Raw genomic sequence first — 71,035 nt, 5'->3', positions numbered from 1 at the left:
TGAAGTCCTTGCGCAGTTTCTTGAATCTTCTCCGATCGTTCGCTGATTCGTTCGTGGTTGAAGTGTTATTTGCTGTACTTCTGTGGTTCGCTGAAGTTGATGAGAAAGATGAGAAGCAATCGTTCCAGTCCCGTGGCTCCCGTCGCAGCTGAAGGCGACGCCGCCATGACCATGGCGCAGATGGCAGAAATGATGCGCTCATTACAGGCCACTGTAGAAGCCTCGCGCGTCGAGCAGGCGAGGATACATGAAGACCTGGTCGCCTCTTGCGCCAGGAACGAGGAGCTCAGCAAAGTAGCTGAAGAGCTACGTCGAGCTCTTCAGGAGCAGCAGGTTCGTTCTTCAGCTGAAGAGGTGGCACCGTCGACGCCGCCTCGTGTGTTCCCAATGCCTTTCGTTCAGGCGATTACCGACACGCCAATTCCCACGAGCGTGGTTCCGGTTAAAGCTGTGTTTACTGGCGTGGAAGATCCAGAGGCTCATCTGACCACGTTCCACACACAGATGATGCTGTCAGGGGGGTCGGATGCTGTCTATTGTAAGATGTTCGTGAGCACGCTCCAGGGAACGGCGATGGAGTGGTTTGTGAGCCTGCCTAATGGCCACATAACTAATTTTCAGCAATTCTCGAAAATCTTTGTCGAGCAGTATATTGTGAACAAGGCACCGCCCAGGGTGTCCTATGACCTGTTTGATATAAGGCAGTACCATGGGGAGTCCCTCAGAGACTACCTCAATCGCTTCGGAGCGCAGATGGTCAGGTCGCCGGCCAAGGATGAGGAAATGCTGGTTTATGCCTTCAAGAAGGGCGTGCAGCCAGGGCCATTCTGCGAAGCCTTGATCAGGGCTCATCCAGCGACGTTTGCTGAAGTCAGGCGGCTTGCGGTGGCTCACATCGCCGACGAGAGTGAGGTCGCCGAGAAGAGAGGCAGCGTGGCTCCCGCCAGGCCACGCGCCCAGACCAGGATCCAGCCACAGAGGGTGCTGGAAACGGCAGCGGCGGCCAGAAAGGATCAAAGGACTCGCTATCCTTATGATAGGAGAAATAAGGGAAGAAGCCAAGCTCGCCAACCGCCAGCACGCCAACAACCAGCACGCCGGGAATACAATCGCCCGCCTAAGCACAAATTCGTCATGGGACTAGCGGACCTGATTGCTATCCCTAACATATCTGCTAGGTTGAAGGCGCCCGAGAAGGTGGGCGACAAGGTGCTAGGGTCAAAGCCGGACGTCTGGTGCGAGTTCCACCAGTGCTTTGGCCACAACCTGGACTCGTATTTGTCTTTAGGATACCAGCTCGACGATCTGGTTAAGAGCGGGTTCCTAAACGACTATCTGCTGGATAGAAGGACCGGAGGAGCGTCGAGTTCCCAGCCGGCAGGTGGAGAAGCCCAGCAACACGAGATGCCTATCCATGGGGAGATCCACACCATTGCGGGGGGTTTCTCAGGTGGTGGATGCACCGCATCACAGAGAAAAAAGTACGCGCGATCGGTGATGTCAGTAGACATGTTTGAAGATCACTCGCCCGAAGTGGACATTACGTTCACCAAGCAGGATCTTCGGGACGTTGTGCCTCATGACAACGATCCCATTGTTATTTCGTTGATCACGGCGGGGAGGAAGGTCCACCGAGTTCTGGTGGACCAAGGAAGTTCGACAGACGTGATGTTCTGGCCGACTTTCACGCAGTTGGAATTGCCCCTTGACCAGCTAAGGCCCTATGGAGGGTGCTTGTATGGGTTCGCTGGCGACCAGGTGGAGGTCAGGGGGTACATCGAGCTGAGAACCACGTTTACCGATGAGGCTGGGTCGAGGACGGAGAAAATCAAGTACCTCATCGTAAACGCCCCTTCAGCATATAACATCCTGCTGGGAAGGCCCACTCTCAACAGGATAGGCGCAATTCCATCGACTCGGCACATGAAGGTGAAGTTGCCGTCCATGGAAGGGGTGGTAATCACGATAAAGTCTGATCAGAAGGAAGCGAAAAAGTGCTATGAAAATAGCCTGAAAAATAAAAGATCAGTGAGCTATGTCACAACCACCCCACCGCCCGGTGTGAAGCCCAGACCGCCGATAATGGAGGGGGCCGCTGGAAGGGATGTAGAGATGGTAGATGCTGAGCTGGGGGAGAGGAATGCTGCCCTGGAGGAGGAAGAGGCGCAGAATCGCCCGGAGGAAACCAGGGAACTCGGAATCGCCAAGGCGGTGATCGCCAGAGAGTCCAGGCCCAAACCCGTCGAGCAGTGGCTCGAGAAGGAGATCGGGGGGAAGGTTTTCAAGCTCGGAAGATCTCTGGAGGTCGATCTCCAGGACCAGATCGCCAAGGTGATTGAACGGCATCTGGACGCATTTGCCTGGTCTGCTTCGGACATGCCCGGGATCGATCCCGACTTCTTGTGCCATCATCTGGCGATGGACAACATGGTGAGACCGGTGCGGCAAAGAAGGAGGAAATTTAATGAAGAAAGGAGGCAGGCGATTAAGGATGAGACCCAGAAACTCCTCGCTGCAGGCCACATCAGGGAAGTCCAGTACCCTGAGTGGCTGGCAAATGTCGTGCTGGTAAAGAAGAGCAACGGGAAGTGGCGCATGTGCGTCGATTTCACCGACCTGAATAAGGCTTGCCCAAAGGATTCATATCCTTTACCAAGCATTGATGCCTTGGTTGATAGTGCTGCAGGGTGCAAGCTGCTGAGTTTCCTGGACGCCTTCTCGGGCTATAATCAGATCAAGATGCATCCCATGGATGAAGAAAAAACAGCCTTCATGACGGAGAGGTCGTGCTACTGCTATAAGGTGATGCCGTTCGGGCTGAAGAACGCGGGGGCCACGTACCAGAGGCTGATGGATCGAGTACTTGCACCGATGCTGGGAAGGAACGTGCAAGCTTACGTCGATGACATGGTCGTGACCTCGCAGGAGAAAAGCAGGCACGTTGCAGACTTGGAAGAATTGTTCACGACGATCGCCAAGTTCAAGTTGAAGCTCAACCCGGAGAAATGCATTTTCGGCGTGGAGGCTGGAAAATTTTTGGGTTTTCTCTTGACTGAAAGAGGGATAGAGGCCAACCCGGACAAGTGCGCCGCCATCTTGGCGATGAAAAGCCCGACTACAGTGAAAGAAGTCCAGCAGCTGACGGGTCGGATGGCGGCCCTATCCCGCTTCGTGTCAGCAAGCGGAGAAAAGGGACATCCCTATTTCCAGTGTCTGCGCGCAATAACAAGTTCGTTTGGACGAAAGAGTGCGAGGAAGCTTTCGTCAAGCTGAATGAATATTTGGCGAGCCCGCCGGTTTTGTGCAAACCACTGGCGGGAATCCCTCTCAGGTTGTATTTCGCTGTGACTGAGAGGGCGGTGAGTGCTGTGCTCGCCCAGGACCAGGATCAGGCTCAGAAACCTATTTATTTCGTGAGTAAAGTGTTGCAGGGCCCAGAAACGAGATATCAGGCCCTGGAGAAGGCTGCATTGGTTGTGGTGTTTTCGGCAAGAAGGTTGCGCCACTATTTCCACAATTTCACAATACTGGTGATGACTGACCTGCCCATCCAGAAGGTCTTGAAGAAACCTGATGTTGCAGGAAGAATGGTGAAGTGGGCAGTCGAGTTGTCAGAGTTTGACATTAAATATGAGCCTCGAGGCCCGATCAAAGGGCAAATCTTTGCAGATTTTGTAGTCGAGCTCTCTTCAGAGGCGACGCGTGTTGAAGGAGATGATTTCCGTTGGGTACTCTCGGTGGATGGATCGTCAAACCAGCAGGGTAGCGGTGCTGGAGTCATATTGGAAGGACCCAACGGCGTGCTGATCGAACAATCGTTGAGATTCGCCTTCAAAGCCAGCAACAATCAAGCAGAGTATGAGGCGCTGATCGCCGGGATTCTGCTGGCTAAAGAGATGGGAGCCAGAGTGCTGATGGCTAAGAGTGACTCGCTGCTAGTCACAGGGCAAGTAACAGGCGAGTTCCAGGCTAAAGATCCACAAATGGCGGCTTACTTGGCGTATGTGCAGGAATTGAAGAGTTCCTTTGCCTCTTTTGAAGTGGTGCATGTGCCCCGAGAACAGAATGCCCGAGCTGACTTGCTTGCTAAGCTCGCCAGTTCGGGCAAGGGGGGTAGGCAGAGGACAGTGATTCAAGAAACTTTGAAGACGCCGAGGGCATTTGTAGCAGATCACCTGGTCCTTCAGATAAGCAGGTCGACGGAGAAAGCAGCGAGAAGCCATAAGTCTTTGACGCAAGAAACCCTGAGATCGCCAAGAATTAGAGCATGTCGAGAAGAGAAGGCGGACGTGATGCAGGTCTGCGCCACCCACGAGCCAGACACTTGGATAACACAGTACAAGCGGTGCTTGGCAGATGGTCTCCTCCCGCTGGATCCAGCAGAAGCTAGGAAGGTAAAGAAAAATTCCAGCAAGTATACATTGATTGACGGCGATCTGTACAGGTTTGGGTTCACTCACCCACTCCTGGAATGTATACACGGCGAGAAGTGCACGAGAATTATGGCAGAGCTCCACGAAGGAATATGTGGAAGTCACGTCGGGGGTCGAGCTCTGGCCGCCAGGACTCTCCGCGCAGGCTATTATTGGCCATCCATGAGAGAAGATTGCAAGAAGTACGCCCAGTGCTGCAAACAATGCCAGCAGCACGCCGATTGGCACAAGGCGCCTCCCGAGGAGTTGAAGTCGATCTATAGCCCTTGGCCGTTTCATACTTGGGGAATTGACATCCTGGGACCTTTTCCACTGGCGATCAGGCAGATGAAGTACTTGGTGGTGGCGATTGAGTATTTCACCAAGTGGATTGAAGCAGAACCAGTAGCCCAGATCACCGCGCACAAGATCGAAGGCTTCGAATGGAAGAATATTGTGTGCCGGTTTGGAGTGCCTAAGCGCCTGGTATCAGATAACGGGACTCAGTTTGCGAGCCACCTGTTGAAGAAGCTTTGCGAAGGGGTCGGAATTCAGCAAGTGTTTGCATCCGTCGAGCACCCTCAGACTAATGGCCAGGTGGAATCAGCTAACCGGGTGTTGCTGAGAGGTTTGAAGAGGAGGCTCGAGAAAGCCAAGGGGAGCTGGGCTGAGGAGGTACCCCGAATAGTTTGGGCGTACCACACCACCGAGCAGTCAGGAACCCATGAGACCCCGTTTAGCTTGGTCTATGGGTGTGATGCCATGATTCCAGTCGAGATTCAGGAGAGCTCGCCGAGATTCCAGAACTTTGTAGAGGAAGACTCGAATGAAGAGAGAAGACTGAACCTGGATCTGCTGGACGAAGTTAGGGAGGAGGCAAGGCTGAAGGCTGAGGCGGTGAAGAGAAGGGTCGAGCGAAGGTACAACTCAAAGGTGATGCCAAGGCAGTTTAGAGAAGGCAATCTGGTGATGAGAAAGGCCCACCAGTACAAGATGGAGAATAAGCTATCACCCAAGTGGACTGGACCGTTCAGAATAACCGAGGCACTCGGGAACGGAGCCTATCGCTTGGAGACGTTGGAAGGGGGGGCGATCCCTCGTACCTGGAACGCCACACACCTGAAGTTGTACTATAGCTAAGAGCTTTGTAAGTAAAGACAAACACAAATATTACATTGCAATGTCTCTGTTAAAACAGTTTTAAGGGGGCACTCTTTTTTCCCTAAGGAGGGTTTTTAATGAGGCCACCCAATAAAAGAAGAGTTTTCGAAGTATAAGGTGTTTTCAGATTGCATATGTGTTATTTCCAAAAGTTTCGAAGAAAGACCTTGTCATTCGTACATGATTTAAGGCACGAAAAGATATGTCGCGTGTTTTCTAAAGTTTTAAAGTCCTCATCGTTTTTCGGCGATTAGAGGCACCAGTTAAGTTTTTAAAGTCCTCATCGTTTTTCGGCGATTAGAGGCACCAGTTAAGTTTTTAAAGTCCTCATCGTTTTTCGGCAATCGGAGGCACCAGATGGAAGACCTCAACGCCCTCGCGCGTTTTGAGGCAAGTTAAAGACCTCCTCGCCGTTGAGCGAGTGCAGGCGAGAAAGAGAAAAAGTCCTCCGTGCTTCTGGGAGCGAGAAGATGTAACTCCCGGGGCAACGCAGAGGCAAGTCAAAGACCTCCTCGCCGTCGTGCGGGTGCAGGCGAGAAAGGTCCTCAGTGCATCCAGGGGGGAGGAGATGTACACCCTGGGCAAGTTGAGGCACCGAACAAAGTCCTTATCGCCGTTGTGCGAGCTAAGGCCCATCAAAGACCTCCTCGCCGTCGTGCGGGTGCAGGCGAGAAAGGTCCTCAGTGCATCCAGGGGGGAGGAGATGTACACCCTGGGCAAGTTGAGGCACCGAACAAAGTCCTTATCGCCGTTGTGCGAGCTAAGGCCCATCAAAGACCTCCTCGCCGTCGAGCGAGTGCAGGCGTGAGAAAGAAAAAGGTCCTCAGTGCATCCAGGGGGGAGGAGATGTACACCCTGGGCAAGTTGAGACACCTGACAAAGTCCTTCTCGCCGATGAGCGAGTTCAGGCGAGTTAAAAGACCTTCCCGCCTCGAGTGTAGGCAAGATAAAATCCTTCTCGTCTTGAACGAGTTCAGGTATGGCGAAGAGGGTGGAAGAAGCTTGAAAGGTGGCTAAGGTAGGTTCGAAGAGAACGCCTAGTCAGCCGGTCTTTTGCTCTGAAGTTCAAGGGGGCAAAGGAAGATCCCAAAGGGTGTTTCTACCCCAGATAAAGAAACGATTGCCAAAGCATGAGACTGAGTAAGGTTGGTGTTGCCAAGAGGTCTTGGCGATCGGGAAAAGTTCAAACACGGCGAGAGGATCGAAAGACGTGTTTGATAAAGCAGGTCGAGTGGGACGTTGTTTGAACCAATGATTGAATCACAGTTCATTGCTTGGAACATTTCTTGCGATCAGGTTAGCGCCTCAGGGGTACGAGTTGTTTAAAGCGATTGTTGCTTAAGTTCGAATTGGCTCGAAGCGGTTACGCCAAAGGTCATGTTTGCAAAATCGTTAAGGTAAACGTAGCAGAGTTAAACATACGAAGAAAGTAAAGCGCTCAAAGAAGTCGGAAGAAATATCCAAATTTCGCTATTGAAATAAGTAGCTGTTCAAAATACATGTGCAAGGGTTTTTACAAGATAAATACAAGTGAATTCATAAAGAGGCAGATGGGGTAGAGTTGGTTGAGCCTTCGGCGGGAACGACCTTCCCATCCACTACTTCGTTGTCTAACGACACCATGCTAAGGTCAAGATCAGGGAAGAGGCATGCAAACTGTTCTCGAGCGGCATCAAACCCAACAACCAGAATCTGAGCAGAGCTTAGCTTAAGTTCTTCGATTTGCTTTTGAAGTTCTTCAATTTGCTTTTGAAACCCTTCAACCTGCTGCTTAAGCTCCTTGTTCTGCTGCTCCAGCTCTTCGACCTGTTTTTGGAGTTGTTTGTTGGTCTCTTGAGCTTGAAGAAGGTCGTCAGCCACCTTCTTAGATTCTGTTTGAGCCTGGGCCAGCTCGGCAACCATCTTCACCTTCTCTTTGTTTGCCTCGGAGAGATCAGCCATGGCGTCGTCTCTTGCTTTCTCTACTTGCCCAAGTAGCTTTTCGCGGTCGATCGACCTTTGCTCCAGCTTCTGTACCTTGTCGGCATTGGCTTGAATTTGAGCCTCCAGGTTGCTCGCCTTGGTACGCAGAGGCACGATTCTGCTTTCAAGTTCGACCTTTTCTTGGGCAAGTTCGTGGACTTTGCGGTGAAGGTCGACAGCTTCCTTGCGCGCAAGCCTAAGCTCGGTGTTTAGGGCATCCTCCACTCGAGAATGTTCCATTTCCGCGAGCGTTAAGCTAAATGACACCTTCTCCACCTCAACCTTCATTGTGCTGTTCTCGGTCTTGAGGTTGTAGATGTCATCCTGTAGCCGCCTGGTGGAGCTCTCCACAGCTTTCGTTATGATTGATGGGATATCCTCTGCAATGGTTTTGAGTTTAGCAGTTAGAGGTTCCCACATCCTCGTCACCTCGAGGGAAAGATTTGCAGCTTGGAGAGGCGCCAGGGGGGCTTGTTGAGGGTTCTCGTCGCCGCCTTCCTTAACAATATTTTCAGTGGTTGCTTCTTGGCGCGGCGACGCAACCGGGGACTCGGTGATTAGGATTGGAGAGGTGTGAGCGACCTCATCCCCGATTGGAATGACTCCTGCAGCTGAGGTGTTGGAAGGAGGGTCCCCTCCTGCTGATATATGTGGAGTAGAGGCGCTCGGAGGGTCCTCTAAGAAGTTTGGCTCTTGGGCCTCAGTTGCAGGTGGCGCAGTGGCCAATGGGACTGCTTGGACTGGTGGTGAAGGGGCTTGTGGTGCTGGTGGTGAAGGAGGAGGTGCGGGTGTTGATGGTGGTGTTGAAGCTGGAAGAGGGGGCGGGGCAGGTGGGGAAGATGGTGCCACCCTCTTCCTCTTTGTGACAAGGCCATCCTCTGTGACCTCGTCGTCCTCCTCCTCATCCTCTTGGACAACTTGGGGGGCTTTCCGCTTTGGCCTCTTAAGGACCAGTTTCTTTCGTTGAGTGGGCGCCTTAGGCGGTGATCGCCCCTGGATGATAGCCTTCTCAACCGCCGAGTTGGGAACCGTCTGGGAGCCGGTCGCCAACCCGTGGTTGCGGGCGAGCGCCTTTAGATCGGCGAGCATATTCTTACCCAACATGGTATCTGCGTGAAATGAAAGTGCATAAGTTAGTTTAAAGGAGAATGGAGTAAGTGTACAAGGCAAGGAAACAGCAAAAGCAGGCATATGCAGAAAAGATAAAACCAAAGTCTTGTGTGTGTCGCACAAGACGCCCAAAAACAATATCAGAAGCAATGTGAAGGCAAAGATGTAGTGTCCTGACCTATTTGAAATTCCAACTGGTCCTCAAAGAACTCGAAGGAAATCAGGGTGGGGGTCAAGAATGTTATGTGGGCATCTGCCACCCTCTTCCGGAAGAGACAAAGGTCTCTGTCCAAAGCTCCCATGCTGTCAGGACTTCTGGGCCTCCTGAAGCAGCTCTTAGACTCTTTTTTCCCCTTGTCCACCCAGTACAAGGGGAAACCGTCGAGAAGGGAAGGATCTTTGTCGTTCGCGCGGACCTGGATGAACTTCCCCTTCCAATCCTTATACGACTGCTGGAAGATGGTGAAGATGGATCTCCCAGCAATGGCGTTCAGACTGACCCAAAGGCGATCGCCTGGGTGTTTGGCCTCAAACAGAAATAAAAATACGTCCACTGACGCAGGCAACCCCAGGTGGGCGCATGTTACCTCGAAAGCTCGGACGAACGCCCAGCTGTTGGGGTGAAGCTGGGCGGCAGCTATGTTGAGCTCGGTTAAGAGTTCCCTCTCAAATCGAGTAAGAGGGAACCTGAGTTTAACTTTCTTGAAAAGAGTGGTGTAGACGAAGCAGAAGGGCCCGTCGGCGCTCACTTTATCATCAGCACACACTGGCAGAGTGGCTGGGCAAGGCAGCACCATCATTCTCTCATCGTGCTCCTTGTGGAATGATTGGAAGGCCTCGTCCCCATTGGTCAATCGCAGAACCGCTCCCGCGGTGTTCACCGACGACGTTTCCTTTAAGAGGGTTGAGTTAGCCCATGAGTATAACGTCTTGAAGTCTGGCAGTGGGGTGGGGGCTCCTCCAGCGTTTGGTGGAGTCGCCTGGGCCAGAGTGGTTTGAGAAGACGCGGGCCTCACAGCCTGCGAAGAGGGGGCACCACGAACTTGCGTAGAGTCGTGTGCTTGAGAAGGAGGGTTTCGCGCTGACGGAGGGGGGTTCGGGGTGATCTTCGTGCGGGTCATGGTAGCAAACTGCAAACGAAGAAGAAAGGAAAAACAATCAGGAGGGTTACAAAGGCTGACTCGATCAGGGAGGGAAGGTGAAAGACGAACGAATGTGAGTTCGTTGCGACGATCGGCAGAGCCCTAAGTTACGAGAAGGAGAAATGGAAAACAGCCCACAGCGTATGCACCAGACAGTTATAAGATGATGCAAATCGGTAAAAATGCGAGAAAACACAGCAGAAGAGGGAAAGTAGTTACCTTTCGATGATCGGGAGAATGTTGAAGGGAGGTGGTGATCTAGAGCGTCGAGGAGCGTCGAGAGCTTTCGCAGAGGGAAATAAGAGCGTACGCAAGTGTGAAGAAAGTGATGAAACAGTAGGAGCGTAAGGGGTTTAGGGGTTTTCGAACGGTTTTGGGAAGCGCTAACGGCAGATGAAGATGACCGTTGATGAAAGCCACGTGTCGAATGATGCGTGAAGAGTTTGGTGGAGCGTCAGAGCGCAGAAAGTACTACCGCATGGAATTCTGCGCCCATGCCACGTAGACCGGTGTTAACGAAGGCTTTTTCAGTCTTTTCGCTAGACAAGTCTTCGCTTAAGACTGGAAGGCTTGTGTACCGCCCTGATGGTCGAATGCGATGACGTGGCATCCTGTTACAGTGTAGGCGTGTTGACAAGGCGCCAGGTTGACAGTTAGGAAGGAAGTCGGGAGGCACGTGTAGTCGCCGATAGTTAAGTTGGCGTGTTCCGGTCTCTAGCGTACCAGAATAGGCGATCGCCAGTTTGGGGATGAAGTCGCCAGATGCAGACTCAGGCGACCAGGCAGTCGGAGATCGCCAGAACAAGCACATCGCCGAAAGATAAAGAAGAAGCAGATTATGAAGGCGGCCGGCGAGACCACAGGGAAGGTGTATGAAGGCCCTACCTCGCCAGTTTCAGTAGAGATCGCACTCCTGAGTTAGCTATGCACTGGGCAGCACCATGCATAGGTAACTTAGCCAAATGAGAGTAGAAGTAGCGCCAAGTCAGGGAGCCTCCAGATGATGACACGTGTACAGTCGGATGCAAGCCACGTGTCCAAGTCTGTAACTGCCAGGAGAGAGAAAATCACCAGGTATATAAGAGTTCTTAACAGATTTCCTAAGGTACGCACGTTCAGTTCATACACTTTACGCTTGCGAGTGACAGAGCTGTTTGTGAGAGAGATTTGCACGGTTCCAGTTCTTAGTATTTGGTGATACCGTCACTGACTTGAGCGTCGGAGTGCGATCGGCCGCAGCGGCGCCGTATCGTTTCTTTGCAGGTTCTTGAGATAGATCCAGAGGAGGAACGGAAGTGAGAAGCGGCGCGCACGTCGATCCTTTGACGAGGCATTCTCCAGCGCTCCGGTCAACAGGCAGGATCAGAAGGAATTTTAAATTCAAATCGGCAGTACATCCAATATAAAAGAAAAAACATATCGTGTTATGAGAATGACAGGTATGCATTCAATGAAAAAAACAAACTTTAACATTGGCTAGTGCGAATCATTGGGCACTACACAAGTAATAATAAAACAAAAAACCATTAATACAAATACCTCTTTTTATATACTTAGTTTCTCTTCTTTCTTCTTCTTCTTCCTTTTTTTCTTCTTCTTCTTTTGCATTCCTTTCTTTTTAGATATTTTGGCTTGTATTTTGGCCTTTAGTAGATTAGGGTTAGGGTTAGGTTTTTAAAACCTACCTAAGATATAATTGAGCTTAATTACAACCCACATTATACCCTAGGCCAGTCATTCAACCTTGTACCGTCCCGTACTCGGGCGTTGACGAAGTCAAGGTCAAAGTCAGCGTCGAGGTCAAAGTCAACATAAGGCGTCGCCCAGGTGGGGTGACGCCAAGGACAGGCGTCACCAAGAGGAAGCATCGCCGAGATAAGGCGTCGCCTAGAAGGGCGTCGCCAAGATAAGGCGTCGCCTAGCAGGGTGTCGCCAAGGTGGAATGACTCAAGAGCAAGGTGACCGCAGCGCCACTCCCCGACACCCATGGGTAGGAAAGACCATGGAGGGGGCGACGCCGTGGGAAGGCCTCTGACCCCTGATAACCAGGGAATAATGATAAAGAGAAGGAAAAGGTGGCTTCAAGGCCAGACCGGCGAGGTACAACTTCGCGGAGGAGTTGAAGGACCTGATAGCCGTGCCTAATATAGCCGAGAGGTTGAGGCGACCGACGAAGACTGACAAGGTGTTAGGGCCACGAAAAGATTCTTGGTGTGAGTTCCACGAAGCTTTTGGTCATCACATCGACAACTGCCTGTCGTTAGGGTATCAGTTAGAAGAACTTGTGAGAAGCGGTTTCCTGAAGGATTATGTTGCGGAACCCGCCGAGACACCCACCCTGCCGGCGCCCACAGAAGAACAGGCGCATGAGATGCCCGTGCTCGGCGAGGTCCATACCATCACCGGAGGATTCTCTGGGGGCGGACCCACCGCCTCCCAGAGGAAGAAGTACGCGAGGGGGGTTAACTCAGTTGAAGAGAGAATCTCGGGTGAGCCATGGGAGTCGGACCTCGTGTTCACAAGGGGGGATCTCCGAGACGTTGTGCCCCACGACAACGACCCCGTAGTCATCTCAGTCATCACAGCGGGTCGTAAGGTACACAGGGTCCTTGTCGACCAAGGGAGCTCTGCAGACGTCATGTTTTTGTCGACGTTCAACAAGCTGCGTTTGTCCCCTGATCTTCTGAGGCCCTACACAGGCTGCCTATATGGGTTCGCAGACAACCAAGTGGAGGTCCGAGGCTACTTGGAATTAAGGACGACATTCACAGATAGAGAAGCCTCGCGCACTGAAAGCATACGATACTTGGTCGTAAACGCCCATTCCGCCTACAACATCTTGTTGGGGAGACCGGCGCTGAATAGGCTCAACGCAGTATCCTCCACGCGTCATATGAAGATGAAGCTACCCGACCTCAGCGGCAAGGTAATAGTTATCAAGTCAGATCAGGAGGAAGCGCGGAAGTGCTATGAAAACAGCCTAAAATCGAGGAAAAGCGTGTTCATGGTGTTTGAGCGTCCGCCAAGTGTCGATGTGACAATGATAGAGGCGACGCCCTCCGGGTCAACGCCTGTGGAGGCCACGCCCGTGAGGGCGACGCCCGAAGAAGACACCCTCATGGGGGAGGATCCCGACCACACGGCGCCAGCGGTAGAGGCGACGCCCATTCAGGATAACAGCAGGGACCAACAAGTGACTAACGTGGTGGATAGGAACATTGGCGACAAGACGTTTAAACTAGGGCGTTTGCTGAGCCAAGAAGAGCAGGAGGCGGTGGCAGAGGTGATCTCACGCCATTTGGACGCCTTCGCGTGGTCTGCCTCGGACATGCCCGGCATCGACCCCGATTTCTTATGTCATCACCTCAGCATGGACGCCACGGTTCGCCCCGTGCGCCAAAGGAGGAGAAAATTCAACGAGGAGAGGCAGCTGGTGGTACGTGAAGAAACGCAGAAGCTGCTGAAGGCTGGCCACGTCAGGGAAATCCAATACCCCGAGTAGCTAGCCAACGTCGTCCTAGTAAAGAAGGCGAATGGGAAGTGGAGGATGTGCGTGGACTTCACTGACCTAAACAAGGCGTGCCCGAAGGATTCGTACCCGCTGCCCAGCATTGACGCGTTGGTAGATAGCGCCTCCGGCTGGAAGGTGCTAAGTTTCCTGGATGCGTTCTCGGGGTACAACCAGATTAAAATGCACCCGAGGGATGAAAGCAAAACCGCATTCATGACGGAAACTAGCAGTTACTGTTACAAGGTGATGCCCTTCGGCTGGAAGAATGCGGGCGCCACATACCAAAGGCTAATGGACAAGGTCCTGGCGCCCATGCTAGGGAGGAATGTGTACGCCTACGTGGATGACATGGTGGTGGCGTCGCAGGATAGGGCACAGCACATGGCGGACCTGGAGGAATTGTTCGTCACAATATCCAAGTACCGCCTCAAGCTAAACCCTGAGAAGTGTGTTTTCGGGGTAGAGGCCGGTAAGTTCTTGGGTTTCATGCTCACAGAAAGGGGGATAGAGGCGAACCCCGATAAGTGCGTGGCGATCATCGCCATGCGAAGCCCGACGTCAGTAAAGGAAGTGCAGCAGCTGACAGGGCGGATGGCGGCGCTCTCAAGGTTTGTTTCCGCTGGGGGAGAGAAGGGGCACCTGTATTTCCAGTGCCTCAAGAGAAATAGTCGCTTTGCATGGACTGACGAATGCGAAGCGGCTTTCATTAAGTTAAAGGAGTACCTGGCGACGCCACCGGTCCTCTACAAACCAGTAACAGGTGTGCCCCTCCGGCTATATTTCACAGTAACGGAGCGGGCTATCAGCTCTGTGTTAATCCAGGAGCAGGACCAGAGTCAAAAGCCCATCTATTTCGTGAGCAAGGCGTTACAAGGCACTGAGACAAGATACCAGGCGTTGGAGAAGGCAGCGTTAGCAGTGGTGTTCTCAGCCAGGAGGCTCCGTCATTACTTCCACAGCTTTACGATGATAGTGATGACCAACCTCCCTATACAGAAGGTGCTGCAGAAGCCTGACGTGGCGGGAAGGATGGTGCGCTGGGCAGTGGAACTTTCAGAATTCGACATCCAGTATGAGCCCAGAGGGTCCATCAAACGGCAGGTATACGCAGATTTCGTGGCAGAACTCTCGCCCGGAGGCAAACAGGAGGTGGAGGCAGGCTCACAGTGGTCGCTCTCAGTGGATGGCTCTTCCAACCAACAAGGAAGTGGTGCGGGAATAGTCTTGGAAGGACCAGACGGTGTACTGATCGAGCAGGCCCTGCGCTTCGCTTTCAAAGCCAGTAATAATCAGGCTGAGTATGAAGCCCTGATTGCAGGAATGCTCTTAGCCAAAGAAATGGGCGCGCGGAACCTATTAGTGAAGAGTGACTCCCAACTGGTTACGGGGCAAGTGTTGGGTGAGTTCCAGGCGAAAGACCCGCAGATGGCGGCATATTTAAGGTACGTCGAATCGATAAACGGAGCCTTTAGTGCTCTTGAGCTGGTGCATGTCCCAAGGGAGCAGAATGCCAGAACCGACCTGCTCGCCAAGCTGGCCAGCTCAGGCAAGGGGGGCAGGCAGAGGACTGTAATCCAAGAGACGCTTAAGGCTCCGAGGAAATTCATAGAGGATAACAGGGTGGATGTCCTCCATATAAGCACCACGAGAGGAAGGCCAAGGAGTCATCGCTCCTTGACTCAAGATACGTTGAAGGCGCCTCACATTACCGTATACACGGACATGCCCGAAGGAGGGAGACGAGCGCAGATACATGTTTTAGCCGAAGGAGACACCTGGATGACGCCATACAGGCGGTACCTAGCGGATGGGGTTCTCCCAGTGGAGCCTGAAGAAGGTAAGAAGGTTAAGAGAAATGCTGCAAGGTACACCATGGTAGACGGAGTGTTATTCAGGCACGGTTTCACTCACCCTATCTTAACATGCGTAAGCGGCGACGAGTGTACCAGAATAATGGCGGAGCTCCACGAAGGCATTTGTGGGAGCCATATAGGCGGAAGGTCCTTAGCTTCTAAGGTAGTGCGCGCGGGTTTTTATTGGCCAACAGTAAAGGAAGATTGCGTGCGACACGCCCAGCGTTGTAAGCAATGCCAAAAACATGCAGACTGGCACAAGGCGCCGCCAGAGGAGCTGCGATCCATATACAGCCCATGGCCTTTCCATACCTGGGGGATCGACATCCTAGGTCCGTTTCCGCTGGGGATAAGGCAGATGAAGTACCTGATCGTCGCCATAGAGTACTTCACCAAGTGGATAGAGGCGGAGCCCGTGGCCCAGATCACTGCGCACAAAGTCCAACACTTTGTGTGGAAGAATATTGTGTGCCGTTTCGGCGTACCTAGGCGGCTGATATCCGATAACGGAACCCAGTTCGCCAGTCAGCAGTTGAGAAACCTGTGTGCTGAGGTAGGCATCAAGCAGGTGTTCGCATCAGTTGAACACCCCCAAACTAATGGGCAGGTAGAGTCAGCAAACAGAGTCTTGCTGAGGGGGCTAAAGAGAAGGCTAGAAAAGGCCAAAGGAGCGTGGGCGGAGGAAGTGTCAAGGATTATGTGGGCATACCACACCACGCCCCAATCGTCCACCATGGAGACGCCTTTCAGCTTAGTGTATGGGTCGGACGCAATGATCCCAGTTGAGATTCACGAAAGCTCACCACGTTTCCAAAATTTTGTGGCGGAAGAATCCAACGAAGAAAGGAGGGTGAACCTGGACCTACTGGACGAAGCCAGGGAGGAGGCCAGAATAAAGGCCGAAGCCGTAAAGAGAAGGGTAGAGCGACAATATAGCTCTAAGGTAAAGCCACAACAGTTCCAGATTGGCGACCTAGTTATGAGGAAGGCTCATCCATACGAGCTGGAGAATAAGCTGTCTCCCAAGTGGACCGGACCCTTCAGAATTACCGAAGCTAAGGGCAACGGTTCTTACAACCTAGAGACATTGGATGGGGGTCCCATCCCACGCAGTTGGAATGCAGCCAGCTTAAAATTTTATTTTAGTTGACTTATGTAAGCAGCCATGTAACAATTTAGTTGAAGGGGACACTCTTTTTCCCTCTCGGGGGTTTTTTAACGAGGTCACCCAAATAAAAAAGGAAAAGAAGTTCGAGGAAAAACCTTTGTCTTGGTTTTGGTCTTTATCTTTTTCCCTTTCAAAGTAATGACAGGCATCGCCAAGCATACGCATCGCCAAGAAAGAAGGCGCCGCCAAGAGAAAGCGTCGCCGAGAAGCGCAGAGCGCCGCCAAGAAAGGTGGCAGAGGAAAAACGCGCAGTGTATGAAGCGTATGCAAAGGTAAACAGCGTTAAAGAAATCAAGCATGGCACAATGAAGTCAAATTTACATGTATGATCGAAAGGAACGGGAGCAAGGTGAATAGGGCAGACATCACAGGCCCAGTGCTCATACAGGAAAAGAAAAAATACAAACGAACCACTCTTCAGTGGCCTTCAGACCTTGGCAGGGAGGAGGACGACGCTTCAGTCTCAGCCCTCAACGCCTGGGTGAGCTGTGACCTCCGCTGGGGGTCTATCTTCGAACCTGCACCAAGGGAAACAAGAACAGTGAGGACACCATGAGTTAGACCACGTAGAGATCTAATGAAGGTAAGAAGCAGAAGTTTCTGAGATAGCCACTCGTACATATGTACTTCTCTAGGGTTCCGGCGTTGAACTCCAAACTGATCAGGGTGGCGGAGTCAAAACCCCCCGCCTCAGCCAGGATCCGGCACGCAATCTGGTCGTTCGGGCTTAGTTTCTTGAAGGGTTTGGACTTGAGGGCTCGTGCCTCCCTCACCCAGTACAGCGGGAACCCATCCAGGGCGGAAGGCACGATATCAGAACAGCAGATCTTGAAGAACCTACCCTTCCACCCCGTGAAGGAGCTTTGGAAGGGAGTCAGCAGAACCCTACCAGGAACGTTGCTGAGGGTCACCCAGAGGTTGTTCCTTTGATGCTTCACCTCGAAAAAGTGAAGAAAGATCTCAACCGAGGGCGCACACCCCAGGAACCCGAACAGTACGTCAAAGGCCTTAACAAAGGCCCAGCTGTTGGGGTACAATTGGGCTGGTGCAGCGTTTATCTCCGTCAGAAGTTCCCTCTCAAACCTGGAGAAGGGCAGACGTACGCCAACGATCTGGAACACCACCTGATAGAAGTAAAAGAAAGGAATCCCGTCGTTGGCGCGTTCGTCCCCACACACCGGCTCCCCCAGGGTGCAAGGGAGCACGGTGATGTCATCGTCATGCCTCCTCGCAAAGGCACGGTGATTATAAGAGCACGACTCTCCTTTGTGTTTCCTGATAGCCAGGGTGGAAAGAAGGCACGAGCACTCATCCAGAAGCTCGCTTGAAGCCCAGGGATACAGATCTTTATGGTTAACCCTGGGGAAAGGAATGTGAGAAGACATGACGGAACAGTGGCGGAAAGAGAGTTGAAGGGTCGAAAGAAGATGGTTCACTGGAAAGGCAGGGTAATACGTTGGTCAGAAAGGACACCAGAGTGGCTCTTTGAGAGGAGGAAGATGGCGTAAGAATGTCGCGAAGGCACAAAGATGATGAAGGCAGTTTCAAGATTTTGAAGAATTAAATATTACGGTTAGAGCGCCAAACGACGTGAATGGGTAAACCATGCAACTAAGCCATGTGGCAGAAAATGAGAGGATGGTCCTGGAACCACTGGTTAACACTCAGAAAACGTTGTATCGATAGAATGCTCAGGGGTACGACACGCCGTCGAGAATGGATCAGAGACTCAGGAGGTGTCAGAACCTAATCAAGTGGGGGAACGTCCCGTCAGCCATACGAAGAGTGCCACGTGGACGGCACGGGCGAGACCCAGGGTCCCTCGCCACCCCGGGCGTCGACCTGAGCCAAAGGCAGAACCGACATCGAAGTAAAGTCAACGGTTTAGCCGCCCCGAACGTCGCCAGTGGAAGGTGCAGAGGGCGTTGCCACCATGAGACATCGAGGGCGTCGCCCATACAAGAGGGCGTCGCCTTGAGGGGTGGCGTCGCCAAGAGAGAGGGCGTTACCAAGAGAAAGCATAGCCAAAGTAGAAGGTATTACCATTATCGTCAATATAAGTATCAACAACTTCACATCCCCGATACCCATAGGTAGGAAAGACTGTGGAGGGAGACGAAATCGAAGGAGTCAAAGCTAATCACTAGCGGCGTCGCCTCCCCGGTACCCGCAGGTAGGAAAGACTGTGGAGGGAGGCGAGATCGCCAAAGGCTGGGTGAATTGCTGGCAGGGCCGTTCCCCGATACCCATGGGGAGGAAAGACCGTGGAGGGAACGACCCCTGGTGGGCTTTGAGCTTTCCTAGCAACTGGCGTTTTTAGACACCCTGAGGACGATACGGCGCTACGGTAGCAGGCCTCTCCTCAGGCGTGGTCGCCAGGCACCGAGAATCAGGGGACAGGCCGCTTAGGAGTTGGAGACACCCCACAGATGATACGGCGCCGTTAGGCAAGCCTCTCCGTGGGTGTGGGCATTGGTGTGTGGCCTTATCCCGAACATTTGGGGCCTAGAGTATGCCTCAACTTTTGCGTTACAATAACGGCAAAGCCACTGACGCCTTCACGAAGCAGAGGCCTCATAGATACGAAGGCGGAACGAGCCACGAAGGAACGCGATGGGGGGCAAAGCAATCGGAGCACGTGGAAATGAGAAAGGAAGGTAAAATCATACAAACAGAATCTGATAACGCAAAGACACGAATTAGTCATGCAGAATCCAAAGTTCCGACAAAGTGCATAGGAGTTACAAGTTTATCACAGAATGGCAAAAGTAACTATAAAGCTCGAAAGGTAAAGGTGGCGGGTGGGAGACGGCGGCTCAGTCATCCAAGTCGAAGGGCACGACCTTCCCGTCGACGACATGGTGTGTGGGGTCGCAGTTTGAAATATTGATGCCAGGGTTCTCGCAGGACGCCTGAGTCAGAGCCTCTTGGAAGCCCTCTTCAAACGCGCCCGCCATCTCCCCAGTCAGTCCCTGGACCTCCCCTTCTAGTTCCACAACCCTGGCGTCCTTGGATGTCAATTGTTTGTCCAGGAATTCCTTCTCCACGCGGAGCTTGTTAGCCTCGGCTTGGAGAAGGCTCAAGGCTTCGACCTTCGCAGCCAAGGCGTTCTCTCTCTCGCTTAACCTCTACCTCCAAGCAACGTCCAGTTCTTCAAATTTTTTCCGCTGTGCTTCGGAGGCAAGAGTCGCCTCTTGCGGGCCAAGGCTTTGGATTTGGTAGGAAGTGAGCTGGGCAGCTGATCGATGTGCGCCTGTTCAAGTTCGCACGCGTACGCCTCGGCCCCCTCCCTGCCCTCGTGGGCCAGTTTTAGCAAGGATTGGTAAGCTTCCTCCTTGAGCACCCAGTTTTGTTTCTCTTCCTTCAACGCTCCCACTTCTTGTCTCAGTTTGGGGAGAGCCTCCCTCCCCTTAATAGCGCTTCGAGCCTCGGTGCGCCACTTGAGAGCCACCGCCAGGAATGCCCCCATATAGTAAGGCATGCCTCCCCCCTTGTGAGGATCAGTCGGCGACATCCCCTCAGTGAAACCCTGTGTCAACTCCCTATGGATGGGGCGAGGAATGCGGGGCTTTCGAGAAGTCGAAGCTGGAGCTGATGCAGGAGGGGCAGAGCCAGAAGCCTCAGCTGCGTCACGAAGCGGTAATGGCGAGGGCGGGGGAACTGAATCAATCCTTTCCTCTCGTTCCTCGTGGGCAAGTGGAGGTGGAGGTGATGTGGCACTTGGTGGATCGTCCCTGAGAGAGCTCCCACCACCGGGAGACGCAACTGTCAAGACAGGAACGCCTGTAGCCCTCCTCTTACTGGAAACCAAGGCGACGCCCGAATCTTCACTGTCAGAATCTACCACCAGCACCCTCTTCCCTTTGTTGGGGCGTGCTGGGGCAGGGGTCGACGCCATGGCCAATGTTACCGCGGCAATGGGAGAAGGAGAGGCGGACGGAGGAGGAATCGGCAGGGAAGCGACGGTTGGCACGGCAGGAGTAATCGCGTCTCCACCCTCTTTGGCGGACCTTGCCTTCTTCAGGAATTTGGCAAGGGCGAGTCGCCTTGACGAAGTCATCACTGAACCTGCAGCAGCGAGAATAACAGAGCACAGATCAATTCAGATATAGCAGAATGGGAGTATTTATAGCTAAACGCATACAGATAACCATAGGGTTTCAAGCGGAGCAAGCAAGTTCATATAACCACGACAGTTCGTGCAGTATAAACAAGCAGGAGCAGATACCGAAGTAGGTGGAGAGTCCGTGGGCATTGAACTCATTGGCGATGAGCTTGGCAGTATCAAAGACTACCCCAAGCCCCGCCAAGGCTTTGCACACGTCCCGATCAGCGGGAGCAAGTTGGTCCAAGGCCAAGGCCTTCATTGTTATGGGCTTGTCAGTCCAGTATAAAGGAAAACCGTCCAGGGCGGTGGGATCGTGCTTGGTTGCGCGTACTTTGAAAAACTTCCCTTTCCACCCTTTGAATGAATTCTAGAAGAGCGTGAGGATGATGCGCCCGGCGACGCCAGAGAAACTCATCCACAGGCTTTTCCCTTGTTTCTTTACCTCGAAAAAATGAAGAAAAACGTCCACGGAAGGAGGGACACCCAGATATCCACAAAGAATTTGAAACCCCCTTACGAAAGCCCAGGTGTTGGGGTGAAGCTGGGCGGGGGCGGTGTTGATCTCGGTGAGCAGCTCCCTCTCGAAGGAAGTGAGAGGTAGACGCAGCCCCACCCTTTTGAGTACCATTTGGTAAAGGAAGAAGAAGGGGTTTCCTCCAGTGTCCCTTGAGTCCCCGCAAACGGGTACCCCGGGTTTCACCCGGCATACCAAGACGTGGGAGTCGTGAGTTTTATGGAAAGCATTGAAGTTGTAAAGCGCGGGGTCCCCCCTGTGGGCCTCCACGTCTTCAACGGAGTTTAGGGTGGAGCATTCGTCGAGGAGGTCATCGGGGGCCCAGTCATACTCATCTTTGTAGTAAGACCTAGGGAGCGGAGGAGGCGCGTTGGTCTTAGTTTTCGCCATGGATGCAAGAGCTGAAGAGCAAAAGAGAAAAAGAAAGGGTTCAGAGAAAATGGGTTTGGAGGAGAAAAGGGGAAAAAATGGAGGAACCCTAGGTGAACCCTACCCACACGAGAGAAAGGAGGAACGGGAGGAACGAAGAAGCACAAGAACGACATCCAAAAAATGCAGTAACATAAACAGTCCCAGGCAGTTCATGCAGTAAAGGGAATCATGAAGGAGAGGAAAAACCGTACCTTTGGGATCAAAGGATGTGGAGAGCGGAAGCACGAGAGAGCAAGGGTCGTGAGAGAAGAAATTCGCAGAAGATGAACAGTGGGGAAAGGCAGAGAAAGTGGATGTAACAGTGGTTTCAAGCGCGGGGTTTGGGTAACTTAAACGTTACACCTACAACTCAAGGGGCGTTAATTGGGGACCATTTGATTGCGCCGCGTGTCAAGGGATTGGGCGCTCAAGGGAAGCGCAAGAGGCTATTAGGGATGACCGCGCGATGAACCACGTGGCATGCGATTAAGCGTGGCCCAAAAAGTGTTGTTTTCCCGTTTCAGAGGATGTCCAATCAGCCATTAAGGACACCCCAAGGGTTCAGAGAGTGTCACGTTAATGTTTTCAAGGTTGCCACGTCAGAAAGAATGACACATCACCAGGTGCCACATAGATGGCGTGGGCGAGGCCTTAGTCTTTTCGCTGAAGACAAGTCATCAGCTTAAAACTGGGGGGCTTGTGTACCGTCCCGTACTCGGGCGTTGACGAAGTCAAGGTCAAAGTCAGCGTCGAGGTCAAAGTCAACGTAAGGCGTCGCCCAGGTGGGGTGACGCCAAGGACAGGCGTCGCCAAGAGGAAGCGTCGCCAAGAGGAAGCTTCGCCGAGATAAGGCGTCGCCTAGAAGGGCGTCGCCAAGATAAGGCGTCGCCTAGCAGGGCGTCGCCAAGATAAGGCGTCGCCTAGCAGGGTGTCGCCAAGGTGGAATGACTCAAGAGCAAGGTGACCGCAGCGCCACTCCCCGACACCCATGGGTAGGAAAGACCATGGAGGGGGCGACGCCGTGGGAAGGCCTTTGACCCCTGATAACCAGGGAATAGTGATAAAGAGAAGGAAAAGGTGGCTTTAAGGCCATAGTGACAGCACCAATGTGGGGCAGCTCGACTCGTGAAGTACCCCTGCCACCCCAGAGACGCCTTTGGGACAGATACGACTCAAGGGGAGGGTCACGCCCAGGGTAGTCAGGTGCAGGGTACGAGAGGAAGGCAGATACGCTCTCAAAGTGAGTGACTAGATGATTGGGGCATGAGTTGGCACCCAAAAAGTCACCCCTTGCGCAGTAGCACTCCCAAGAAGGAGGACTCACACGTAGAAACGTCCCCAGATGGGGTCATGGCGTTGTGAGGCCCTCCACGTGTACGACAGCCAGGTCAGAATAGAAACACCCTTCAGTCAGGTACCAGGTAATTAAAGTCATTCAATACAGTTTCTGTTTCGAGCGTTTCAAGTACTATAAAGGCTCCCAAGCGTTTCAACGTCTTAAATGCGCTACGTTTTCTAATTAGACGCGTTAATTGAGCGCGTTACGTTTTGTGATTAAAAGCGCTTTAAGGCGCTTTAAATGCTTGGGCAGTTTAAATAGCACTGAGAATGTTGGAAACAGGGTTGGAACTTTTGGCAAATTTCCCATAAACTCTCTAGTTGCTTGCTCGAGCCTTGAGGTTACGCACAAGGGACTAGGGAAAGATTTTTGCTAGAAGGAGAAATAGACACTAAACACAGTTTCTTTTGACCACCTTCAGAGTGCCATACGCGGTGCTCCGATACGGAGGTGCATAGTTTTTGGTGTTTCTTGCTGGCTGACTTGAGCGTCGGAGTGCAAACGGCCGCTAGGGCGCCCTTTTGTCCTTCTTTGCAGGATTACACAGGTAACCAGTGGGAAGGAGTCCCTAGCTGATGGTTGAGGTCGCGCACGAAGACGTCCCAGGTCAACCGGACGGAACAAACCTTATTAGGTCATATGGTGCACACCTTGCTCTTGCTTGTCTTGTGACTTGACCTAATTCAAACCTTTTTGCATTTCCCACAAAATTTCTTGTAGTTGGTCAACCCTCTCACCTATAGATTGAGGTGCTTGACTCATGTTTTAGTAAATCAAATATGAGTGTTATACTGTCAAATGGCAAGCCTAAGCACTCTATTGTCTAGCATTTCTAGGATAGACACCTTTGGACCCTTCTCTCATTTCTTCAAGTGATTTGACCGAACCAATCACTCTCCCCACACCTCACAACAACTCCAAGAAATCCATGGTTCCAATAAAGCTCTCATTGATTCATCACTTCCATTAGCTTCCACCAATTTCAACCTATCTCCAAGAAAAATCCAACCGGATGAAGAAGATATGCTATCATGAGCAACATGCACACACCCATAGTTCTTCATATTCACACACATAAATTAGTATTTCAAGTGATGTTCCGTAAATTGATATACTATTAAACTAGTGGATGCGAAGATGGTTGAACAATGCCACTTGTGAATATTTTGGTCACCTCATGACATCATATACGCTTTCCTCTGCGATATGGTTATGCTGAAACATTGAAATTTTACTGAATCTTCTGTTGCTGCAGTTTTTTAATATTTATTTTGCTGGATGGTTTATACTCTCCTCTGGCCTTACCCTGTTATTGGCTAAAGACAAGGATGGAAAGGTACATGAGTTTTCCTCAATATCTTGCTAAAATTTATAGGATGTTTGGTATGAGTCTTGGGACTGCAGCCTTGTACTTCGGATTCGCCAGGGCATGAGTTGGCTTCTCATAATTTTTCTTGGTAAATGTACCGCCCTGGTAGTCGGAAGTGATGAAGTGGCGTCAAGCTACAGTGTAGGCGTGTTGACAAGGCGCCAGGCTTGCAGAAGGAAAGGAAGTCGGGGGGTTCGTGTAGTCGCCAGTTATTAAGTTGGCGTGCTCCGATCTCCAGCGTACCAGGCGATCGCCCAGTTGAAGGTGAAGTCGCCAGATGTAAACTCGGGCGACCAAGTGATTGGAGATCGCCAGAGCAAGCACATCGCCGAAGATGAAGGTGATGCAGATTATGAAGGCGGCCGGCGAGACCACAGGGAAGGTGTACGAGGGCACCCTAACTCGCCAATTCCAGTAGAGATCGCGCTCCCAAGTTAGCTATGCACTGGGCAGTACCATGCATAAATAACTTAGCCAAAAAGAGAGTCAGAAGCAGCGCCCAAGTCAAGGAGGCTCCAGATGATGGCACGTGTACGACTGGACGCGAGCCACGTGTCCAGGTCTGTAACTGCCAGGAGAGAGAAAGTGACCAGGTATATAAGAGTTCTCAACGAACTTTCTGAGGTACGCGCGTTCAGATTATACTCTTTACGCTTGCGAGTTCTAGAGCTTACTGTGAGAGAGAACATTGCACGGTTCCTTGAGATTTCTTGAGTGTTCTTACTCTTAGTATTTGGTGGTTCGGTCACTGACTTGGGCGTTGGAGTACGATCGGCCGCAGCGGCGCCGCTTTGTTCTTTTGCAGGTTCTCGAGGTGGATCTTGAAGAAGGACGGAGGTTTGAAGTGGTGCACACGTCGATCCTTTGACGAGGCAGGTTCCAACGTTCTGGTCAACAGGCAGGATCATCAGGCGCCCACCGTGGGGCCGTGTAAAACCTGTTCCCATCCACAGCGTGAGTTCTGGGAGGTTTTAGTAGTTTCTGTGTGGTTGTGTGCTGGCGCAACCATCGTTCGCTGTTCGTTTGAGATTTGTGCGGTGATTTCGCATTTTCCACCATTCGTTTGGATTTTTGTTCGATGAAGTGAGGTTTTCTGCTGTTTACGCGTGATTTGTTCGGTGGAGTTTGAGTTCCTTCGCTCGTTTGGTTATCCATGGGAGAAGCGGTGGTTTCCGGTGGAGTTGCAGGTTTCTTTGGAGGTTCGCGGTGTTCTTGAGTTTCTTGCGGAGTTTCGCGCAGTTTTTTCCGATTGATCGCTGAATCGATCGTAGCTGAAGTAAGTGTTGTTCGCTGCATTCTGTGATTCGCTAAGTTTCATGAGAAAAATGAGAAGCAATCGTTCAAGTCCGGTTGCGCCCGTCACCGCTGAAGGCGCCGCCGCCATGACCATGGCGCAGATGGCAGAGATGATGCGTTCGTTGCAGGCGACTGTGGAAGCCTCGCGCATAGAACAGGCGAGAATGCATGAGGACCTGGTCGCCTCTCGCGCCAGGAATGATGAGCTTAGCAAGGTGACTGAGGAGCTGCGTCAAGCCCTTCAGGAGCAGCAAGGGCGTTCTACTGCTAAAGAGGTTGCGCCGTCGTCGCCACCTCGTGTTTTTCCTATGCCTTTTGTTCAGGCGATTACTGACACGCCTATTCCTACGAGTGTGGTACCTGTCAAGGCTGTTTTCACCGGCGTGGAGGATCCTGAAGCTCATCTCACCACGTTCCATACGCAGATGATGCTGTCAGGGGGATCAGACGTCGTGTATTGCAAGATGTTCGTGAGCACGCTCCAGGGAACGGCGCTGGAATGGTTTGTGAGCCTGCCTAACGGTCACATAACCAGTTTTCAACAGTTCTCGAAGATTTTCGTCGAGCAGTACATTGTGAATAAGGCACCGCCCAGGGTGTCTTATGATTTGTTTGATATAAGGCAATATCAGGGAGAGTCCCTCAGGGACTACCTAAATCGCTTTGGGGCGCAGATGGTCAGATCGCCGGCCAAAGATGAAGAAATGCTGGTCTATGCATTCAAGAAGGGCGTGTTGCCGGGACCATTCTGCGAGGCGTTGATCAGGGCACACCCCGCCACGTTTGCTGAGGTTAGGTGACTTGCGGTGGCCCACATCGCCGACGAGAGCGAAGTCGCCGAGAAGAGAGGAAGCGTGGCTCCCGCTAGGCCACGCGCCCAGACCAGGATCCAGCCACAGAGGGTGTTGGAGACAGCGGCGGCCAGAAGGGATCAGAGGACACGCCATCCTTATGATCCAAGGAAGAACAAGGGCAGGGGCCAAGGACGCCAGCAACCAGCACGCCGGGAATACAATCGCCCGCCTAAGCACAAGTTTGTTATGGGATTGGCGGACCTGATCGCCATTCCCAATATATCTGCCAGGTTGAAAGCGCCAGAGAAGGTGAGCGACAAGGTGCTGGGACCAAAGCCAGACGCCTGGTGTGAGTTTCACCAGGGCTTTGGCCATACAGTGGACTCGTGCTTAGCATTAGGATACCAGCTCGACGATCTGGTAAAGAGCGGGTTCCTAAATGACTATTTGCTGGACAGAAGAACGGGGAGTGCGACGAGCTCCCAACCAGCAGGTGCTGAAGCTCAGCAGCACGAGATGCCTACGCAAGGAGAAATCCACACCATTGCAGGGGGTTTCTCAGGAGGTGGATGCACCGCATCGCAGAGGAAGAGGTACGCGAGGTCTGTGATGACGGTGGATATGTTTGAAGACCACTCGCCGGAAGTGGATATTACATTCACCAAGCAAGATCTCCGGGATGTTGTGCCTCATGACAACGATCCCATAGTAATTTCGTTGATAACAGCAGGAAGAAAGGTCCACAGGGTGCTGGTGGACCAAGGAAGCTCGGCAGACGTGATGTTTTGGCCGACTTTCACACAGTTGGAGCTGCCCCTTGACCAGCTGAGGCCCTATGGAGGGTGTTTGTATGGTTTTGCATGTGACCAGGTGGAGGTCAGGGGGTACATAGAATTGAGGACAACGTTTACAGATGTGGCGGGTTCAAGAACGGAGAAAATCAAATACCTCGTTGTAAAAGCTCCTTCAGCATACAACATCCTGTTGGGAAGGCCCACGCTCAACAGGATAGGTGCCATACCGTCGACCCGGCACATGAAGGTGAAGTTGCCGTCCATGGAGGGGGTAGTTATCACCATCAAATCCGATCGAAAGGAAGCAAAGAAGTGCTATGAGAATAGCCTGAAAAACAAGAGATCGGTGAGTTATGTAACGACCACCCCGCCTCCTGGTGTGAAGCCCAGATCGACGGTAACAGAAGAGATCGTCGGAAGGGACGTGGAGATGGTGGACGCTGAGCTGGGGGAGGGGAACGCTGGTCTGGAGGAGGAAGAGGCGAGGAATCGCCCTGAGGAAGCGAGAGAACTGGGAATCGCCAGGGCGGTGATCGCCAGAGAAACCAAACCAAAACCCGTCGAGCAGTGGCTCGAGAGAGAAATCGGGGGAAAGATCTTCAAGCTGGGAAGATCCCTGGAGGTTGAGCTCCAGGACCAGATCGCCAAGGTGATTGAGCGGCATCTGGACGCGTTTGCATGGTCCGCTTCGGACATGCCCGGGATCGATCCCGACTTCTTGTGCCATCATCTGGCGATGGATAACTTGGTGAGACCAGTGCGACAAAGAAGAAGAAAGTTCAACGAGGAGAGGAGACAGGCGATCAGGGACGAAACACGGAAACTCCTCGCTGCAGGCCACATCAGGGAAGTCCAGTACCCTGAATGGCTGGCAAATGTCGTGCTGGTGAAGAAGAGTAACGGGAAATGGCGCATGTGCGTCGATTTCACTGACCTGAACAAAGCTTGCCCAAAGGATTCGTATCCTTTACCAAGCATAGACGCCCTGGTAGATAGTGCTGCAGGGTGTAAGTTGCTGAGCTTCCTGGATGCCTTCTCAGGGTATAATCAGATTAAGATGCATCCCATGGATGAAGAGAAGACAACCTTCATGACGGAGAGATCGTGCTATTGCTATAAGGTGATGCCGTTTGGGCTGAAGAACGCGGGGGCCACGTACCAGAGGCTGATGGATCGAGTACTTGCACCGATGTTGGGAAGGAACGTGCAAGTGTACGTCGATGATAAGTGTTCACGTTGCAGAACTTGGAAGAATTGTTCACGACGATCGCCAAGTTCAGATTAAAGCTTAATCCAGAGAAATGCATTTTCGGCGTGGAGGCTGGAAAGTTTTTGGGTTTCCTCTTGACTGAAAGAGGCATAGAGGCCAACCCTGATAAGTGTGCCGCCATCTTGGCGATGAGGAGCCCAGCTACGGTGAAGGAAGTTCAACAGCTGACAGGTCGGATGGCAGCCCTGTCTCGCTTCGTGTCAGCCAGCGGAGAAAAGGGGCATCCCTATTTTCAGTGCTTGAGGCGTAATAACAAGTTTGTTTGGACGAAGGAGTGCGAGGAAGCCTTCGTCAGGCTGAAGGAATATCTGGCGAGCCCGCCGGTTTTGTGCAAACCGTTGGTGGGAACCCCTCTCAGGTTGTATTTTGTTGTAACTGAGAGGGCGGTGAGTGCGGTGCTCGCCCAGGATCAAGATCAGGCTCAGAAGCCTATTTATTTTGTTAGTAAGGTGTCGCAGGGCCCCGAAACGAGATATCAGGCCCTGGAAAAGGCTGTGTTAGCTGTGGTATTTTCGGCGAGGAGGTTGCGCCATTATTTTCATAACTTCACCATATTGGTGATGACTGACCTGCCCATCCAGAAGGTCTTGAAGAAGCCTGACGTTGCGGGAAGGATGGTGAAGTGGGCAGTAGAATTATCAGAGTTTGATATTAAATATGAGCCCCGAGGCCCGATCAAGGGGCAAATCTTTGCGGATTTCGTGGTCGAGCTCTCATCTGAGGCAACACGAGTTGAAGGGGACGATTTCCGTTGGGTACTCTCGGTGGATGGATCGTCGAACCAGCAGGGTAGCGGTGCTGGAGTCATTTTGGAAGGACCCAACGGCGTGCTGATCGAACAATCTTTGAGATTTGCCTTCAAAGCCAGTAACAATCAAGCAGCATATGAGACGCTGATCGTCGGGATTTTGCTGGCCAAAGAGATGGGAGCCAGGGTGCTAATGGCTAAGAGTGACTCGCTGCTAGTCACAGGGCAAGTAACAGGCGAGTTCCAGGCTAAAGATCCACAAATGGCAGTTTACTTGGAGTATGTGCAGGAATTGAAGAGTTCCTTTGCCTCCTTTGAAGTAGTGCACGTGCCCAGAGAACAGAATGCCCGAGCTGACTTGCTAGCTAAGCTCGCCAGTTCAGGCAAGGGGGGTAGACAGAGGACGGTGATTCAAGAAACTCTGAAGACGCCGAGAGCATTTGTGGCAGATCACCTGGTTCTTCAGATAAGCAAGTCGACGGAGAAAGCAGCAAGAAGTCATAAGTCTCTGACGCAAGAAACTTTGAGATCGCCGAGAATTAGAGCATGTCGAGGAGAGAAGGTGAACATGACGCAGGTTTGCGCTATCCATGAGCCAGACACCTGGATAACACAGTACAAGCGATGCCTGGCAAATGGCCTTCTCCCACTGGATCCGACAGAGGCTACGAAGGTAAAGAAAAATTCTAGCAAGTACACATTGATTGATGGCGATCTGTACAGATTTGGATTCACTCACCCACTCCTGGAATGCGTACATGGCGAGAAGTGCACGAGAATCATGGCAGAGCTCCACGAAGGTATATGCGGAAGCCACGTCGGGGGTCGAGCTCTGGCCGCAAGGACTCTCCGTGCAGGTTACTACTGGCCATCGATGAGAGAAGACTGCAAGAAGTATGCCCAATGTTGCAAACAATGCCAACAGCACGCCGATTGGCACAAGGCGCCCCCCGAGGAGTTGAAGTCGATCTACAGCCCTTGGTCGTTTCATACTTGGGGAATCGACATCCTGGGACCATTCCCGCTGGCGATCAGGCAGATGAAGTACTTGGTGGTGGCGATTGAGTATTTCACCAAGTGGATCGAAGCAGAGCCAGTGGCCCAGATCACCGCACACAAGATCGAAGGTTTCGTGTGGAAGAATATTGTGTGCCAGTTTGGTGTACCCAAGCGCCTGGTGTCGGACAATGGGACTCAGTTTGCAAGCCACCTGTTGAAGAAGCTTTGCGAGGGGGTGGGAATTCAACAAGTGTTTGCATCCGTCGAGCACCCTCAGACAAATGGCCAGGTGGAGTCAGCTAATCGGGTGTTGCTGAGAGGTTTGAAGAGAAGGCTAGAGAAAGCCAAAGGAAGCTGGGCTGAGGAGGTACCCCGTGTAGTCTGGGCGTACCACACCACCGAGCAGTCAGGAACCCATGAGACCCCGTTCAGCTTGGTCTATGGGTGTGATGCAATGATTCCAGTAGAGATCCAGGAGAGCTCGCCGAGATTCCAGAACTTTGTAGACGAAGACTCGAATGAAGAGAGAAGGCTGAACCTGGATCTACTGGATGAGGTCAGGGAAGAGGCGAGATTGAAGGCTGAAGCGGTGAAGAGAAGGATTGAACGAAGATACAACTCGAAGGTGATGCCAAGACAGTTTAGAGAAGGCGACCTGGTGATGAGGAAAGCCCACCAGTACGAGATGGAGAATAAACTGTCGCCCAAGTGAACGGGGTCGTTCAGAATAACTTAGGCGCTCGGGAACGGCGCCTATCGCTTAGAGACATTGGAAGGAGGGGCGATTCCTCGCACTTGGAACGCCACGCACCTGAAGTTGTATTACAGTTAAGAAGCCTTGTAAGTAAAGACAAACACGAAGTTATATTACAATGTCTCTGTTAAAACAGTTTGAAGGGGGCACTCTTTTTTCCCTAAGGAGGGTTTTTAATGAGGCCACCCAATAAAGAGAAGTTTTCGAAGTACAAGTTGTTTTAGATTGCGTGCCTGTTGTTTTCAGAAAGTTTTGAAGAAAGACCTTGTCACTTGTATGTGGCTTAAGGCAAGTTAAAGATATATTGCATGCTTTCTAAAGAGTTTTAAGTCCTCATCGTCTTTCGGCGATCGGAGGCACCAGTTAAAAGTTTTAAGTCCTCATTGTCTTGCGGCGATCGGAGGCACCAGTTAACAGTTTTAAGTCCTCATCGTCTTTCGGCGATCGGAGGCACCAGTTAAAAGTTTTAAGTCCTCATCGTCTTTCGGCGATTGGAGGCACAAGTTAAAGTTAAAGTCCTCATCGTCTTTCGGCGATCGGAGGCACCAGCCAAAAGACCTCAACGCCCTCGCGCGTCCTGAGGCGAGTTAAAGACCTCCTCGCCGTCGAGCGAGTGCAGGCGAGGAAGAGCGAAAAGTCCTCAGTGTTTCTGGGGGCGAGGAGATGTAACCCCTGGGGCAATGTAGAGGCACCAGTGAAAAGTCCTCAGTGTTTCTGGGGGCGAGAAGATGTAACCCCCGGGGCAATGTAGAGGCAAGTAAAAGACCTTCTCGCCTATGAGCGAGTTCAGGCAAGCAAAAGACCTTCTCGCCTATGAGCGAGTTCAGGCAAGTAAAAGACCTTCTCGCCGATGAGCGAGTTCAGGCAAGGTAAAATCCTTCTCGTCTGGAACGAGTTCAGGTATGGTGTTAAGGGTGGATGAAGTTTGGAGGGTGGCTAAGGTAGGTTCGAAGAGAACACCTAGCCACCCGGTCTTTTGTTCTGAAGTTCAGGAAGGTAGAGAAGGATCCGAAAGGCGCCTCTACCCCCAGATAAAAGAACAATGGCCAAGGCATGAAGCCAAGAAGAAGCTGATATCGTCAGGAGTCTTTGGTGACCAGGAAAAGTTCAAACAGTGGCGAGAAAGTTAAAGACACGTTTTGGTGAAGCAGGTCGGGTGAAGCAATGCTTTAAGCCAGTAGTTGAGTTAAAGTTCGTTGCTTGAAGAGTAATTTTTACGCTAAGGTTAATTGCCTTAAGATTACGAGTTGTTAAAGTGATTGTTGTTTGAAGTCGAAGTGGTTCTAAGCAGTTAAGTATATGCTCGCGCTTACAAAATCGCTAAGTTAATTTCTTGAAGCAAACTGTGCAAGGAAAGTTAAAGCAGTTGAAGAAGTCATAAGAGGAAATACACAGACTTTTGTCATTAAAAGTAAATATCAGTTCAGAACATATGTACGGGAAGACATAAAGTTTATTACAAGTTACACGCAAAGAAAAAGTATAAAGGCAGTGGATGGAGTAAATTGATCAGTCTTCGACGGGAACCACCTTCCCATCCACCACCTCGTTGTTTAGGGACACCATGCTGAGATCCAGATCGGGGAACAAGCAGGCGAACTGTTCCCGTGCAGCCTCGAATCCAACAGCCAGAATTTGGGCAGAACTCAGATTAAGCTCTTCAATTTGCTTCTTAAGCTCTTCAATCTGTTTCTTGAGTTCTTCAGTTTGTTCTTTCAGCCCCTTATTCTGCTGCTCCAGCTCTTCAACTTGCTTCTTGAGTTGTTCGTTGGTTTCTTGAGCCTGGAGAAGGTCTTCAGCAACCTTCTTGGATTCCGCTTGCACCTTGCCCAGTTCAGCAGCAAGCTCCCCTTTTTCCTTGTTGGCTTCGTCGAGCTCAGCCATGGCGTCATCCCTCGCCTTCTCCACCTTGCCAAGGAAGATCTCCCGGTCAGCTGACCTTTGCTCCAGTTTCTTCACCTTGGCGGCGTCAGTTTTTATGAGAGCCTCCAGGTCAGCCACCCTGACGCGATAAGGAACAATCTTGCTCTCTAGTTCGATCTTTTCTTGAGCCAGTTGCTGCACCTTATGGCGGAGTTCAGTGGCCTCCTTGCGCGCCACCCTGAGCTCGGTACTCATTGCGTCTTCTACTCGGGAGTGTTCAATCTCCGCGAGTGTCAGATTGAAGGACAACTTCTCCATCTCAACCCTCATGGTGCTATTCTCAGTTCTAAGGTTGAAGAGGTCATCCTGGAGCTTCCTGGTGGAGCTCTCCACAGCTCTGGTTATGATGGCGGGAATGTCTTCTGCTATCGTCTTCAGCTTGGCAGATAAAGGTTCCCACATCCTCGTGACCTCAAGAGGGAGGTTTGCTGCTTGTAGAGGCGCTGGGTGGGTCTGTTGTTGGTTTTCGTCGCCACCTTCTTTAGTTGGTTCTTCAGCAAGTGCTTCTTGGCGCGGTGGCGACGTCGGGGATTCGGTGATCAGAATTGGAGAGGTATGGGCAACCTCATCCCCGATTGGAGCAACATCTGTGGCTGAGGCATTTGAAGGAGGACCCCCTCCGGCTGATACATATGGCGTGGAGGCGCTCGGGGGGTCCTCCATGAAATTTGGCTCGGGGGCCTCAACCGCAGGTGGCGCAGTTGCCAGTGGAATGGCTCGGACTGGTGAGGCACGAGCTGGTGGAGATGGCAAAGTTGGAGGTGGAGCAGGCGTGGGTGGCGGCGTTAATGTGGGAAGAGGAGGTGGTGCAGGTGGTGAAGAAGGTGCCACCCTCTTCCTCTTCGTGACAAGGCCATCTTCAGTGGCCTCGTCGTCTTCCTCCTCCTCCTCGTGGACTACCTGGGGAGCTTTCCTCTTGGGCCTTTTGAGGACAAGTTTTTTGCGTTGGGCGGCGGGTTGGACATCGGAGGGAGCTGGGCCCTTGGGTGGCGATCGGCCCTGTGCGGCGGCGATCTCCACCACCGAGTTTGGCACTGTTTGAGAACCCGCTGCCAACCCGTGGGTTCAGGCGAGCGCCCTCAATTCAGCGAGTTTGCCCTGGCCCAACATATTATCTGCATAGAGCAAAAATGCATGGGTTAGTTCAGAGAGAAGATAAATGTGTAAGGCAATATGCAACAGCAAAGCAGATAAAGGGTGCAGAAAGATAAAACCAAAGTCTTGCGCATAACGCACAAGACGCCCAGAAACAGTTAACAGAAGCGGTATTAGAATAAGAGCTTAAATGTTCTAACCTATTCGAATTTCGAGCTGGTCCTCGAAGAACTCGAAACATATGAGTGTGGTGGTCAGGAAGGTGATGTTGGCGTCCGCCACACTCTTCCAAAAGAAACAGAGATCTCTGTCCAAGGCGCCCATGCTATCAGGACTTCTGGGCCTCCTGAAGCAGCTCTTGGACTCTTTGCTCCCCTTGTTTACCCAGTACAAGGGGAAGCCGTCGAGTAGGGAAACGTCCTTGTCGTTGGGGCGCACTTGGACGAACTTTCCCTTCCAGTCTTTATAGGATTGTTGGAAGATGGAGAGGATTGACCTCCCAGCAATCCCATTCAAGCTTACCCACAGGCGGTCTCCTGGGTGCTTGGCTTCAAAGAGAAATAAGAACACATCTACGGATGCTGGCAACCCCAGATGGTCGCACATCACTTGGAATGCTCGCACAAACGCCCAGCTGTTGGGATGGAGCTGGGCGGCGGCGATGTTGAGCTCGGTGAGGAGCTCCCTCTCAAAACGAGTAAAGGGAAACTTCAGCTTCACCTTCTTGAACAGAGTTGTGTAGACGAAGCAGAAGGGCCCGTCATTGCTCGCCTTGTCGTCAGCACAAACTGGCAGGCCAGGGGGGCAAGGTAGCACTACCATCTTCTCATCGTGCTCCTTGTGGAATGTTTGGTGAGGCTCATCCCCCTTAGTCAACCGCAAAACTGCCCCAGCAGTGTTCACAGAGGACGTTTCCCTCGAGAGGGTCGAGTTGGCCCAGGGATACAGGTTTTTGAAGTCTGGTGGGGGAATGGAGGCTCCTCCGGTGACAGGTGGAGTAGCCTGGGACGGGTTGGAGCGGGAAGGTGCAGGCCTCTCAGCCTGGGAAGACGAAGCACCGCGTGCTCGTGGTGGGTTGAGTGCTTGAGAAGAGGGGTTTCGCGATGAAGGAGGAGGATTCGGGGTGATCTTTGAGCGAGTCATTGTCGAAGCTGCAAAGGAAGAAGAAAAGGAAAAATGATCAGGGTTCGCAGAGGCTGACTCGATCATGGGAGAAGGGTGAAAAACGAACGAATGTAGGTTCGTTGCAACGATTGACGAAGCCCTAAGTTACGAGAAAGGAGAAATGGAAAAACAACCCACAACGTATGCACCAGACAGTTACAGGATGATGCGAATCGGTTAAAATGCAGGAAAAACTAGCGGAAGAGGGAAATGAGGTACCTTTTGATGATCAGGAAGACGATGAAGGATGCTGGTGATTCAGAATGTTGAAGAACGCTGAGAGCTTTTTTGCAGAAGAAAGTTAGAGCGTTTGAGAATACGAAGAAAAGTGATGGAACAGTGGAGCGAAAAATGGGTTTAAGGGTTTTTCGAAGCGGGTTTGGGAAGCGCAAACGGTAACTGATGGTAACCGTTGATGAAGCCACGTGTCGAGCGATGGGTGAGGGGTTTGGTGGAGCGTCAGAGAAGCAGAAAGTACAACCGCTTGGAATTCTGCGACAGCGCCACGTAGATCGGTGTTGACGTGACTCTTTCAGTCTTTTCGCTGGACAAGTCTTCGCTTAAGACTGGGGGGCTTGTGTACCGCCCTGGTAGTCGGAAGTGATGATGTGGCGTCAAGCTACAGTGTAGGCGTGTTGACAAGGCGCCAGGCTTGCAGAAGGAAAGGAAGTCGGGGGGTTCGTGTAGTCGCCAGTTATTAAGTTGGCGTGCTCCGATCTCCAGCGTACCAGGCGATCGCCCAGTTGAAGGTGAAGTCGCCAGATGTAAACTCGGGCGACCAAGTGATTGGAGATCGCCAGAGCAAGCACATCGCCGAAGATGAAGGTGATGCAGATTATGAAGGCGGCCGGCGAGACCACAGGGAAGGTGTACGAGGGCACCCTAACTCGCCAATTCCAGTAGAGATCGCGCTCCCAAGTTAGCTATGCACTGGGCAGTACCATGCATAAATAACTTAGCCAAAAAGAGAGTCAGAAGCAGCGCCCAAGTCAAGGAGGCTCCAGATGATGGCACGTGTACGACTGGATGCGAGCCACGTGTCCAGGTCTGTAACTGCCAGGAGAGAGAAAGTGACCAGGTATATAAGAGTTCTCAACGAACTTTCTGAGGTACGCGCGTTCAGATTATACTCTTTACGCTTGCGAGTTCTAGAGCTTACTGTGAGAGAGAACATTGCACGGTTCCTTGAGATTTCTTGAGTGTTCTTGCTCTTAGTATTTGGTGGTTCGGTCACTGACTTGGGCGTTGGAGTACGATCGGCCGCAGCGGCGCCGCTTTGTTCTTTTGCAGGTTCTCGAGGTGGATCTTGAAGAAGGACAGAGGTTTGAAGCGGTGCACACGTCGATCCTTTGACGAGGCAGGTTCCAACGTTCTGGTCAACAGGCAGGATCAGTAAAGCTCATTCTTGTTTGATTTTATATTTTACACATATAGTAAGCAAATCTGCAATCAAAATAGGTAACTTTTTGCTTGCAGCATCCAAATATCTATAACATTTAACTGATTTTGATTTTCGTCCTTTGGTCCCTTCTGTTAATCAAGCAGGCTCTTGCAGCAGTTCATTAGTTTCTACAGTACGGGATTATTATGAGAAGTGCAAAATAAGTTCAATAAATTCCATGACCAAACTCATGCCAAAAGCTTCATATGATAAGAACTTCTTAAAAAGTGTGTTAATTAATTGTTAATTAAAATACAGCCTAGGTTAAGCAATGGTTGCATCATCCCAGACCTCTATTTTCAAACCCGGGTAGTTATTCTCATTTCAAGATTTCACTCCATTTTTCAAATTATAAAAAAAATGAAAACAATGGGTTTGTACTTCTTTATTTCCTTGTCTTGTAAAGGGTTTAAAACTAACAGAAGAAATTTGTCAACGCTGCCATGCCCTAACATTGAAATGAAGCATCTATATTTCCCCCTGAACATTTTATGTAATAACAATAGTGAAAAGAAAAATGAAGCAGCATTCTGGTACACTAAATAATAGAGGTGTGACCTGAGAAACATCACTGTCAAAACTTATATTACAATTGCAATGTTACTCTGCTCAACACACTCCTCTCTAGAATGTTACTTTGCTCATCACACTCTTCTCTCCTGGGAGTGTCATTCATTGTGTCTTCAGTAAAATCGAAAATACAAGTCACAGCCTTTTCTTTAACCAATTAAGATTTGTGTTCCGCGTAGTCACCTGAAAATGCAATGCCAATTTCAGAAAGGCAACTAAATAGTGGCCAGAGAGAGAGAGAGTGATAATTATTAGACCAAAAGTGAACAAAGAATATTATATCAAAATGTTTGTCTCCTGATTTCTAAAATGCACTGAGATATTATGACTATGTTCCAGACTCTTCATAATTGATTTTACAGGAATATTTTTCCCTTGTTCATATAACTATCAAATCACAGTGCCAACACTGAAAAAGCATACTTAAGATCTACTATTCTGAAATTTAATTTCATTTACTAACTATAAAAACTAAGGCCTCTTTAAGTCTTGTCACTGGTTAATGCATTGAATCAAATCAAACTATTCCTCATCCTAATGATGTTTGTAGGTGTACATGGTGCACAGGAAACATTCAAGTGTTATTATGTTTTTCTATCTTCGGGTGAATGCTTCATTGGCAAATTGCAATTCAGTAAAAACAGTTGGTTAAATTGCACGTGTGCCAAAGAAGTAATGTTATCCTCCATCAAATCTTCTACTACTTTTTGAAGAAAGAATTAAATGAAATAATAAATGCATTTAATGTCTTGAAAAGATAAAAAAAAATTGACAGGCTTAACTGTGTTCAACTCAAAATTTGCTAATTACTTCACACCTACCAACATGCTATAGCTGTGAAGACTCAGTCTACATCTTTAATTTCAGCTTCAACATCAATTGCTCTACCGGAATCTTCATCTGCCAAGACAGAAACAACGGCACACGGCATCACCAACAAAGATTAAAGATAATAAAAAGAGGGCAGATAAGGGAGATATTTGCATTTAAGGGTAAAAGGAAACAAGCCTTGTGAAGATTACCATTTCTAGAACGGGTGAAATTCTTGAATGCTTGTCCAAATGTTGTAGATTGATTTGAAAACTTCACTGATTCCTTCACAAACTCATTTCCAACAACTGATATCAAAATAAACTTAAACGGTGAGAAATGTGCACATTGTGATTTCCATGAAGACAGTGAATGATGTAAAGCATTTTAAGTTACCAATTCCAGACCATCACATGAATTTTATCTCACAAAAGAATATCACTATCTCTCAAGCAATTAAATTCAATCCATCAGAACATTAAAGGATAAATGACTAAAACAACAAATCGTTTGATAGTTAGAAACATTAACATTGGAAAACCATTCATCTTATTTTAGGGTGGCATGTCTACTGCAACCTGTAGATTTTCTTAATTCCATATGGACCAAAACATAATCATCAGCTGCCATCCATGCATGGCACCCTTTCAACCTTAGTTTAAACAGAAACTAAAAACGGTACCAGTTTTGGCAAGTAACAGTAGGAAGTTCCAAAAATGTTTTCAGTGTAAAAAGTCCACAACATTCGTAGAATGGTCATTTACATTCTTTTCTAAGAATCTGTAATAAAACTAGCTGCGTTAATTTTATAATCAAAGCTTTATCCTAGTGTAATACTGACACTGACAATACACCGGTAACAATTTATGGACAGACAAGCAAAATAATCCATTCTTACCAGAAAAAGGTTGACCACAAAAAGGGCACAGCTGCAATTCATCATTCAGAGAAGATCTAAAACAAATTATTACACATTACACAATAGAGGTGGTTAGTTGAATTAATTTAAAATAAATCATCAACAACTAGCTTAACCAGATGAGATGAGTCAAACAAATCTTACTTGAAAACCTGAAAATCATTTCCACAATTTGGACACTGCACATATACAACAAACACAAACCCAGTCAGTAGTTACAAGTCACCTTAGCATTAACTACCTTTCAATATACTAAAACTTTTTAAACATAAAATTCTGTATATGTCCTCTACTAAGGAAAAATGGCTTCATGCTTAATCATGGAAGTATGTAAAAGCAATAAAATAAAGCGACTACGAGAAATATATCTCATAGTTAGTTCATAAAGTACAAGTTAAAAGTGCAAGAAGTTTTAGAGTTAAATTTTGAAGAATCCTCACGGTGCCTTGCATTATATCTCGTCCTGCCCACCAGAGGAAAGCACCAACACCTACTATTGGTATCAACACTGCAATGAGCTGCGAATGAAAAAGAAAAGCAGAAGAAAAATCAAATCAGTCAGTTCATTGATTTACAAGTGCTAATTTCTCAGAAATACATTTATTGGAAGATACTAAGCCTTAAGGGCTTCCAAGGGTTTAAAGCACATATCTTTAAAAAATATTTTACATTGAACAAAAAGAATTTACATCACACTGTGTTTTATGAAAAACTGACAATAATGGTGTTTTTTTTATGCAGGTGAAACTTAAGAAATGATGTAAAAGCAGCAAATAAGAACTTATCCCCACGTCCCGGGGCAGGTTAGCATGGTCTTGCATTGGAGCACAAAGTTTGTCTCAGTCAACCTAGAATACTAATCACTAAAATAATATGAGATTCAATAGTGAGAACCTGATTCTTTTTTCTGGTTAAACACTAAACATGTTTGATCTAATCATGTAACACTCCTTCCAGGGTAACCGCCAATTTTGACAACCAAAACACAAATAGTCTGAAAGCATATAATTTCATTTATTGAGCTGGGGCACCTAACAAAGTATTGAAAATTATCCTTCACCTATTTCTAATTTAATTTCCCATCCAAAAAAATTGCCACACTGATGTCCATTTTTTTAATGGATGTGTTAGACTAGAACAGGATTCATAACAAATACAATTAAAAGATGGGAAGAATGGTGTAACCAAGAAGCACCAGCAAAAAGGAAATTCTACGAGGAGTGCAAGATTCTATCGGGAAAACCTATTAGATAGACTCTGCCATAATAAATTACACAATTAATCAAGTACTCCCATATATGATTCCTCTAATATTCATTCTATCTTGTTGCTTTCTTCTTCTAAAGTGGTGTGCAGATGCATTTCATGTGCAAGAACATTTCCATATATTGGATGATAAAAGCAACAGGATGAGCTTTGGCATAACCTCAAGGTTTAAAAACACCAAGTAAAAGTATGGACTCAGCAAACTAAAAGTACTAAACCACTCAGCACAGTAACAACAGGATAACTCAAACAAAATGGAAAGAAAGAACCGATCATATACAGATATAATATGCACTTCCATATTTCAAGACAGTGAAATAACAAAAGAAACCAAGGGAGAGAATATTGAACAATACCCAAATGGAGACAATAGCATCCAAAATCCAACCAAGTTGTCCAGTCACAGAAAGGTAAGTCAGCCCAATAGCTAAAGCGATATTTCCCAAAAGCCTAGCAGTGGCACCATCATCTCTTCCACCACCTCCACCATCACCACCACCGTTGAAGCCAAACCCCTGATTATTCTTCACCACCACCACTCTCTTTTCCCTCTTGCAACCCTTATCTTCCAACGAAACCCCATTTTGATACACTGCGCCTCCTAAGAAGCACAAGCTCTCCCTGCCCTTTCTCAGTTTCAAGCTATTCCCATTAAAAGAACCAAACTTTGCTTCTATCCGAGAGAAAGGGGAAGTGGGTCTCTTGTATATGCCATCATGGAAGAACTTGGGCTTCAAGAGCGAACATTTGATAGAGAATTGCACAAGCGTGGTCATGGGAAACATAAGGGAAAGGACTTAGAAAAGTTGTAGACATAACATTGGAACCTTGTAGATGATAATATTATTGAGTTTCAAGACTCATGTCCAAGTTGAGTAGTATTAGTGAGCCTTGGATTTTCCTTCACAAGTTCTCTCTCTCAAACTCCAAAGAACCGCTGCCACGTTAGCTGCAAGGGTCTCCAACCACATTATCTTCTTTGGTTACTACAGACTCACAAACCCCTACGAAATCCAAACATGTTTTCTTGCTTCATTTTAGTAGCTTCTATTCCTTTCTTCATTTTTAGTATCTCAAAATTTTCTACCATCTTAGGTTAGGTTAAGTTCAGTGTTTTCTTAAACATTATATTTTACAATTAAAGTTCTAAAAATAAAGTAAGAATTACTTAGTAATTTTCATTTTTTATTCTAAAGTCTTTTTTAAGTTAAGAGTTGCTTAAGTGCATCACTCCACCAAAGAATACATTTTGTAACATACAAATAAGAATGTATTTGTCAAAATAAAACATTAAAAAAAATTGATTGAAATAAAACTATTTAATAAAAAAAATACATAAATTATTTAAATATATGCACTTAAAAAATATAAAAAAATTATTTTAAATATTTTTACAAATTGTTCAATATACAATATTAATTATAGAGGATAACATATTTAAAAATTACTATATTATTCTTCAACAATATTTTTAATTATAAAAGTGTAAGGTCATAGGTTTGGTTCGATGGTGGACAATTTATGGAATGTTTTTCGACTTGCATACCCGACGTAATATTATGACACAAGTTAAGGGATCTCAATCAATTAGTCTTAATCACTTAATTAAAACAGAATCATAACTGTAGGCGAAGAGGATAGAATTTGGTCCATATATATCAGACAACACTCTACAAAAAGGATCGTTTAATACACATCGGTAAATAGTATACTTATCCTTGACCATCTTGAATGTTCTAGGTCAGAGGTCGCCTAAAATCTTGTTTAGAACATTTTGGCGTCCACCGTGGGACATGTAAAGTTACTCCTGCACCATATAGCGAGGAAATAAATCGGGATGAGAGGAACATGACAAGTGGTAGCGGAAGAATAGGCAAATGGAACATCAAATGAAGGACCCCCACCAGATACAACCCAGATGTTGATGGAGATGATGGAGGCAATGAGGAGACAAAACGATGAACGTGCCGAAGAATTTAGAAGAGCACAAGAGGAAACAAGGCTAAGGATGGAGGAAGCATTAAGATGACAAGAACAACTCTAAAGGCGGAATGAGGAGCTTCAGAGGCAAGTGGATGGTCGGAATGCAGGCGTACGGGTGGTGGAGGAGGTAAAACCAGATTTTCAACCGTTCTCAGAAGAAATTATGAATGATCCAATTCCCATGAATTATGTTTTCCCTAAAATTGGCTCGTTCACAGGGAAGCAAGATCTGAATGTCCACATAAAAATGTTTAGGGCACAGATGTTGATTTATGGGGGATTGGATGCGATCCGATGTAAAATGTTAGTTGGGTCATTGGTAGGGACGACCTTGGACTGGTTTAGCAATCTGCCAAAAGGGTCGGTGTCGTTGGAGGTTTTCATAAGGTTATTTGTTGCCCATTTTGCGGTAAATAAAGCAAAGCCTCCAAAAACGGCAGATATGTTCGAGGTAAAGCAATCCAAGGGGGGAATCAATAAAGTGGTACTTGCGTTGTTTTAATGAGGTAGTAGTATAGATTCATTAACCCAATGAGGGGATGTGTGTGGAAGCTTTAATTAGAGGTTTGAGGTCGGGAGCATTTGTGATGACATTCTCATGGAGCTCTTCTTGGATTTGTGAACAATGGTGCGGAAGCTATGGATTGAGATGTGCAAGATCCTCCTAGGAGTTGTGGTGATCTTGAAGGTGCATGATGAGTATGGAAGAAGGGAGGTTCGACCAGCCCTATGGTAGGTGATGAAGATGAAGATTAGGTCCTAGAAACTAGGCAAAAGCAATGTATGGCACAATGTTGGCAGCATAACATTACTCTCATTAATCTTGAAAATACAAGTGATGGGCTTCTCCTTTTATAGGCTAAGGAGGCCGTAAATCCTAAGCTAAGAGAAGATGAAATGCTTCCTAAATGAAATGGAACTTACTCCACATGGAGCACATGGGCACATGGCCGGCCATGTGAGGCAACGTTCTAGAATATACACCAAATCTAGGGTAAATCACATGTAAGACAAGTTTATGTTTTCTAACACTACACTAACTACTAAGCCATCCCTAATGGGCCTCCATGTAGCATGTATAAGTTCTTCTCCCTCCAATCCGTTGCTTGACCCATTTGTGCGTGAAGGTGCTTGGTCATGGACCTAGTGATAGGTCCTAGACGGTCTAGGCTTCCTCCTAGACGCTCCTTTTGTAGCCGCCCCTCATCTTGTGCTAGACGCTCTCTTCTTGAGTCTAGACGCTCCCCACATGGGTCTAGACGGTCTAGACTTGGAACTTGGCTTTCATAGTGTGGTGAGCTTGGCCCTCCTCCATTATCCCCTCCCCCTTGGAAAGGATTTGTTCTCAAATCCAGCTCGTCCTCGTCGTCATTGGTACCTACAAATGGAGAAAGGTCAATTACATTAAATGTGTCATGTACTCCATATTCAAGAGGTAGGTCCAATTTGTATGCATTGTTATTGACTCGCTTGAGGACTTGAAAGGGTCCATCACCTTGGGGACTTAGTTTGGACTTCCTTTGAGTTGGAAATCTATCTTTGTGAAGGTGAAGCCAAACTAAGTCTCCTTCCTCAAAAATTATTTCTTTTTTCCCTTTATTGTTGTATTTTGTGTACTTCTCATTTTGTTGTTGTATTTGGAGTTTAATCTTCTCATGCATTTTCTTCACAAAGTCGGCTTTGAGTACTCCTTCCTTATGCACAAATTCTTGTGGATTAGGAAGAGGTAACAAATCCATAGGTGTGAGAGGATTAAATCCATATACTACTTCAAAAGGAGAAGCATTAGTAGTCTTGTGGACTACTCGATTGTAAGCAAACTCAATGTGGGGAAGATACTCATCCCAAGATTTATGGTTTCCCTTCATGATAGCCCTAAGCATAGTCCCAAGAGATCTATTGACTACTTTGGTTTGGCCATCCGTTTGAGGATGACAAGAAGTTGAAAATTGTAGTCTTGTTTCAAGTTTGCCCCAAAGAGTTTTCCAAAAGTGGCTTATGAACTTTGGATCTCTATCGGATACTATACTTCTAGGGAGACCATGAAGTCTCACCACTTCTCTAAAGAAGAGTCTAGAAATATTTTGAGCATCATCTACCTTGTGGCAAGGAATAAAATGGGACATTTTGCTAAAACGGTCCACTACCACAAAGATAGAGTCATGGCCTCTTACAGTCCTAGGGAGTCCTAAAATGAAGTCCATGCTAATGTCTTCCCAAGGAGCATTTGCAATCGGCAAAGGGGTGTAGAGTCCATGAGGCATTGTTCTAGACTTTGCTTTTAAACATGAGATGCATCTAGAACAATGTCTTTGGACATCTTTTCTCATGTGTGGCCAACAAAATTTTTCTTTCAAAAGATCTAGAGTCTTATCAACTCCAAAATGGCCCATGAGTCCCCCCTCATGTGATTCTTTGACAAGGAGTTTCCTATGTGTGCCTTGGGGAATGCAAAGTTTTCCTTCTTTAAAGAGATATCCCTCGGACACATAGTAACCTCTTTGCGCTCTATGTTGACATTGGGCATAGATGGATGAAAGTTCTTGATCTTCTTGGTAAAGATCTCTTATGTGATCAAATCCAAGAATTTGGGCACCCAATTTTGAAAAGAGTGTATGCCGCCTTGAAAGAGTATCGGCCACTATATTGGTGCTTCCTTTCTTGTATTTGATTACATAAGGAAATTGTTCAAGAAACTCCATCCATTTAGCATGTCTCTTGTTGAGCTTGTGTTGGCCCTTTAAATATTTTAAAGACTCTTGATCACTATGGATGACAAATTCTTTGGACACAAGGTAGTGTTCCCAAGTCTTTAGGGCTCGCACAAGAGCATAGAGCTCTTTGTCATAGGTGGGATAGTTGAGGGTGGCACCATGGAGTTTTTCACTAAAATATGCAATGGGGTGTCCACCTTGCAACAATACCGCACCTATGCCTACTCCCGATGCATCACATTCTATCTCAAAAGTTTTGGAAAAATTTGGAAGAGCTAGAATTGGTGCATTGGTGAGTTGAGCCTTTAGCCTTTGGAAGGCTTGCTCATGCTTATCATTCCAACAAAATGCAACATCTTTTTTTACAAGTTCATTCAAAGGAGAAGCTAGACTTGAAAAATTAGGCACAAACCTTCTATAGAAGCTAGCTAACCCATGAAAACTCTTTACATCACTTACATTTTGTGGAGTGGGCCACTCTCGGATGGCTTTGATTTTCTCGGGGTCAACATGCACCCCCTTTGGTTAACTATGAAACATAAGAAAACTACACTATCTACACAAAAGGTACACTTATCCCTATTAGCAAAAGGACTATTTTTCCTAAGCACTAGAAGAACTTCCCTAAGGTGACTTAGATGGTCTTCTAAGGTTTTGCTGTACACTAGGATATCATCAAAATAAACTACTACATATTTACCTATGCAATCTCTCAAGGTATGATTCATGAGCCTCATGAATGTACTAGGGGCGTTAGTGAGCCCAAAGGGCATCACCAACCACTCATATAATCCAAATTTGGTCTTAAAAGCGGTTTTCCATTCATCACCCTCTTTGATTCTAATTTGGTGGTATCCACTTTTAAGGTCAATTTTGGAGAATATGGTTGACCCATATAGTTCATCAAGCATATCATCAAGCCTTGGGATTGGATGCCTATACTTGATGGTGATGTTGTTGATTGCTTGACAATCACAACACATGCGCCATTTTCCATCCTTTTTGGGCACCAACAAGACAGGTACAGCACAAGGGCTTAGGCTCTTTTGAACCCAACTCTTCTCCAACAAGTCTTGAACTTGTGATTCTATCTCCTTGGTTTCCTCGGGGTTTGTTCTATAAGCGGACCTATTTGGTAGGCTTGCCCCCGGAATGAAGTCAATTTGATGTTCTATACCTCTAATGGGAGGGAGTCCAATGGGTTCCTCATTAGAGAATATATCATCAAATTCACTTAAAAGTTTTTCTATTTGAGGAGGTAGATTCATGAGTTCATTACTTGTGGCAGTGCATGTAAGTGTTCCTTTACAAAAGACTAGGCTTGGTTGTTCAACAAGAAGCAAATTTTCCAAAACGTTTTCAAAAGGCTTTTCTTGTTGAGCAACCTTGTGGGAAGGAACACTCTTCTCCCACGCCTTCCTATCCCCAAGGATTTTCTCTTTTTCTAGTGCTCTTTTTTTTATTTTCCTCATCTCTCTTATGTTTCATTTGTATTTGGTCTTTCACCACTTGAGAATGTGGTAAAGGACTAAGTACAAATTTCTTATGCTTGTGGGTGAAGGAAATCTCGTTAGTGAGACCATCATGCAAGGTTTTCTTGTCAAATTGCCATGGTCTCCCTAATAAGATGTGGCAAGCTTCCATAGGCACTACATCACATAAAACTTTGACTTTGTAGTTCCCTATGGAAAACTTGATTTCCACTTGCTTATCTACACTTAGTTCCCCATTTTCATTAAGCCATTGCAATTTGTAAGGTTTTGGTTGAGGAACTACTTGTAGATTAAGCTTTTCCACCATTCTAGCATTAGAACAATTACAACTAGATCCACTATACACAATGAGGGAACATATGTTTTCTAAAACATTGCATCTTGTATGGAATATGTTCTCTCTTTGTGTTTCTATGGATGTGCTAGGGTGATTGTTGAGGGTTCTCCTAATCATAAGCAATTCTCCCTCTAGTGGAGCTACCCTCTCATCCTCTACCCCTTCCTCTCTCTTGCTAGGCTCATCCTCGCCACTAGTGTATTCATCTACACCCTTTAAAAACAAAGTCCTTTGGTTTGGGCATTGTGCTTGCACATGCCCTCTACCATAGCACTTAAAACACTTAACATCTCTAGCTCGGATGGGTGGGGTGGAGGTCTCTTTGGTTAAGGGTTTGGTAGGTTCTTTTTGTTTTTCTTTTGATGTGCTACCCTCCCTTCTATATTCTTTCTTGGGATAAAAGCTAGAGTAGGAACTCACCCTTTGACTTGAAGTTTTGCGCAAGATTTGTTGTTCAACTTTAATGCAAAGTTGAACCAAGTCATTCAAGTCTTGGTAGGGAAGGAGTTCTACCTTATCTCTTATCTCAAGTGATAGGCCACTAAGGAACCTAGCTATGGTGGTGTCCACCTCTTCCCTAATGGATGCTCTCATCATGTAGAGCTCAATTTTCTGCCTATACTCTTCCACACTCATGTTCTTTTGTTAAAGTCTTTGGAGCTTGTCCATTAACTCCCTATGGTAGTAGGAAGGTATGTGGCAACGTCTTAGGGCTCCCCTAAGGTCATTCCAATACGTAATGGGAGGTTCCCTATGAAGACGTCTTTCTCTTCAAGAGAGGTCCACCAATACATGGCGTTCCCTTGGAAGCTAAGGGCGGCTAGGGGTACCTTGCGTTCTTCACTCACCCTATGGCAAGCAAAGAGTTGTTCTACTTTCATCTCCCAATCTAGGTAGATTTCTACATTCTCCTTACCATGGAAGTGAGGTAGGTCTACTCTAACCTCCCTTGGCCCCTCTTGCTCCCTTTGCCTATTTCTTCTAGGTGGTGGTTGGTAATAGTCATTGATTCTAAGGCTCCCCTCCCCTAGAGACTCATTACTTTTAGATGCATGAGTATGATATTTTTTTTATTTTAGTGACTTCTCTTCTTGGGCTCTAGTCAACTCATTAATTTTAGTCTCATTCTCCAATTGTCTAAAAGAAATCATTTGCACAGCTTGTGAAACTTCTTTCAAAAGAGTTTTTATAGATTTTACTTTCAATAGACTTTGGAGAATGAGAAGAAGACGACATGACTAAAGCTTTGTGTATACAAGTATTTTACCTTGAGAAAATTTAGGAAAGTCAAAGAAGATAGTTTTCCAGGTAAGGGAGGTGAGTCATAGTGGACTACTTAAATACCAAGCCTTTGCCTTAGCCAAAAACTATCCCTCAATGTCTTCACACAAAGCTTTCTCTTAGTAAACCACTTAGAACACAATTAAGTAGAGAAATCAGATTTTAATGCAAGAAAACAATGCAAGCTAACTAATTAACCAAGCAAAGATTAACAAAGCTTAACAAAGCAACATAATTTGAAAAAGCGAAACCAATTAAGCAAGAGATACAATTAAAACAATTAACAATTGCTAAACTAAATAGTTCTACACTAGTCGGCCCTAGGTGAGGCTTCTTGAACACTTGGAGCCCTTGAAGACACACTCACCGTCTAATCACGTAATTAAAGAAGTAATTAACACAAGTTAAGTTGCAAAAAAAATTAAGAAAACTCCCTTTGTTGATCTTTTTTTTTTGCTATTGGCACTTCCTTGGTTGTCTTGTCTTTGTTGGGCCCTCCAAGTGTTTGTGGTGTTTTTGATAAGTATTTGTTTCTGCCTTTGCCTTTGTTCCTCTTAGAATTAGGGACTTAATTCTCCAATCCAGCACCTATCAAGAAAACTAGACCTCACTCAAGTCAAATTTCCACTCAAATAAGCACCAATTGAGAATCAATCCAGCACCAAACTTAGAGGCCAAAGAGTACCACACAAATGGAGTTAAATTGTGACAACTAGAAAGAGTTCCAAGAAATATTAGACAAGCAAATAAAGGTACTCAAATAAAGGTAGGTACACAAAATGGATCCTAAGAATAGCACTAGAATAGATTTCAAAATCAAAAACAACACCACTGAAAAATTGTTGTGGGTCAGAGAGTGTGATTTTCCCCGATTTATGCTGAGCAGCCCTTTTAAGATTTGCTTCTGAAAATTTATATGCAAAATATTCAAGATCTCAACTAAATTCTGGCGTTGGTTTCACTCCAAAAGCATGAACCATTTTTTTTAATAAATTTTTCAAAATCAGTGTTCAGTTACGCCAACTGTAGCGCCCAAATTTGCACACTGTTTTTATAATATTTATCATTTTTTTTCTATTGACTCTTTTGAGTTGATTCTTTTTTTGTCTTTTCTGTAACACCTCAATCTTGCATAATCCAGAGAATCAAAAATTTCCTATGTGGGAAAATAATTTTCTTAAGCAAAACAGCCAGCACAGAGTTATGTAAAACAGGGGATTCTGTAAAAACTGGAAAAAATAGCAAGAGACCAAAAGATAAACACAATGGAATTGATGAAAAGGAATTTGTGTAGATCTAAACACAAATATGAACTCAAGCTAAAAAATAAAAAGGCACCAAAGGATAAAAAACACAGCAGTTTCAAAACAAATATTTAGACCTGTTCCGTCCGGTTGACTAGGACGTCTTCGTGCGCGACCTCACCCGTCAGCTAGGGTCTCCTTCCCACTGATTACCTGTGGATTCCTGCAAAAAAGAGGACAAAGAGGCGCCCTAGCGGCCGTTTGCACTCCGACGCTCAAGTCAGCCAGCAAGAAACACCAAAACTGTGCACCTCCGTCTCTGAGCACCGCGTATGGCACTCTGAAGGTGGTAAAGAGAACTGTGTATCGTGTGTGTGTTTTTCTCCCTCAGGCAAAGATCTTTCTCCAGTCCCTTGTACGTAACCTCAAGGCACGAGCAAGCAACTAGAGAGTTCTGGTAAATTTGCCCAAAGTTCGAACCCCGTTCCCAACATTCTCCGCGCTATTTAAACTACCCAAGCATTTAAAGCGCCTTAAAGCGCCTTTAATCACAAACGTAACGCACTCAATCAGCGTGTCTAATTAGAAAATGTAGCGCATTTAAGATGTTGAAACGCTTGGGAGCCATTATAGTACCTGAACGCTCGAAACGGAAACTGTATTGAATGACTTTAATTACCTAACACCTGACTAAGGGGTGTTTCTATTCTGACCTGGCTGTCGTACACGTGGAGGGCCTCACGACGCCATGACCCCATCTGGGGGCGTTTCTGCCCATCTGGGGACGTTTCTACGTGTGAGTCCTCCTGCCTGGGAGTGCTACTGCGCTAGAGGTGACTTTTTGGGTGCCAACTCATGCCCCCAATCATCTAGTCACTCACTTTGAGAGCGTATCTGCCTTCCTCTTGTACCCTGCACCCGGCTACCTTGGGCGTGACCTTCCTCTTGAGTCGTATTTGTCCCAAAGGCGTCTCTGGGGCGGTAGGGGTACTTCACGAGTCAGGCTGCCCTACACTGGTGTTGTTACTATGGCCTTGAAGCCACCTTTCTCTCCTCTTTATTACTATTCCCTGGTTACCCAGGGTTTGGTGCCTTCCCACGGCGTCGCCCCCTCCATGGTCTTTCCTACCCATGGGTATCGGGGAGCAACGCTGTGGTCACCTTGCCCTTGTGTTATTCCATCTTGGCGGCACCCAGTTGGGCGGCGCCCTATCTCGACGGTGCCCTGTTGGGCGACGCCTTACCCGGGCGACGCCTTACCTTGGCGACGCTTGACGTTGACTTTGACCTTTACGTTGACTTTGACCTTGACTTCGTCAATGCCCGGATACGGGACGGTACACAAGCCCCCCAGTCTTAGGCTGATGACTTGTCTTCAGCGAAAAGACTAAGGCTTCGCCCACGCCATCCACGTGGCACCCAGTGACGTGTCATTCTTGTTGACGTAGCAACCTTGAAACCATTGACGTGAACCCTTAGGGTGCTCTTAATGGTTGATTGGACATCCTCTGAAACGGGGAAAGCAACACTTTTTGGGGCCAGGCTTAATCGCGTGCCACGTGGTTCATCGCACGGTCATCCTTAAGAACCTCTTGCGCTCCCCTTGAGCGCTTAATCCTGCAACACGCGACATCATCGCACGGTCATCATTTGTTGTCCCTCGCGCTCCTCGTAATGTTTAAGTTACCCAAACCCCGCACTTGGAACCACTGTTACATCCACTTTCTCTGCCCTTCCTCACTGTTCATCTTCTTTGAATCCCTTCTCTCGCGACCCCTGCTCTTTCGTGCGTCCGCTCTCCACGCCCTTCAACCCCCAAAGGTACGGTTCTTCCTCTCCTTGATAATTCCCTTTACTGCATGAACTGCCTAGGACTGTCCATGTTACTGCATTTCTTTGGATATCGTTTGTATGCTTCTTCGTTCCTCTCGTTCCCCTTTTCTCTCGTGTGGGTAGGGTTCTCCTAGGATTCCTCCATTTTTTCCCCTTTTCTTCTCCAAACCCTTTTTCTCTGAACCCTTTCTTTTCTCTTTTACTCTTCAGCTCTTGCATCAATGGCGAAAACTAAGACCGCCGCGCCTCCCCCGCTCCCTAAGTCTTACTATAAAGGCGAATACGACTGGGCCCCCGACGATCTCCTCGATGAATGCTCCACCCTAAACTCTGTTGAGGACGTGGAGGCTCACAGGGGGGACCCTGCGCGTTATAATTTCAACGCCTTCCATGAAAATCACGACTCCCACGTCCTGGTATGCCGGGTGAGACCTGGGATGCCCGTTTGTGTGGACTCAAGAGACACTGGGGGAAGCCCCTTCTTCTTCCTTTATCAAATGGTACTCAAGAGAGTGGGCCTGCGTCTGCCTCTTACTTCCTTTGAGAAAGAACTGCTTACAGAGATAAACACCGCCCCAGCCCAGCTCCACCCCAACAGTTGGGCTTTCGTAAGGGGGTTTCGATTCTCTGCGGATATCTAGGTGTCCCCTCTTCCGTAGACGTTTTTCTTCACTTTTTCGAGGTAAAGAAACAGGGGAAGAGCCTATGGATGAGCTTTTCTGGCATCGCCGGGCGCATCATCCTTACCCTCTTCCAAAATTCGTTCAAAGGATGGAAAGGGAAGTTCTTCAAAGTACGTGTGACCAAGCGCGATCCTACCGTCCTAGAGGGCTTTCCCCTATACTGGACGGATAAGCCCATAACCATGAAGCCCCTGGCTTTGGATGAGCTCGCCCCAGCCGATCGGGACGTGTGCAAAGCCTTGGCGGGACTGGGGGTAGTCTTCGATACCGCCAAACTCATCGCAAACGAATTTAACGCTCATGGGCTCTCTACCTACTTTGGTATCTGCCCTTGATTATTTACACTGCATTAGCTGTTGTGGTTATACGGATTCATTTGCTTGCTTGAACCCTTGTGGTTATCTGCGCGTGCCTGGTTATAACACTCCCCTTCTGCTTTATCTAAATTAATCTTTGCTCTACTATTCTTTGCTGCTGCAGGTTCAGTGATGACTTCTACGAGGCGGCTTGCTCTTGCCAAATTTTTGAAGAAAGCAAAATCTGCCAAAGAGGGTGGGGACGTCGTCGCCTCTGACGTGCCCACCGTCGCTTCCCTGCCGACTCCTCCACCGTCTGCTTCTCCTCCTCCCATTGCCGCGGTTCCATTAGCCATGGCGTCGACCCCTGCCCCAGCACGCCCCAACAAAGGAAAAAGGGTGCTGATAGTAGATTCTGACAGCGAAGACTCGGGTACTGCCCTGGTTTCCCATAAGAGGAGGGCTACGGGCCTTCCTGCCCCATCAGCCGCGTCTCCTGGTGGTGGGAGCTCTCTCAGGGACGACCCTCCTAGTGCTACATCACCTTGACCTCCACCAGCCCACGAGGAACGAGAAGAAAGGATTGACTCGGTTCCTCCGCTCTCGCCGTTGCCGCATCAGGACGCAGCTGAGGCCTTGGGTTCCGCCCCTCCTGTACCAGTCCCTGCTTCGACTTCTCGCAAATCCCGAATTCCTCGTCCCGTCCATAGGGAGTTGACGCAGGGTTTCACCGAAGGAATGTCGCCAACTGGTCCTTTAAAGGGGAGAGGCATGCCTTATTACATGGGGGCATTTCTGGCGGTGGCACTCAAGTGGCGCACCCAGGCTCGAAACGCTATCAAAGGGAGGGAGGCTCTCCGCAAGCTGGGTCAAGAGGTGGGGGCGTTGAAGGAGGAGAAACAAAACTGGGGGCTCAAGGAGGAAGCTTCCCAATCTTTGCTAAAACTGGCCCATGAGGGTAGGGAGGGGGCTGAGGCGTACGCGCGAGAACTTGAACAGGCGCACGCCGATCAACTATCCTAGTTCACCTCCTACCAAATCCAGAACATTGGCCTCCAAGAGGCGGCTCTTGCCTCCGAAGTGCAGCGAAGAAAAGTTGAAGAACTGGAGGCCGCGTGGAGGCAAAAACTAGGTGAGAGGGAGGGCGTCTTGGCCGCGAAGGTTGAAGCCTTGAGCCTTCTCCAAGCCGAGGCTAACAAGCTCCGCGTGGAGAAGGAATTTCTGGAGAAGCAATTAACGTCCAAGGACTCTAGGGTTGCGGAACTAGAGGGGGAGGTCCAAGAATTGACTGGGGAGATGGCGGGCGCGTTTGAAGAGGGCTTCCAAGTGGCTTTGACTCAGGCGTCCTGCGAGAACCCTGGCATCAATATTTCAAACTGCGACCCCACACACCATGTCGTCGACGGGAAGGTCGTGCCTATGGACTTGGATGACTGAATCGCTGTCTCTCACCCGCCACCTTTACCTTTCAAGCTTTTACTCCTGTTACACTTTACCTTCGTTTTTGACTCTCTCTGTTAAACTTGTAATTCTTTGAACTGTCTGCACGCTCGCTACAACTCTGAGATTTTGTTATGATTACTTTCGTGTCCTCGCGACATAGAATTCTGCCCGTGTGATTTTATTCTCATCCTTTGCCTTCTTGTGCCTTGGTTGTTTTGCTTGCATTATACTCGCTTCTTTCACTTCGTTGGGCGGCCTTGTAGGCCCGGGAAAGGTCACGCGCCAGTGCCCACGCCCATGGAGAGGCTCACCTAATGGAGCCGTATCGTCCATGGGGTGTCTCTAACACCCAAACGGTCCTTCCCTTGATCCTTAGCGCCCGACGCCCACGCCTGAGGAGAGGCCTGCCACCGCAACGCCGTATCGTCCTCGGGTGTCTGAAACGCAGAGTGCTTTGGGGGGGGGGGGGGTCGTTCCCTCCATGGTCTTTCCTACCCATAGGTATCGGGGAACGCCCTGCTAGTGATTCGCTGGCGTTTTGGCGGTTCCGTTTCCCTCCACAGTCTTTCCTACCTGTGGGTATCGGGGAGGCGGCGCCAGTAACTAACTTCGCCCTCTTCGACTTCGTCTCCCTCCACAGTCTTTCCTACCTGTGGGTATCGGGGAGGCAAACTCGCTAATATTTTGGTGGGCGACGCCCGCGACGTCTCACGCTGGCGTCGTACTTTATGTCTTTCCAGGCGACGCCTCGGGCGTCTCATGCTAGCGTCGCCTTGGGCGTCGTCCTTACCTTGACATTGACTTTGACCTTGGGCTTGGTCGATGCCTAGGGATAGCGAAGAGCTCAAGGTCCTTCCCGTGTCTTCCACGTGGCGCTTCTTGTATAGCTGATGGAACGTTCAGTCATTCGACTTGATCCACGTGGCGCTTCTTGTATGGCTGATGGGACTTTCAGTCATTCGACTTGATCCACGTGGCGCTTCTTGTATGGCTGATGGGACGTCCAGTCATTCAATTTGATCCTGACTCCTACTGTGCCCCTGATCCACTTTCGACGGCGCATCGTACCATCGGGATTCTGTCGATACGACGTGTTCTGAGTCCAACCAAGGATGCCAGGGCCAACCTTCCATCTGCTGCCACGTGGCTCGATCGTGCGGTGCATCCATTCGCGTCGTTTGGCGCTTTAACCGCTTTATTTAACTCTTCAAACTCTGAAACTGTTCTCATCATTTCTGCACTCTTCGTAACCCACTTACACTCTCTCTTCTTGCACCTTTTCTTCTTGCACCCTTTCTTCTTGCACCCTTTCTTCTCTCACAAAGGGTTCTTCCAGCATTCGCTCCCATCGCTCGACTCTTGCATTTCCGGCAGGCCATACACCTTTGACAATCCCGGATCTTGTTAAAGAATGTCCTCTCATGCTACCTCCCCCAGGTCAGTCCCAAGGACGTGTACCCTTTGGCTTCGAGTGAACTTCTTGACGAATGTTCATGCTTACTCGCTACCAGGGCCATAAGGGAACATAAAAGGGATTCATGTTCCTATGATCACCGGGCCTTCGCGATGAGGCATGACGAGGACATTGCTGTGCTCCCTTGCACTCTAGGGGAGCCAGTATGTGGTGACGAACGGGCCAACGAAGGGGTCCCCTTCTTCTACTTTTACCAGGTGGTGTTCAAGACCGTTGGCGTGCGCCTGCCCTTCTCCCGGTTCGAGAAGGAACTGCTGTCGGAGATCAATGTCGCTCCGGCCCAGTTATACCCCAACAGCTGGGCCTTTGTCAAAGCCTTCGACATCCTCTTCGGGTTTCTGGGTTGTGCGCCCTCGGTTGACCTCTTTCTTCACTTCTTTGAGGTGAAGAGGCAGAGGCACAACCTCTGGGTAACTCTCAGTAACGTTCCCGGGAGAGTTCTCCTCACACCCTTCCAAAACTCGTTCACCGGGTGGAAAGGCCGGTTCTTCAAGATCTGCTGCACTGACCTTGTTCCCGACGCTCTGGATGGGTTCCCGCTGTACTGGGTGAGAGAGGCGAGGGCCCTCAAAACCAAACCCTTCAAGAAGCTAGCTCCAAGTGATCAAATAGCTTGCCGGATTCTTGCTGAGGCGGGAGGTTTTGACTCTGCCACTTTGATCAGCTTGGAGTTCAACGCTGGAACTCTCGAAAAGTACATATGCAAGAGTCATTGCCCTAGAAAATTCGGCTTTTATTGCTTTCTAACTGTGCATGTCTTGCTTCATGGTGTCTCTGACACATTTATCTCCCTTGGTGCAGGCTCGAAAATAAACCAAGAGAGGAGGACACGACTTACTCGAGTTCTGCGGGCTGGGATCAGGGCTTCGTCTTCCTCCAGTGCTGAGTCCGATGGCCACTGAAAAGGGGCTCTCTTTGTGATTTGCATGAGTTGTAATATTTGCGCTATTTGCGCTACTCCCATTGTATCGAACATTGCTTGTAACATTGACTTTTCTGTATCATACTTGATTTTTTGCAACGTCGCTTTACTCTGCATACGTTTCGCATATTGTGCGCTTTTCCTTCGTCATGTTCCTCAACGCCTTCTTTCTCGGCGACACCCTCTTTCTTGGCGACGCCTTCACCTAGGCGACGCCTCCGTTCTTGGCGACGCCTTGACTTAGGCAACGCCTTCTCTCTTGGCGACGCCTCACATTACTTCAAACGGAGAAAGATAAAGGCTGAAAGCCAAGGCACTTCTTTTTCTCAAACTGGTTTTACCTTTTATTTGGGTGACCTCATTAAAAAAACCCCCGAGAGGGAAAAAGAGTGTCCCCTTCAACTAAAGTGTTACATAATTGCTTACATAAGTCAACTGAAATAAAATTTTAAGTTGGCTGCATTCCAACTGTGTGGGATGGGACCCCCCTCCAAGGTCTCTAGGTTGTATGAACCGTTGCCCTTAGCCTCAGTAACTCTGAAGGGTCCGGTCCACTTGGGAGACAGCTTATTCTCCAACTCGTATGGGTGAGCCTTCCTCATAACCAGGTCGCCAATCTGAAACTGCCGCGGCTTTACCTTAGAGCTGTATTGTCGCTCTACTCTTCTCTTCAATGCTTCAGCTTTGATTCTGGCTTCTTCTCTGGCCTCATCTAGTAGATCCAGGTTTACCCGCCTTTCTTCATTGGATTCCTCCACCACAAAGTTCTGAAAACGTGGTGAGCTTTCATGTATTTCTACCGGAATCATCGCGTCCGACCTGTACACCAAACTGAAAGGCGTCTCCATAGTAGAGGATTGGGGCGTGGTGTGGTATGCCCATACGATCCTTGGTACCTCTTCCGCCCACGCCCCTTTGGCTTTCTCTAATCTTCTCTTTAACCCCCTCAGCAGGACTCTGTTTGCTGACTTCACTTGTCCGTTGGTCTGGGGGTGCTCAACCGATGCGAACACTTGTTTGATTCCTACCTCAGCGCACAGATTTCTCAACTGCTGACTGGAAAACTGGGTCCCGTTATCGGATATCAAACGCCTAGGTACGCCAAAGAGGCACACAATGTTCTTCCACACAAAATGTTGTACCTTGTGCGCAGTGATCTGTGCTACGGGCTCTGCCTCTATCCACTTGGTGAAGTATTCGATAGCGACGATCAAATACTTCATCTGCCTGATTGCCAGTGGGAACGGGCCCAGGATGTCGATTCCCCATGTATGGAAAGGCCACGGGCTGTATATGGATCGCAATTCTTCCGGCGGCGCCTTGTGCCAGTCGGAGTGCTTTTGGCATTGTCTGCAGCCGGGCGTGTCGTGCGCAGTCCTCTTTTACCGTTGGCCAGAAGAAACCTGCGCGTATTACCTTGGAGGCTAGGGACCTTCCCCCTACGTGGCTCCCGCAGATGCCTTCGTGTAGCTCCGCCATTATCCTGGTGCACTCGTCGCCACTGACGCACGTTAGGATAGGGTGAGTGAAACCGTGCCTGAACAGCACCCCATCCACCAGAGTATATCTTGCGGCATTTCTTTTGATCTTTTTACCCTCTTCGGGCTCCACTGGGAGAGCCCCATCCGCCAGGTATCGCTTGTAGGGCGTCATCCAGGTATCTCCTTCGGTCAAAACGCATACCTGCAAGTGCTCTCCCTCTGGCACATCCGCGTACGTGCTGATGCGGGGCGCCCTCTGCGTATCTTGGGTCAAAGAGCAATGACTCCTCGGCCTTCCCCTTGTTGTATAAATCTGGAGGACATCCACTTTGTTGTCTTCCACGAATCTACGCGGAGCTTTGAGAATCTCTTGGATCACCGTCCTCTGTCTACCCCCCTTGCCTGAGCTGGCCAGCTTTGCAAGCAGGTCAGCTCTGGCATTCTGCTCCCTCGGGACATGTATCAGCTCAAGAGCGTTGAATGCTCCCTTTAACAACTGGACGTATTTCAGATACGCCGCCATCTGTGGGTCCTTCGCCTGGAACTCACCCGACACCTGCCCCGTAATCAGCTGGGAGTCACTTTTCACCAGGAGGTTCTGCGCGCCCATCTCCTTGGCCAGGAGCATTCATCAGTCCATGCAAAACGACTGTTTCTCTTGAGGCACACCCGTTACCGGTTTGCAGAGGACCGGTGGCGTCGCCAGGTACTCCTTCAGCTTAATGAAAGCCGCTTCGCATTCATCAGTCCATGCAAAACGACTGTTTCTCTTGAGGCACTGGAAATATGGATGCCCCTTCTCTCCCCCAGCGGAAACAAACCTTGAGAGCGCCGCCATCCGACCTGTCAGCTGTTGCACTTCCTTGACCGACGTCGGGCTTCGCATGGCGATAATCGCCGCGCATTTGTCGGGGTTCGCCTCTATTCCCCTCTCTGTGAGCATAAAACGCAAGAACTTACCGGCCTCCACCCCGAAAACACACTTCTCAGGGTTTAACTTGAGGCGGTACTTGGATATTGTGACGAACAACTCTTCCAGATCCGCCATGTGCTGCGCCCTATCCTGCGACGCCACCACCATGTCGTCTACATAGGCGTACACATTCCTCCCGAGCATGGGCGCCAGGACCTTGTCCATTAACCTCTGGTACGTGGCGCCCGCGTTTTTCAGCCCAAAAGGCATTACCTTATAGCAGTAACTGCAAGTCTCAGTCATGAATGCAGTTTTGTTCTCATCTCTTGGGTGCATCTTGATCTGGTTGTACCCTGAGAAGGCGTCCAGGAAACTCAGCACCTTGCTGCCGGACGCACTGTCCACCAAGGCGTCGATGTTGGGCAGCGGGTATGAGTCCTTTGGACACGCCTTATTCAGGTCTGTGAAGTCCACGCACATCCTCCACTTTCCATTCGCCTTTTTCACCAAGACGACATTGGCCAGCCACTCAGGGTATTGAATCTCCCTGATGTGGCCAGCATTCAACAACTTTTGCGTTTCGTCCTTCACCACCTGCTGTCGCTCCTCATTGAACTTTCTCCTTCTCTGGCGCACGGGGTGGACCGTGGCGTCCATGCTGAGGTGGTGACACAGGAAATCAGGGTCGATGCCGGGCATGTCCGAGGCGGACCATGCGAAGGCATCCAGGTGGCGCGAAATCACCTCTACCACGCCTTCCTGTTCTTCCGAGCTCAGCAAACTTCCTAACTTGAATGTCTTGCCGCCAATCTCCCTTTCTACGGCGTTAGCCGCTGGCGATTCCCTGCTGTCATCCTCGACGGGCGCCGCCTCTTCCACGGGCGCCGCGTCGTTAGGACCTTCCTCCATGGGGGCGTCTGCTTCGGGCGTCGCCCTCGCCGGTATGGCCTCAATAAGCGTCGGCCCCGCGGGCGTCGCCTCAATCATCGTCGTGTCCGCGCTCGGCGGACGTTCATATACCATGAAAACGCCTCTCTTCGTTTTCAGGCTGTTCTCATAGCATTTCCTCGCCTCCTCCTGATCTGACTTGATGACTATCACCTTACCACTGAGGTCCGACAGCTTCATCTTCATGTGGCGTGTGGAGGACACCGCGTTCAAGCGGTTTAACGCCGGTCTGCCCAACAAAATATTGTAGGCGGAGTTGGCGTTCACGACCAGGTACCGGATGCTTTCGGTACGGGAGGCCTCTCCATCCGTGAACGTAGTCCTCAGCTCCAGGTAGCCCCGGACTTCCACCTGGTTATCCGCAAACCCATACAGGCACCCCGTGTAGGGCCTCAACAGGTCGGGGGACAACCGTAACTTATTAAATGTCGACAAGAACATGACGTCTGCCGAACTTCCTTGGTCGACAAGCACCCTGTGCACCTTTCAGCCAGCTGTGACGACTGAGATGACAACGGGGTCGTTGTCGTGGGGTACCACATCTCGGAGATCCGACTCCCATGGCTCACCCGAGAGTCTCTCTTCGATTGAATTGACCCCCCTCGCGTATTTCTTCCGTTGGGAGGCGGTGGGTCCCCGCCGGAAAAACCTCCAGCAATGGTGTGGACCTCGCTAAGCACAGGCATCTCGTGTGCTGGTTCTTCCGCCGGCGGCGGCAAGGTGGCGGTCGTTGCGGGCTCCGCAACATAATCCTTCAAAAACCCAGTTCTCACCAGCTCATCTAGCTGGTAACCCAACGACAGGCAGTTATCAATGTGGTGCCCGAAAGCCTCGTGGAACTCGCACCAAGAGTCTTTGCGAGGCCCTAACACCTTGTCAGTCTTCGCCGGTCGCCTCAGCCTCTCGGCTATATTAGGCACGGCGATCAGGTCCTTCAGCTCTACCACAAAATTGTACCTCGCCGGTCTCACTCTTTCTCTGGCCGGGCGATCGCCTCCTGCTGGACCCCGGGGCTGGGGCTTTCTGGCCTCATAGGGGCGTCTCGCCTCTGGTTTCTTTCTTCCCGTCGTGGTCTCATTGACCCTGACGGGTTGAGCTCGCGCCGGTCCCCTCGGGTGTGAGGGTACGACGCTGGTGCGCTTCACACACACCTCCCCTTCAGAAGCAATATGTTCTACCGCCCTACGCCGTAGCTCAGCGAAAGTCCTAGGGCGGTTGCGAATGATGGATTCTCCAAAAAGACCAGGGCATACGCCTTTCACGAACGCGTACACGATCATAGGCTCCTCTGTCGTACCAACCTTCACGACCTGGGCCCCGAATCGATTGATGTATTCCTTCAAGGTCTCCCCTTGATACTGCTTCACATCAAACAAATCGTAGGAGACTGGCGGCGGGGCCTTGTTTGCTAAGTATTGTTCCCATAACAATCGTGACAATTGGGGGAAAGATGTGATATGACTGTCCGGGAGGCTGATGAACCAGTCCATAGCCATCCCAGTCAGGGTGCTCATAAAGAGCTTGCACTTGGCGGTGTCAGAACCGCCTACCAGGACCATCTGTGTGTGAAATACAGCAAGGTGCGTCTCCGGGTCCTCCATCCCGGTGAAGATCACCTTGGGCCCCACGAACGTGTTCGGGATCACTGCATCTAGAATCTCCTGCGAGAAGGAAGTGGAAAACTCCCTGGGTGGGGAATGGTTCTCCATCTCGTTGTGTCCATGCCGCCTCCGATCATTTCTCAGGCCCTGGCGCAACTCCTCATTTACGCGGTGGAGCTCTTCATTCCGCTCATGCGAGGCATCGAGATCTGCCTGCATGCGTTCCTGTTCCAGTTTCGACTCCGCCATATCCTGTTGCAACCCCCTCATTATCTCCAGGACCTGTTGCATGGATAGTTCTGCTGGGGCTGCGCGTGCTGTACTTCGTCTGGTGGGGGCCATTGTCACTCTAACCTCCTCCAACGTTACTCTAACCTGGTAGATTTTCTCGAACTTGTGATGGGACTGATGTTTTATATCGGCCCCACGGTGGGCGCCAAATGTTCCGTCCGGTTGACTGGGACGTCTTCGTGCGCGACCTCAGCCGTCAGCTAGGGTCTCCTTCCCACTGATTACCTGTGGATTCCTGCAAAAAAGAGGACAAAGAGGCGCCCTAGCGGCCGTTTGCACTCTGACGCTCAAGTCAGCCAGCAAGAAACACCAAAACTGTGCACCTCTGTCTCTGAGCACCGCGTATGGCACTCTGAAGGTGGTAAAGAGAACTGTGTATCGTGTGTGTGTTTTTCTCCCTCAGGCAAAGATCTTTCCCCAGTCCCTTGTACGTAACCTCAAGGCACGAGCAAGCAACTAGAGAGTTCTGGTAAATTTGCCCAAAGTTCGAACCCCGTTCCCAACATTCTTCGCGCTATTTAAACTACCCAAGCATTTAAAGCGCCTTAAAGCGCCTTTAATCACAAATGTAACGCACTCAATCAGCGTGTCTAATTAGAAAACGTAGCGCATTTAAGACGTTGAAACGCTTGGGAGCCATTATAGTACCTGAACGCTCGAAACGGAAACTGTATTGAATGACTTTAATTACCTGGCACCTGACTAAGGGGTGTTTCTATTCTGACCTGGCTGTCGTACACGTGGAGGGCCTCACGACGCCATGACCCCATCTGGGGGCGTTTCTGCCCATCTGGGGACGTTTCTACGTGTGAGTCCTCCTGCCTGGGAGTGCTACTGCGCTAGAGGTGACTTTTTGGGTGCCAACTCATGCCCCCAATCATCTAGTCACTCACTTTGAGAGCGTATCTGCCTTCCTCTTGTACCCTGCACCCGGCTACCCTGGGCGTGACCTTCCTCTTGAGTCGTATCTGTCCCAAAGGCGTCTCTGGGGCGGCAGGGGTACTTCACGAGTCAGGCTGCCCTACACTGGTGTTGTTACTATGGCCTTGAAGCCACCTTTCTCTCCTCTTTATTACTGTTCCCTGGTTACCCAGGGTTTGGGGCCTTCCCACGGCGTCGCCCCCTCCATGGCCTTTCCTACCCATGGGTATCGGGGAGCAGCGCTGTGGTCACCTTGCCCTTGTGTTATTCCATCTTGGCGGCACCCAGTTGGGCGGCGCCCTATCTCGGCGGAGCCCTGCTGGGCGACGCCTTACCCGGGCGACGCCTTACCTTGGCGACGCTTGACGTTGACTTTGACCTTTACGTTGACTTTGACCTTGACTTCGTCAACGCCCGGATACGGGACGGTACAAGACCAAAATCAAGAAACAAATAAGCCAAACAAAGTACCACTATGATTTGATGACATTTTGGAAAAACATGACTAGACAAAACACATATAGATTCAGAAATTAAAAGACTCAAATGAACATAAAATGAACCAAATAAAATTGCAATAAGGACTCAAATACCTAAAATAAAAACAACAACTCAAAGTGTATGGAATCCTACCAAAAATTGCACAAAGATTGCTCAAGAACAATTGAACAAGATGCACCGATTGGAATTTCCAAACAACACACCAATTCAAAGCAAAAATTAAAAAACAGCAAGACAAATATGAAACAAGATGAACAACACGAAATAAAGAAGAACTCAAAATGAAAATGACCAAGAACTACTCATCTTTGAAGAACCTATGCTCATGATACCAAATGATGGCATTCTCATGGAGCTCTTCTTGGATTTGTGAACAATGGTGCGAAAGCTATGGATTGAGATGTGCAAGATCCTCCTAGGAGTTGTGGTGATCTTGAAGGTGCATGATGAGTATGGAAGAAGGGAGGTTCGGCCAACCCTATGGTAGGTGATGAAGATGAAGATTAGGTCCTAGAAACTAGGCAAAAGCAATGTATGGCACAATCTTGGCAGCATAACATTACTCTCATTAATCTTGAAAATACAAGTGATGGGCTTCTCCTTTTATAGGCTAAGGAGGCCGTAAATCCTAAGCTAAGAGAAGATGAAATGCTTCCTAAATGAAATGGAAATTACTCCACATGGAGCACATGGGCACATGGCCGGCCATGTGAGGCAACGTTCTAGAATATACACCAAATCTAGGGTAAATCACATGTAAGACAAGTTTATGCTTTCTAACACTACACTAACTACTAAGCCACCCCTAATGGGCCTCCATGTAGCATGTATAAGTTCTTCTCCCTCCAATCCGTTGCTTGACCCATTTGTGCGTGAAGGTGCTTGGTCATGGACCTAGTGATAGGTCCTAGACGGTCTAGGCTTCCTCCTAGACGCTCCTTTTGTAGCCGCCCCTCATCTTGTGCTAGACGCTCTCTTCTTGAGTCTAGACGCTCCCCACATGGGTCTAGACGGTCTAGACTTGGAACTTGGCTTTCATAGTGTGGTGAGCTTGGCCCTCCTCCATCAATTTGGAGAATCATTGGTGAAAAAGAGGTTGGAAGACATGGCGGCTATTAACCTTAGAGCCACATCGTATATTAAAGTAGTGGAGTTTACTAGGAAGAATAAAGAGGAGGAAAGAAGGAGTGAGGAAGGAACGCGATCAAGAGGAGAAAGGGTAGTTATAGAAATTCGATCGATCAATAACAAGGGAGGTCCTCTAAAAACGCAAAGAGAGGATAAATCGGGGGGGGGGGGGGGGGGGGGGAGGTCTGTTTGGAGGAGGAAAACCTTCTAGTGAAAGAATAAAAGGAAGGTCTGATTGGGTCCCACCAAAGCTGGTGGTGTCTCAAAAGGATATCGTCAAAGCTGTAAACACATCCCGACTCTTGCGCTTTCCCGAAAAAACTACCAAAAGCATGGGAAGCTATACAAAAGCTTGGGGTTGTTTTCATAAAGCATGTGGTCATGATACGAAACATTGTTACACTTTGACAAAACAAATCGAGGAGTTGTTAAAAAGGGGCCTATTACAAATTTTCAAAGCAAGAATGGAGGAAGAAAATGAAGCAAGACCGAAGGGTGTGAAGAAAGACTCAGTCAAAAGAGGAGAAAAAGATAACCAGGAGGTAGAAAGGCATGAAAGGTGACGGGATATTTTAACACGATTGCGGGTGGATTCTCGGGAGGAGGTATTTGTAGTGCGGATCGGAAGCGGTATGCTCAGTCTATAATGCATTTGGCAACTGAAGTAGCCCCTATCCCGACTTTAAGCTTTACAAAGGAAGATTTGGGGTTTGTTTTTCCCCATGATCATGTTGTCATATCAATTATCATGAAGAGTCGGCGTACTCATAGGCTTTTGGTTGACCAGGATTCCTCGACGAATGTGTTTTTTAGGATGTTTTTGTGGCCTTGGGAGGATCATTAAATGAACTCGAGCCGTATGGAGGGGTATTTGTTGGTGTTTTAGGCGACCACGTGTAGGTGCATGGAAATGGTACCAAGACGATCAATACTCCTTCATCGTATAATATCCTGTTAGGACGACCATCAATAAATAAGTTAGGGACATTAGTATAGTTAATTCATATGAAGACAAAATACCCCACTGATAGAGGCGATGTGGGACTAATAAGGGTAGATAAGAGGGCGGATTGGAAGTGTTATGAGTGGAGTTTGAAGAACAAAAAAAAGATGTTGGCATGTCAAAAGAGGGGTAAGAAGTGGTGATGAAGTAGAGTTGGACTCGAGGGTAGATTGTGAGGAAGTGAAACCCCAACCGGCGGAGGAAATCAAAATTATAGTGATGAGTGAGGGCAGAACTTTGAAGGTCAGTAGCCACATGGAGGTTGAGCAGGAAAAAGAATTGATAGAATGCTTGAGGGAGAATTCGGGTGCTTTTGCATGGTCGGTAGAGTATATGCCAGGAATAGATCCAGATTATGTATCACCGATTGTCGATGAAACCACTAGTGCACAAAAGAAGGAAGTTGGCAAAAAAAGACGACAAATAGTGGACCAGGAGGTGGAGAAGTTCAAGAGTGTGGGTTACGCGTAGGAGATGCAGTATCCTTCTTGGCTAGCCAATCTGGTGTTGGTACAGAAGAGGAATGGCAAGTAGAGGATGTGTATAGATTTCACGGACCTGAAACTAAGAATGTCCTAAAGATGCTTACCCATTACCTAACATTGATGTGTTAGTCGATGGTGTTTCAGGTTGTGAACTGCTAAGCTTCATGGATGTGCATTCGGGTTATAACTAAATCAGAATGCATCCTAAAGATGAAGATAAAACAATGTTCATAGGAAGCTTATCAAATTTTTGTTACACAGTAATGTTGTTTGGGTTGAAAAATGCGAGGGTGACGTACCAACGGTTGATGGATCGAATTCTGGATGGAATGATATGTAGAAATATGGAGGCTTACGTAGATGATATGGTGGTAAAATCCGTAAGGGCCAGTAGCCATGTTCAAGACTTGAGGGAGTTTTCTTGACTTTAGACAAGTATAAGCTGAAATTGAATCTAGAAAAGTGCATTTTCGGTGTAAAGGCAGGTAAATTCTTGGGCTTTATGTTGACTCAAAGAGGAATTGAGATGAATCCGGATAAATGTGCAAAAATTCTTAACATGTGAAGTCCGGCGTCAATCAAAAAGGTACAACAGGTAACTGGAAGGATAGCATCGTTGTCACGGTTTATTCCGAAGGCGGGTGAAAGGTCAGTTTCTTTCTTACAATGTTTAAAGGGGGAATGACCGATTCACATGCGCGAAGGAGTGTGAGAAAGCTTTTCAGAAATTAAAAGAGATGTTGGCATCACCACCAATCCTAATCAATCCCACAGTCGGGTCGCCTATCTATCTATATTTATGTGTAACAGAAAGAGCAATAAGTACGGTATTAACGCAGGAAAAGGAAAATGAGCATAGGTCAATCTACTGTGTAAGTCGAACGCTTTAGGGGGCAAAAATAAGGTATCACAAGTTAGAAAAGGCAGCCCTGGCGTTGTAGTTGCAGCAAGCAGATTGAGGTACTATTTCTAGAATTTTCAAGTTGTTGTGAGAACAAATCTACCAATTAAGTCGGTCTTGCAAAAGTTGGATTTGGCTGGAAGGATGATCAAGTGGGTAGTAGAACTATCAAAGTATGGATTTATGTTTCAAAGAAGGGGTTTGGTTAGACCTTAGACACTTTTAGATTTCATGGCAGAATTAGCACCTTCAGACAACGAGCGTATTACATGTAACTCGGGAGGATGGATTTTATCAATAGATGGTGCGTCAAACGTTCAAGGCAGTGGAGCGGGAATAATTCTGGAAGGACCATATGGGATTTTGGTAGAACAATCTTTAAAATTTTCATTTCGAGCAAGTAATAATCAAGCAAAATATGAGGCCTTACTAGTTGGAATGCGGTTGGCGATTGATATTGGAGTAAGAAAGTTGGTTGTAAGAAGCGATTCACAGTTGATGACTAGACAGGTGGCATGAAATTTTCAAGCAAGGGATCCACACTTGACCAAGTATTTAGAGAAGGTGCAAACAATGGCAGTCGACTTTGAGGATTTTGGTTTAGTGCACGTTCTGCAGAATCAGAATGCTCGGGAAGATTTGTTATCCAAGTTGGCAAGCACCAAAAGATCTGGCAATCACAAGTCGGTCATTCAGGAGAATTTGGCAGCACCAAGTGTGACTATAGGAGAAATCCTGGAAATTAATAGTAGACATTGCTGGATGGATATGTATTTGAAGTGGTTCAAAGAAGGAGAAAAGCTAACAGACTTTGAAGCACAAAATATTTTGAGGAAAAATAAGGCTAGATACAAGTTAATTAAGGGATTCTCAATGTCATTGTTGATATGTGTGGACGAGTTTGAAAAGGAAAGGATAATGCATGAAAATCACGAGGGGGCATGTGGAAGTCACATCAGCGGGAGATCATTGGCTATGAAGATATTAATAGTAGGTTTTTTCAGACCCACATTAAGAAATGATTGCCTAGGATATGTCAAGAAATGTGACAAGTGTTAAAGACATTCAAATGAAATAAAAGTTCTAGCTAAACATTTGTACTCGTTGATCGCCCCATTGCTCGTTTTCAGTTGGGGAATTGACATTTTGGGACCTTTCCCGATGTTGGTAAGACAATTAAAGTTCATTGTGGTGGCCATTGAATATTTTACAAAATGGGTAGAAGTCGAGTCCTTAACAACTATTATAGCGAAAAAAATTTCCAAGTTTGTATGGAAGTCAATCATATGTAGATTTGGCATACCTAAGGAGTTAATATCAGACAATGGAACGCAATTTGCTAATCGGAAGATGAGACTTATGTGTGAGGAATTGGGAATCCGACAGGTATTCTCATCGGTAGAGCATCCTCAATCTAATGGGCAGGCTGAGGCAACGAACAAAGTAATTTTATAGGGTTTGAAGAAAAAGATGGGAGCAACTAAGGCCAGGTGGGTGGAGATTCTGCCTAAATTAATTTGTTCATATCATACTACAATGCAGTCAACCACGAAAGAGACGCCCTTTGGGTTAGCTTATGGTGGCAATGTTGTGTTATACCCATTAGATAGAAATGATATCTAAAAGGGTGGAGGACTTCTAAAAAAAAGAGTCGGGGGAAGGGAGACTTTTCCAGTTAGATACTATCGATGAATTAAGAGACAAAGCAAAAATACGAGTAGCATCTCAAAAAAGAAGAATAGAAACAAAGCATTTGAGTAAAGTACATGCCATGGAGTTCAGGGGAGGATGTCTCGTCTTAAGAAAGGTAGGGGAAGCAAATATGGATAGCAAATTAGCACCAAGATGGAGGGGGCCCTATAGGATATGTGAAGTAGTTGGGAAAGAAGCGTATCGTTTGGAGACTTTGGATGGAGGGAGCATTCCACGAACATGGAACGTGGTCAACCTACGATTCTGTTACCGTTAAACTAAAATATTTGGATTTTTGTTTTTAAATTCATTTACTTTATGCTTTGAGACATATTTATATTATGAACTATTTATGTGCCTTTTTTGTCATTACTATGGAGAGAAATTGTTGCTTTGTGAGTCTTATTGTAGGGCTTAGTCCATCACCATCCGAAAAACCATGGAAGGGTGTTCACCCTCCATGGTGCCGAACTAGATGCTCGGTCCACTACCATCCAAAAAACCATGGAAGGGTGTTCACCCTTCATGGTGTCGAGCTAGATGCTTGGTCCACTAAAAATCATGGAAGGTGTTCACCCTTCTTGGTGCCGAGCTAGATGCTCGGTCCATTACCATATTCATTTTCAATGTAGGAAAGAAAAGTGATTAAGCATTCGAAATAACTGTTGTAAGAACGAACACAAACACATTATAATTCATATTCCTTTCAAAGTAAAGTTGGTTCATCGTTTTCATTTTAAGTATGTGTCATAACAGGTCTGTAGGGGTTGCAGTATTAGAAATGAACACACAAAGAGTTTGTGGCGGAACAAATAACAAGGCGCAACATAATCAGAAAATAAACAAATTCGGATGACAATAGTAAACAAGTAACTGCGGAGACAATAAATACATGTTCAAATGGAAAGCATGTTTCCAACATAGAGGTTACAATCAAAGTTAATATGCTTAGAGTTTTTTGTGGAAGGTGAGATTCCGAGGTCACGATCATTCTTCATCAACAATTTCCCCTTCAACAACATTCTTGAAGGGGTCAAATGCCGAGGTATCTAGATTTGGTTGAATAACTTTGATTTCTTCGAGGACACCGTTGAAACCTTCCACGAAGGATCAAGAAATTTCATCCTTAGCAGTTTCCAATGCATCGTCCAAAGTAGATATTTGTTTTTGCAACATGGCTTCGGTAGTTTCTCAGGCTCGGTTGGTAGCTTGGTGCTTTTCTTGGTGGTGAGCGTAGTCTTCAATAGTTCTCTGAATCTTACCAAGGGCATCGTCCCCGTGACGAGCCATTTCATCTAGTTTGGCTTCAAGTTGTGAGTTCTCGGAACAAACACTTTCTACCTCATTCACCATCTATTGGACCTTTTCTGCATCGTGCTTCAGTAGCTTTTGGGCCATACAGTCAAAAGTAGTCAACAACTCAGGCCAGAGGAGACTTCAGTTTCAAGAGGTGAGGTTTCGTCACCCTTCTTGAAAGATCGGGTAACTGATGATTCTTGATGATGAGAAGAATGCTCATCTAAGTCAATGGCATCGGTTGGAGGACGACTTTCGCTTGGGCTTTTTTGGTAAAGGCATGGTGCTAGTATGCTTAGAATCTGTCGCGACAAGGTTGGTGCTGGGTTTAGCAAAAGCACCACTGGATCGACAGGCCATCTCAGCTTTGGTCAGAAGCATGGTGTTTTCTGAAAACAAATAGCATAGTGAGACATCAAAAAGCAGTAACAAAGACAATGGAAAATGGTAGAAGTATGTACCAATGTAGACTTTTAAGTCATTGGGTCGGAACTCGAGCTTTAAAGGTATCAGAGTTTCAAAGACAATCCTAGGTCATCAAGTTTTTTGCAGTCGCTTAGTTCACTACTGTCAAGGTCATCAAGAGAGTAAGATGGTTGACATTGAGGATGTGATCAACAGTAGAGAGGAAATCCTTCTAAGAGTTCTGGGTTACGATCGAACTTTTGGACTTTTACAAATTTGCCTTTAAAAGATTGTATGATCATTGAAACAGGGTGAGTATTCCTCGACCTTTCACCCTCACTGAGGGAAGCCCAAGAGGAAAAATACAATATGGATGAATGACAAAACAGAACGAATGAGTGGTGAAGCACAAACATGAACGAATAACGAATAGAGTGAACAAATGACAAGCAATGATAAGCAACAGGGCAAGGCAAGTAGTAGAGCATAATCAAGTGCGTACCTAGGAGCGGGAGTTGGGTGAAAAGTGAAATGGGGAATGAATGCAGAGGAGAAGAATGGGGGTAGCGCAAAGGTGTTGAAGAGTGACTAGAGAAATGGAAAAGGAGTAACAACAATGGAGTAAAGAGTAAAGCACAAGAAGGAGAAGCCACGTGGTTATAGAAACCGCCACATTCAAATGCCTTTCAATAAGAATAAGACACGTGGACATCAGGAAGGGTGAAAGACAGGTGATAAGACGCGGAACAGGGCATTAAATTAAAGCACGGGTACCTACAAAGCGTATAGAATCGGATGATGAGTGCCAACTCACCAACTCACCATAGTCTCAATGGCCTATGTTGGAGAGCATGTAAGGTCATGGTCGTGACTCGATGGTGAACAATTTATGTGTCGTCTTCCAAGCTTCAACTCATCACAATCTCATTAACCTATGTCTGAAGCTGGGGGCATGTAAGGTCATAGACCTGGTTCGATGGTGGACAATTTATGGGATGTTTTCTGACTTGCATATCCGACATAATATTATAGTACAAGTTAAGGGATCTCAATCAATTAGTCTTAATCACTTAATTAAGACATAATCATAATGTAGGCGAAGAGGATAGAATTTGGTCCATATATACCCGACAACACTCTACAGAAAGGATCATTTAATACACATCGGTAAAGGGTATACTTATCCTTCACCACCTTAAATGTTCTAGGTTGAACGTCGCTTATACTCTTATTTAGAACAAAATGTTAATTCATTTAAATAGAACTTAATAATGTAAAATTATGCTTAAAAGTAATCAGATTTTTTTTATCGTTTAAGATTTTCTTTATAAAAATCAACAACTATAATATTTTTTTATTTGAGTGAAATAGTTATAATATTTTATATATTATTTTTAATTTTTAGTTTACAATAAATGTTTATACATATATAAAATAATTAAAAACTAAAAGAAAAAAAAGTAATTAATACACTCTTCACACTTTTTTTTAAGTATCTCGTTTTTAAAATGTTTATTTTATATTGAACTGTTATTTTCAAAATCTAAATATATAGTGATTTATACATTTATCTTTCACCTAATTTTTAATTAGTTTGAATATTTGGTTAAAGTGAAGAGAATTTATTAAATTTCTAAAGCTTTAAAAAAAATCCTTAAATAACTCTTAAAAAACACTAATTTTAGAGACAAAAAATATTTAATTACTATATTTATTAAATTTGATATTATTTACAAATTTTGTATATAAAATAATTTCTATTATTAATAAATAATTTTAAATTAATATCTAATTAGTTATCAATATTTTAGTTATCAAAATTGTTTCTTTTGGTATAGTTCTTTATTGCAGAAGATGGGGTAG

General features: G+C 48.0%; 1 protein-coding gene and 1 long non-coding RNA gene across 3 annotated transcripts; both read right to left on the bottom strand.

The window, feature by feature from the left end:
- Positions 1 to 36,787: 36,787 nt before the first annotated feature.
- LOC137835323 (uncharacterized) lies at positions 36,788 to 40,942 on the bottom strand. The gene is made up of 7 exons (XM_068643789.1): positions 40,260 to 40,942; positions 39,078 to 39,155; positions 38,782 to 38,816; positions 38,617 to 38,672; positions 37,931 to 38,026; positions 37,730 to 37,808; positions 36,788 to 37,091 (listed from the first exon to the last, which is right to left on the bottom strand). The coding sequence occupies exons 1-6, from the start codon at positions 40,686 to 40,688 to the stop codon at positions 37,753 to 37,755; spliced, it is 750 nt and encodes a 249-aa protein (XP_068499890.1). The 5' UTR covers positions 40,689 to 40,942; the 3' UTR covers positions 36,788 to 37,091; positions 37,730 to 37,752.
- A 27,382-nt stretch (positions 40,943 to 68,324) lies between these two features.
- Positions 68,325 to 69,781, bottom strand: LOC137834460 (uncharacterized). Of its 2 annotated transcripts, XR_016521105.1 has the most exons (3): positions 69,675 to 69,780; positions 69,229 to 69,511; positions 68,325 to 69,156 (listed from the first exon to the last, which is right to left on the bottom strand). It is a non-coding gene; the product is annotated as an uncharacterized LOC137834460 (long non-coding RNA). The 2 variants fall into 2 exon arrangements; XR_011084887.2 differs by having other exon boundaries at positions 69,229 to 69,781.
- Between the last annotated feature and the right edge of the window lie 1,254 nt (positions 69,782 to 71,035).

The sequence above is a fragment of the Phaseolus vulgaris genome, chromosome 5 (assembly GCF_051622355.1).
Source record: "Phaseolus vulgaris cultivar YP4 chromosome 5, ASM5162235v1, whole genome shotgun sequence".
Lineage (NCBI taxonomy): Eukaryota > Viridiplantae > Streptophyta > Magnoliopsida > Fabales > Fabaceae > Phaseolus > Phaseolus vulgaris.
This window is presented reverse-complemented; position numbering and strand designations above follow the sequence as displayed.

What these genes read in the sequence shown, in the direction of transcription:
- LOC137835323 (XM_068643789.1), bottom strand. Translation starts at nt 40,688, where the DNA reads ATGTTTCCCATGACCACGCTTGTGCAATTCTCTATCAAATGTTCGCTC. An exon ending in ATGCTATTGTCTCCATTTGG is followed by an intron (nt 39,156 to 40,259) that starts GTATTGTTCAAT and finishes TTTCATTCGCAG; the next exon opens with CTCATTGCAGTGTTGATACC. An exon ending in TTTCACCCGTTCTAGAAATG is followed by an intron (nt 37,809 to 37,930) that starts GTAATCTTCACA and finishes CTGTCTTGGCAG; the next exon opens with ATGAAGATTCCGGTAGAGCA.